The sequence below is a fragment of the Ailuropoda melanoleuca genome, chromosome 15 (assembly GCF_002007445.2).
Source record: "Ailuropoda melanoleuca isolate Jingjing chromosome 15, ASM200744v2, whole genome shotgun sequence".
NCBI classification, from domain to species: domain Eukaryota; kingdom Metazoa; phylum Chordata; class Mammalia; order Carnivora; family Ursidae; genus Ailuropoda; species Ailuropoda melanoleuca.
The window spans coordinates 40,040,359-40,112,447 of NC_048232.1; the positions used below are offsets into that span (position 1 = coordinate 40,040,359).

Below are 72,089 nucleotides of genomic sequence, written 5' to 3' on the forward strand. Positions count from 1 at the left end.
CCTACTCTTGATTTGGGCCAGATCATGATCTCAGGGTCATGGGATTGAGTCCCACATCAGGCTCTGCACTTGAGTGTGGAGCCTGCTGAAAATTCTCCCTCCCTCTCCCTTACCCCCCACCCTCGCTCGCTCACAAGTGCTCTCTAAATAAATAAATAAAAATAAAATAGGTATGTGAAAGCTTCAGTGTTTCATTGATAAGTTTCCCTGTACAGTGGGAAAGATCATTGCATCTAGTGCAATAGCACTAATTTTTCAAAGTATACTCACCAGTCAGCATACCGCTTAAGAGCTAAGACAGGTTGCAGATTTAAGTAGGTTCAAATAACAGTTCTGCTAGTCACTGATTTTAAGTTTAAGTTAAATAATTTCTCCATACCCATTTCCACATCTGTAAAATGGGGGAAATAATGGTAGCTACCTCACAACTAAGAATTTAAGCATGAATAGCTTATTATAGTACCTGGTCACTGCTTCATATTTGTAAAGATGACACCTCCTTTTTCCCCGTTTAAAGCCCTTCAAAAGCTTCATGTATGTTCAGAGCCAAGAGAAAACAAGACATGGAAATTAAGAGTCTGCAATAGAAGATAAACTTCCTGTTCTATAGTCATGCATAGTGCCCATCTTTCCCTGAAGTTACCAAGTGCACTTTATTTAGGGAGTACCATAGCAGTTAGGAAACTGCTTCATCACGAATTACTTATTGTATTTAGTTTCCAAAAACAAGCACCCAAATAATTGTCACAAGAGTGAATCTCACCTCTTGACAGGTGAGGTCACTGAGGCAAAAGACGGATCTGTGTGGCTTGACTATGGAACAACAAGGGTTTTATGATGCCTGGTCTAGTTCTGTGCCTAACTGTTTATTTAAAGTCTTAACATCAATTGGTTCACAAGTAGCTCTACCTTTAAGAAAATACCTGTGGTATTTCAGTGGTAAATATTTAGTAAATATGTGAATCTAAGCCTTTAGCTCAGCTAATTACATTTTCTCCCATAAAACTTTTGAGCTGTAGATCTTACTGTTGTAAGGAACCTGGACAGGTTCCTTTCTTGGCGTTAGATACAGAACTGAAATTGGTTGGAATTGTAAGCAGTAAATAGATTTGTTGTTAGAACGGTTCCATCTAACATTGGTTAATTAAATGGTTCCATTTAAACATTGTTTAAAAGTCTAATAAAGGCACTTCCTTTGTAACAACGCATTACTGTGGACTTTTGTTATCTCCATTGTACATAGAACATAACAGACTTTGGGAGGGGGGACGTGCTTAGAGTCAGTATTTGGTGGGGAGAGTTGGGACTGGAGCCCCAGATTTGTTCCATTCAAAAACCTCTGGTTTCCTATTTCATTCCTGGCTGATGCAGTTCTCAACTGGGAAGAACTCTTCCTCTTCCTGCTCTAAGTTTAGCCCTGAATCAGCCAGAGTCTTTGGGACCTCTCCATGTTTTCAGAAGGGCTGCAGTGCAGTCAGTGGGGCAGAAGATCACTCTAGGGAACAGCTGCTTGAGATCTTGGCACGAATATTTCAGGACCTGATTTCAGTCAAGTTCTCCAATATTGCCATTTTCCAAAATACCGTGTAAATAGGGAATTAAGACAACTTTCATTCCTGACTCCTCGCTCCACAACGCCAAAAAAAAAAAAAGTAAATAAAAAGGAATTAAATGAGCTTATTTACATTAAGAATTTCATGTCTGGATTATTCTGAGGCGATCACGGGACTCCACTGTAGCCAACATAGCCTTTAAAACAATTACAGATCCCTCCAGACTAGGATTTTCCCCAGTGACAGCCTCGCACGTGACCAGCATTCTGCACACCTGTGACTATTACAATGTTTGCAATCAGGAGTTCATTGTCTTCCCCACTATCATCGCACGCCGCACTCTCTCGTTGGCTCTCGAGGACTGGGCGGGATTTGCAGTTCTGGGAACTCGAAACTGCTCACTGCGCAGGGCTCCCTAGCTTCACCCTTACAGTGAGGGAGGGACAGACAGAGGGTGTGGACCACGTCGAATTCCAGACAGCCCTCAGCCTCGCCGCCTTCTCGCTAGAGACGACCGGGAAACCAGCCACCGCACGAACCCTAGCGGTAGGGTAAGCAGCGGAGGCCGAGGCTGGTCAGGCGAGCGTGCGCACGCGCGCTAGCGCGCGCCGGCCGTCGGTCACGTGGCCCCCGGCCAGGGCTCGCGAAGCCGGAAGTGTCCCGAGGCTCAAGGAGGCCGCGGGAGCCTGCTGGAGGTGGTGCGACGGAGACCGGGCGCGGTAAGTGGGACGGTGCGGGCGGAGGGGCCGAGCTGCGCGGGGCACGGGCAGCGAAGCCGGCAGGGGCCGGCGCGGAGCGCTACCGCCCTCTGTGGGAAATTGGGATGCTGAGTCAGAGCGGGGGCGGCGCGGGCGACCCGAGAAGCCCAGCACGACCCGAGGCTGAGCCCTGCCGGGACCTTGGCTGGATGGACGCCGCCCCCCAGGGGTCTGGGGCGTCCGAAACCCAGTGGAATGGTCGCACGGGCCCGGTGCCTTCGATCTCCACTCCTCGCCCCCTAGGCGGCCCTCTGACCCGGGCCCTCCCGGGTCAGCGTATAGCGATGTCAGGCACGAAGAAAGAGGATGTGCCCGTTGCCGGGTATGGGCCCTGGCTGCCCCGGAGAGACGGATTCCCCCTTTTCCTTAGAGTTTGACCGCTTTCTACCCCTCTTTATGAGCGTTGACACGATCGGCAGTGTTTAAATGGCTTGATTTTTCAGATAATTCAAGAGACGTTTCGTTAGGGTTTAGTGATGATAACGGCGGGGATTGACTAACCGGAAGCTGGAAGCAGAAGATGTCTATTAGTATACACACATACAATGTGAATTCCCAAACACTTCCTTTGGGAAATGGCTTACGGGTTTACCTTCCAGTCCGCTTCCCAGGTGTTTTCAGTAGGTGGCCTCAAAACAAGGTCTACCTAATTTCCAGTGCATAACCAAAGACCCACTTTTCTCACTCTAGAACGCTGAATTATTAGCATAGTGGTAGAGTTTAGAAACCCTTGAACTTCGTCCATATGCCTGTCATCAGCCTGCTTTCATCTATGGACAAATAGTAATTTTCGTTTTGGACAGTATGAGGAAGTAGGCTTAAGGCAGTCACTAGTAACATACTTGTTGAGTGCCTTCCTGTAGTGTATAGTGTATCAAAATTAGGGGAAGATTTATAAAGCAAACACTCTGTGGATGTGCTGAGTCATGTTTTAGCATGCTGTTATTGTGGGTTTATTGGAAGATAGTTTCAAAAGACATTTCCCCTCATCATTGTGAAACTAGTCTTCATATAGAGAGCATATATCTTAGCTGATAAATGTGTTTATGTGTTATTCACTAGGTTCGTGTAGGTATCTAATGACACTTTTTACATTTACAGTTATCTCAGCCTACTTACAGTAATTAGGGAAGGTTTTTCAGTATTGAAAAGTATTTGAAAATATTGAAAAGACAGTTGAGAATTTTATTATTATTAACCTTAGCTGACAGATGTGTATTCCTTACTTGTGGAAAAGTGGATCTTATTTTTATTGCTTATTTCCAATAAATTGCTTATATAACATTCTTTATCTAAATTAGATATGTGGTAAAATTATATATCTTAGTATATATGATTGTTGAAAATTGACCATTCTTTATGTACCGAATCCTTATTGGAGTATTATAGTCATTAATTCATCACTGAATACCTCGTCTGTTCTAATGTACTACAAAGGGATATCAGGATATGTTTTGATCTGGTATCACAGCAGGTTTAAGGTGGCATGGTGAGACTACCATTTAATGCCACTGATTTTTATTCCAATGTGGAGCTCAAGTATTTTTAATATCCTTATAGTGATACAACTTTTCAGTATTGAAGGAGAAGGCTATATAGGGGTGATGCTTTTTTCTTAAATCAACTTTATTTTTTAGAACAGTTTTAGGTTTGCAGCAAAATTGAGCAGAAGGTACAGATATTTTACTTATTACATCATAGCCTCCACTTGCTTGTTTTTTAAGACTTGGTAATATACAATTAATATGTGTATATTTATATACTTGGAGATTGGACAAATTATCCTTAAATTAATTTTGGAAGAGTTATTTACCTTTCAGGAATAAAAGATTGTGCACCTTTCCATTATGATTGTCACTGTGCAGATGAAATTTTACCTTATGGAAATGCTATGCCATGGCAACAGTTGTTTTCATTAGGGTAGCCCTGCCCTTAAAGAAACAAAGTAATTCTTTTCTATATTTCTGTTATATTTTCCATTACTACTTTAAAACACTTTATAATTCATCATTGACTAATCTTTCAAAACATTTGAAGAAGTGGCCAGTATCACTCTCACTGAGAAAGATAAAATTAGAAGGGAAATAAATATTTCTGCAGCCCTGTGATAAGTGAGTTAAGGTGAATATATAAGATGTCATTGGTTAATGTTTTTTCAGAGCCCACACGGCCTTTTAGTCTTTAATATTGTTGGAAACTTAGATTTTTACATTAGATTGTACACTTCAATTTAGCAATAACTAAATGGTGATCTTACTGGGGACTAAAAATAGCTAACATTTGTTCATTAAATGTATTGTTCCCTGAAAACAAACATGCAAATGTTTTCTTCTTTCTTAGTTGAACAGGAAGATCTGACCAAGCCGAGATGCAGAGCACGTCTAATCATCTGTGGCTTTTATCGGATATTTTAGGCCAAGGAGCTACTGCAAATGTCTTTCGTGGAAGGCACAAGGTTGGTTCAGAGAAAACTGTGAAGGCTTTTTATCACTGTATATGTTCTCTTTTGAGAAGCACACTTGGACTAAAACGTGTGACTTGATGTTTTTGCTTATACTGTCTAAAGAGAGTTCCTGTTTTTGTGGTTCAAGTATAACTTGTGTCAGAGTTAGTGGTATCTACCCAGTTGTGGCAGAGGTTATGTGTTGGGAGTGGAGAAAAAAAGGAGATTGGTTTAAAAAAGGGAATAGGAAGGTAAGTGTTGTGACTTTTGATTTTTTTCCCAAGCTGCTACTCCTATGGTAGCCAATGATGTCACTAGTAGAGAAGTTCCATATGGCAGTGCGTTGGGGTGGGCTGCAGACGAGGGAGGAGTGTGGGAAGGCAGATGTATAGTTTGAGGGCAATCCGCAGATGATTCTGATATGCTCTACTACAGCGTCATGTCCCAGTAAACTGCATCCTACAAGCTAGATTGGAATAAAATGAGATTATCAGCAAGGAGCCCGCACTTAAAAGGTTTGAGGTAAACAGACCTTGTTAGTGGAAGTGAGAATAGAATAAAAGGGCTAATCTTGGAGGCAAGTCAAGAACCAAAAAGATTTTCTGTCAGATTCTATATTGGAGGCTGAAATTAAAGATAATTAAAATAATTTAAAATGAAGAAATTTAAGATCATTTAAGTTTCTATTCTGGGAAGGAAGCTGGAAAAATAGAGAAAAAATTCTTTTATAATGCAAATAATCCACTAATTTTTCAGCCCTGTAAATTTTTTTTTGAGCTAAATGGTATTCAGAGCCTTTTAAATTCTAATTTTCAGAAACAAGAGCTCTAAATATTTTAGTAAGAAGGTGTTTCATGTTTTCCTTCATATTTTCCTGTAGCCTTGTGATTGCCAATCAGTTCTGTCAGAAACAATAAGATAAGCGTTCAGAGGGGAGGGGCTGTTTCCTCTGGGGAGAGAGGATGACTGTAAACAACCTCTGGTTCCTAGAAAATGAATCAGAAGTGTCATGGAGCTTTTAGCCTTTTTCCCTCTGATTCCAGAATTGTCCACAGGTTCTGAGCCCTTGATTCAATTTGTTTTAGTCTTTGGGTCCTTTATCAAGTCCCTTTGGTCAACTTTGGGTATTCCTGTCCTAGAAATTGTTTTTGTTTTGTGCCCTGTGCCAAGAAGAAGAGAAAATGGTGGTGACACAAGATTTAGCATTGAGACCACATCTGACTCTTCCTGTGACCCAAATTAACAAACGTTAATAATTACTTGGTATGTGACAGGCACAGTGACAGATCTAGTAAACATAATTGCAAATAATGTGCAGTTCCTTCCCACAAAGAGTGTTGGGTTTAGTTGACGTTGGAAGGGACGTAAATTGGAAACTGATGGAATGATAGGTAGCCAGTAGTGACAGAGGTTAGGTGAGGCATATTTCACATATTCCGGTCCTCTTTCCTTACTCAGATACTCGGTGTCCTTCATTTAAGTTCCTACATATAGTAGGCATTCTGCAAATGTTTGTGGAATAAAAGAATGAATGAGGACAGATTAGACCACGCTAAGATAACCTGAAGTTCTTCAAAGGAAACGGAAATGTATTTTATCCAATATAATCAGAAAGCCTAAAATAAGGATTTGAGAGTCATGGGAATTTACTTAAAGGATGATGAAGAGCCAGTTTAGTATTCAGTCCCTAATATTCTTCCCAGGGATATATTTTGAGAAACCATGTTTGTTCTCAGTGATCAATTTCAGAGGTTTAGGACTATATCCAAGAAATCCTGCTTGCCCTTAATAACTGTTTAACGATTTTTAACCATGATATTAGTTAAACCTTTTTCTGTTACTCCCTAGAATGACCAAGTTTCCAAATTTACAATTTGTTATTCAGAGTTTATTACTTCCTTAATCTGTCTCTTTCTCATTGAGTTGTTTTAGTTACTAGTGTACGTGATGAGTGGTATGTGTGTGATAATCATGGTGAAGTTAAAGGGAAGAGAGCTGTAGGAAGGATGTGTTGGTTTGCCTAATTGTATACATTTAACCCTTGAACAACATGGGCTTGAAGTGTGCGGGTCCACTTATATGTGAATTTTGTCTTCAATAAATACAGGATAGTACTGTAAATATATTTTGTCTTCCTTATGGTTTCTTAATAACATTTTCTTTTCTGGCTTACTTTATTGTAAGAATACACGTAACATACAAAATATATGTTAATCAATTGCTTATGTTCTCGGTAAGGCTGACAATCAACAGTAGGCTATTAGTAGTTAAATTTTTGGAGAGTCAAAGTTAAATGTGGATTTTTGACTTCGCAGAGGGTCGGCACCCCTAACCCTCACATTGTTCAAGGGTCAACTATATATATACATGTAAATATTACTCATCTATGCTTTGACTTAGGGATAGTGAATGACAGGTGACTGTGCAGTTGAATAAAAGGAAAATAGTGTATTCCCACAGATATGCCGGTAATCTCACAGGTATGATGTAGACTACAAAAATTTGGAAAACGCTAGCCTTGATCACAGTGGGCATTTTGCAACATTGTATCATTTCCCCAGTTATTCCTCTGTTAGAATTCTCCTAATTTTAGATTAAGTTGGAATTACAAGTATTCTCAAGAAAAATCTTGGTGGTATATGTTGGGTGGTATAGATTTAAACAGTGTTCTTACTCTGGTTGAACAAATGGAAAAATGGTGTAATTCAACTGTGGTTTGGTTGTTATTTTATTTTCATATTATCTGAAAATGGGTGGTAGGCAAGAGTGAAGGAGGTGTGATCACGTCACATAGATGGTGGTCTTCAAATGGTGATCTTGAAGAGAGGTTGTGAAGCAGTTAAATGGTTTTTAAAAAGATCATGAGATTCTGAAGTGAGAAAGAGATCATGAGATTCTGACTAAGAAAAAAGATCACTGAGGTGATCATGGCTATGAGCAGTGATCTGTATGGAAAGCTACAGAGAGGGCATCAAAGCAGGCACAGCACAGAGATCCTGACAGACAGGCAGCCATGAAATATCTTTAGGGAGGTGGTGCTTGAACCCCAAATGATCTTTCCACTTGCTCCAAGGAAGTTCAACCTTGGGTTTTGGGAAAAGTAAGATTAAACTCAAAGAATCTGGACTGACCACCGTGGAGAGGCTTGCCAACTAGAATGACTGGAAGGAGGAGGGAGGGTCTGGAAGCAAGCCTTAAAGTAAAGTTAATATGAGGAACATAAGAAGTAACGTTTACCTGAAATTAAACATATATTTGTAACTCTTAAGAGTCCCTCCCAGCTACAGCCGTGCACTGTAATTTTCTGTGCAGTCTACTTCAGTATGCCATGAGAGAGTGAGAGTGGGGTGCTGCAGGTACATCCCTAGAGAAAAGGAAGTGTCTTTGATCCTCTAAGAGAAGGCTCTGTAAAGAAACGGTCTGCCCTAGTCATCTAGGTGAAGTCGCTGACAGATCTCCAAGGCAGCAGTGATGCAGTCCAATGAGGACAGGCTACTTGAACCCAACCAACTCCAGCTCCCACTTCTTTATGCACATCTACACACACAGTATTGCAGCTAGGGAGTGTTTCTTTTTTCTTTCCTTCTTTTTTTTTTTTTTTAAATTTCATTTATTTATTTGACAGAGAGAGTGAGACAGAGTGCACGCAGAAGCAGTCAGAAAGGCCAAGGGAGAGGGAGAAGCAGGCTCCTCACTGAGCTCAGAGCCCAACGTGGGTCTTGATCCCAGGACCCTGGGATCATGACCTGAGTCAAAGGCAGACACTTAACTGAATGAGCCACCCAGGTGCCCCTTTTCTTTTTTCTTTTTTTTTTTTTTAAGATTTTTATTAATTTGAGAGAGAGAGTGTGCACGCGCATGTGCAACTGAAGGGAGAGGCAGAGGGAGAGAATCTCTAAGCAAACTCCCCGCAGAGCATGGAGCCTGATGTGGGGCTTGATTCCATGACCCATGAGATTGTGACCTGAGCTGCAACCAAGAGTTGGACACTTAACCGACCTCAGCCACCCAGGTGCTCTGGAATGTTTCTTAACAGTTAATTTCATTACTTGAGCAGCTTTTTTTTAAAGATTTTATTTATTTATTTTCAGAGAGAGAGAGCACACAAGTAGGGAGAGACTGTAGGCAGAGCAGGCAGGAGGAGAAGCAGGCTCCCTGCAGAGGGACTCCCCGCAAGGAAGCCAAGGCAGGACTCGGTCCCAGGTCCGCAGGATCATGACCGAGCTGAAGGCAGACGCTTCACCAACTAAGCCACCCAGGTGTCCCTATTTTGAGCTGCTTAATGAAATTTCATACATGGAGTATAGTTTCCAATCTCTCTTTTCCTGTTTTGTTTAGTTTTTAAATTATTAGGCCTTGGAGAAACCCTTCTGAGTTCCACTTTGTTATCTAAAATATGCTTTTCACATTTGGTATTATTAGAGCTCTTTTTTTTTTTTTTTAAGATTTTATTTATTTAATTGACAGAGAGAGAGACAGCCAGCAAGAGAGGGAACACAAGCAGGGGGAGTGGGAGAGGAAGAAGCAGGCTCCCAGCGGAGGAGCCCCATGCAGGGCTCGATCTCAGGACTCCAGGATCACGCCCTGAGCCGAAGGCAGACGCTTAACGACTGAGCCACCCAGGCGCCCCTAAAGATTTTTATTTATTTGACACAGAGAGAGTGAGACAGTGAGAGAGGGAACACAAGCAGGGGGAGTAGGAGAGGAAGAAGCAGGCTCCCAGCGGAGGAGCCTGATATGGGACTCTATCCCAGGACTCTGGGATTATGCCCTGAGCCCAAGGCAGACGCTTAACAACTGAGCCACCCAGGCGCCCCTAGAGCTCTTTTTATATGTAAATGACTGTCTTTGCCTCTTGTATCATAATGGAAGCTTTTTTTTTTTTTACCTTTATGTATTTATTTTTAAGTAGGCCATAGGCCCAGTGTGGGGCTTGAACTCACGACCCTGAGATCAAGAGTTGCATGCTTTACTGACTAAGCCAGCCAGGCATCCCTGGAAGCTTTTTAATATGAAAGAAAATAGCCTTTTCTTCATTCTGAAGCATATAACTTGAGAGAAATTTGGAGCAGCTGACTGATTTTAGCTTTAAAAAGAATTCAAGAGTTCTAGTACAGTTACCTATGCTTAAAAATATTTGGGTGTTCTGTAAGAAAGATAAATTTCTATATCTTGTTCTAACAGTACCTTTTAATCTTCTTTATAGTATTATAAATAAATAAAACCTTTCTCTCTCTTTTTTTTAGAAAACCGGTGACTTATTTGCTATCAAAGTATTTAATAATATAAGCTTCCTTCGTCCAGTGGATGTTCAAATGAGAGAATTTGAAGTGTTAAAGAAACTCAATCACAAAAATATTGTCAAATTATTTGCTATTGAAGAGGAGGTAAGTAGTCAAGCTTCAGTTAATCTTGTCATGTTTATTGTAATTATTGCAATCCAAGAGAAATGACCTAATAACAAAAAATTATTTTATAAATGATGAGGTTTTTTAAATGGTGACAATTAGAGCTCGTATAACCAAATATTCTGTCCTCAAAGATTCTTTTTTGTTTTGTTTTGTTTTTTGTCCTCAAAGATTCTTGAAGAGGTAAAACAGTGGAAATAAAGTATCATGGAATCAGGAAAAGTAGTTTAAGAAATAAAAGTAAAGAATATGATTACCAGTATTTTTACTAAAAATAAAAACTAAGTGAAGTTAAATTGACATAATTATTAAAGGAGCAAGTCAAATAATACAAAGAAGGCTTTGTAAAAGAATAAAAATTCTAGGAACCCAGAAATTAATACAGTATTTGAAGCATATACTGTATATGTTAATAAGGTATGTAGAAGGTATAGTTGGCTTTAGGGAGAAACAGTGAAAAGAAGAATGTCATTTGGAAAATTATCTAGAAATAACGGAAGTAGAAATTTAATCCCTTTGACATGAATAACCAAATCACCCCTTTTTTTTTTTTTTTTAAGATTTTATTTATTTATTTGACAGAGAGACAGCCAGAGAGAGGGAACACAAGCAGGGAGAGTGGGAGAGGGAGAAGCAGGCTCTCGGCGGAGGAAACTGCTGTGGGGCTCGGTCCTAGGACCCTGGGATCACACCCTGAGCTGAAGGCAGATGCTTAATGACTGAGCCACTCAGGCGCCTCCAAATCACACCTTTTGAGTCATAATTTGGCAGTTTGTATTCCTTATAATAGTGATTTCACTTTTAGTGAGTACTTCTTAGGAACTAATCAGAAATGTAAATTACAGTTCTATGCACAAAGATGTTTATTGCTGCCCTGTTTATAATAAAGAATGGTTAAATAAGTTAGAATATGTGATGGATGGATAGTTTGTTACGCTCGAGGTTAAGAGTAGCCCTCCAGACTGCCAACTTTGTTCGAGACTTCTGATGCCTGCTGCAGAAGAGTTTGGCATACTGCACAAAGAGAACAGTCCCCACAAGACTTATTCAGACACTACTGCAAGTTCAGAAGTCCCCTAGGGCTACCATCACATCAGACCAGCTGGCTACAAATTTGGGGCTCCCCATGACTGTCCCCAGATTTAATTTGCTAGAATGTTGAATGACTTGGGACGCCTGGGTGGCTCAGTTAAGTGTCCAGCTCTTGATTTCAGCTCAGATCATGATCTTAGGATCCTGGGACTGAGTCCCACCTTGGCCTTCACGCTCTGCTTGGGATTCTTTCCCTTTTCCTCTGCCCCTCCCCTCTGCTCAAGTGCTCACGCGCTCGCTCTCTAAATAAATAAGATAAAAAAAAAAAAAATAGAATGTTGAATGACTCACAGAACTCAGGAAAGCACTATACATAACAGTTTTATTATAGCAAAAGAATACAAATTAGAACTGGTCAGAGGAAGAAATTCATAGGACAGAATATAGGAGGATTCCAAACATGAATCTTCCTTGTCCTCATGGGTACGTTACCCTCCTGGCATTGATGTATGACAGTAGCACAGAATATTGCCAGCCTCAGAAACTCACCTGAGCCTTTGGTGTCTAGAGTTTGTGTTGGGACTCAATCACATATTGCCTGCATGGCTGACCTTTAGTCTTTAGCCCTTTCCAGAGTTTCAGGCTAATACCTTTAGTCTTCATTTGCTTTGGGAATTTAGGTGGACATGCACATCCTAAAACCTCCATCATAAATCACATTATTTGACTGTTACGTGGTCAAAGCTCCCATTCAAAGAAAGACACTTCTAGCAGACAAGATACTCCAGATGTGTAGTAATCTCCTCTTAGTAGCCAAGGGCAGACAAAGGCCTGACCTCTCTTGGGGTAAAATTTATTCTTCACTACACAGTAGTTAAGCAGTAATGAAAAGAGATATTTACCAAAATTTTAATCACCTGAGAACATGCTTATGTATAATGTTATTTGAGAAAAACAGGATTAAAACTATATATGCAGTGTGATCTTGAATATACGGTATTATGTGCAAATAATGTTGTGTATCTCTTATGTGATTTGATACATAGGAAAAAGACTGAAAGGAAATGCACCCAAAATATTAGCATAATTATCTCTGGGTGATGGAATTATGAGTATTACCCAAATTTTCAACAGTGAACATATAATTTCATTATTTAAAAACAACAGTCTTTTCTTTTAAAGTTATTTCTCTTTTTATAACTACACAATAGCAGAGAAATTTAAAATAGTTTATAAAAGGGGACACCTGGGTGACTCAGTTGGTTAAGTGGCCACCTTCAACTCGGGTCATAATCTCGGGGGCCTGGGATTGAGCCCCGTGTCGGGCTCCCTGCTCAGTGAGAAGTCTGCTTCTCCCTCTGACCCTCCCCCCAACTTGTGCTCTTTCCCTCCCTCCCCCCCCGTCAAATAAATAAATAAAATCTTTTAAAAAGTAAATAAATAAAATAGTTTATAAAAGTGTTTTGGGAGTCACCTGGGTGGCTCAGTTGGTTAAACGACTGCCTTCGGCTCAGGTCATGATCCCGGAGTCTCAGGCTCAAGTCCCACATTGGGCTCCCTGCTTAGTAGGGAGTCTGCTTCTCCCTCTGACCCTCCCCCCTCTCATGCTCTCTGTTTCTCTCTCAAATAAAATCTTTAAAATAAAAGTGTTTTGGGGATATGCAGAAAAATTTATAAAGGGAAGATGACTACAAAAAATTGCAGATGAATACTGGTTTTTAAGACTCATAATCACATTTTCAAGTTCCTGAAATGGGCTTATATCTTATAATCAGTGTGTATATGTAATTTGGTAGTATTTCTTTTTCCCTATAAAGCTGTTATTAAATTGATGGTGTAGCTTATAATCAATGGTATATTAAAAGGTTTAAAACAAATCAGCAGCTCAAATGCAAATCAGACTAGAACTTTGCTATGAGAGGGACCACTCAGCTGTTCTGCCATCTATTTGTGTTTAAGGCTAGCACTCCATTCCCTGAAGTAAAAGTACTTGTCATGAGAATTTCAAGTGTTTTAAGAGATCTGTTAAAAGATTAATGTCCTAAATGTACTATTATGTATTAGAAATTAAAGTAATTTTTAAAGAACCATTTTAACAATGTAGCAGTGATTTTCTATTTCAGATTTAGCCAGCTTTCATTGTGGTTTGATCATCTTCAGAAACAAATCCAGTAGGAATTTAGAAGATGTTAATCACTATATAAGTATAGTCAGTATATATTTAACCAATCCCAGGTAAAGCAGTTCACAGTGCGCTCATCATTGTAGTATATTCTACATTTTAAGTGAAGTCGGATAAGTACTAGCATATAATAAAAACTTATTTTTTATATTGAGTCCCAATCAGTGATTTTTTTTTTCCAGACAACAACAAGACATAAAGTACTTATTATGGAATTTTGTCCATGTGGAAGTTTATACACTGTTTTAGAAGAGCCATCTAATGCCTATGGACTACCAGAGTCTGAATTTTTAATTGTTTTGCGAGATGTGGGTACGTTTGTTTATATGATTTTATAGATTTTATAGATAGTGTATACAGATAGATGTGTGATTTTATAGATATATGTATATATAATTTAATGACATAAGTTTTTTTAAGATTTTATTTTTATTTTATTTATTTGAGAGACAGAGTGAGAGCAAGCATGAGTGGAGGAGCAGAGGGAGAGGGGGGAAGCAGACTCCCTGCTGAGCAAGGAGCCCAATGCGGGGCTCGATCCTGGGACCCCAGAATCAAAACCTGATCCAAAGGCAGATGCTTAACTGAGCCACCCAGGTGCCTCAGGAATTTTTCTTTTATAAAGTAGGCTCCACACCCAGTGTGGAGCCCAACATGGAGTTCGAACTCACAACCCCAAGATCAAGACCCAAGCCGTAATCAAGAGTCCAACCCTTAACCGACCGAGCTACCCAGGTGCCCTTAATGACATAAGAATTTTAAAAATAATATATTATTTTTATATTCAAAACCAAAGACCGTTATGCAGTACTCTCTTAGATATGACACTAAGAGTATACGTACAAAAAAAAAATAGATAAATTGGACTTCATCAACATTAAAAACCATTGTATTCCAGAGGATAGTATCAAGTAAGTGAAAAGACAGCCTATAGCATGAGAGAAGATATTTGATAAGGAATTTTTATCCTGACAACTTAATCAAAAGACAACCCAATTTAAAAGTGGGCAAAAGGAGATAAATAAATAAATAAAAATAGGCAAATGATTTGATAAACATTTCTTCAAAGAAGATGTACATATATGGCCAACAAGTAGCATAAAAAGATACTCGAGATTACTAGTCTTTAGGGAAATGGAAATCAAAACCAGAAAGTGATGCCACTTCCTACCCACTAGCATGGCCAAATCAAAAAGGTAAAACGGGTGCCTGGGCAGCTCAGTCGGTTGAGTGTCCAACTCTTGGTTTCAGCTCAGGTCACAATCTGAGGGTTATGAGATCCAGACGGCCTTGCGCTCCTTGCTCAGCAGGGAGTCTGCTTGAGATCTTCTTCCTCTGCCCCCCCCCCACTCGTACATGTGCGCGCGCTCTCTCTCTCTCTCTCTCTCTCTCTCTCTTTAATTAATTAATTAATTAAAAGACAAAATAGGGGCGCCAGGTGATTCAGTCATTAAGCGTCTGCTTTCGGCTCAGGGCGTGATCCCAGGGTCCTGGGATCAAGCCCCACATCGGGCTCCCTACTCCCCTGGGAGCCTGCTGCTTCCTCTCCCACTCCCTCTGCTTGTGTTCCCTCTCTCACTGGCTGTCTCTCTCTCTGTCAAATAAATAAAATCTTAAAAAAAATAAAAAAAGACAAAAACAGGTGTTGGCAAGGATGTGAAGAAGTTGGATCCTCATATACAGCTGGTGGGATCATAAAAAGGTACAGCCACTTTCAAAAACAGTCTAGCAGTTCCTCAAAAGATTAAACATAGAATTACCATGTGACTTAGCAATTCCATTGCTAGGTATTTACCTAAAAGAATTAAAAATATATCCACACAAAAACTTCTACACCAGTATTCATAATAGCCAAAAATGGAAGTAACCCAAGTGTCTGTCAGCTGATGTATAAATAAAATGTCCATTATCCGTGCAATGACATATTACTTGTTCATGAAAAAGAAAGTGGGGCACTTGTCTCACTCAGTGGCAGAGCATATGACTCTTGATCTTGGGGTCATGAGTTGGGTCTAGAACTTACTTTAAAAAAAAGAGAAAGTAGAGTTACATGCTGTAACATGGATGTACCTTGAAAAATTATGCTAAGTGAAGGAAACCAGACATAAAGTTCAAATATTTATGATTTCATTTACATGAAATGTCCAGAATAGGCAGATCCATAGAGACAGAAAGCAGATTAGTCATTGCCAAGGGTTTGAGGGTTGGCAGAGTTGAGGAGTAACTGCTAATGGGTATGGGGTTTCTTTTTGGCATAATGAAAATGTTCTGAAAATAGTGGTGATGGTTGTACACTTTGACTCTTCTAAAAACTACTCAATTGTATACTTTAAAAGGCTGAATCTTATGATACATGAATTTTATCTCAAAGCTATTTAAAAAAAAGAATATGGCAACCAAAGGGAATAATACCTTCTTGACAAGAAATGAATCAGTATTTGAGGAATGGGAAAAGTCCAGTGATAAAGAAGGCATAAGGTTAGTGGGAATTCTTGAACTTGACACTGGAAGCAGTGTGGAGACCCTTTAACCAAGGATAAGATGAGAGAGAAACAATATATGCTACAGCCTGTTTAACCAAGTAGAAGTTATAATCAGTGACTTCCTAAGTATACCAGTAGCCCTGAATTTTCATAGTTGAATGTGATACCCCTAAGCTTATTTTCATATATTATATTTGGACATTCATCTCTCAGCTGTCAAATGTTCCAAACTAGCATTTGGTGGCACTGCTTGTCAATTAGCCAAAACAGTTTAATTTCAGCAGTGTAGCCACCTTTACCCTTTAAAAAAAAAAAAAAGGAAAATGATCTTTGAAGAATAACTTTAAGTACGTAAGAAATATATTCTTATGGAAGCCAATCTGACACTTTGCCTTTATTACTTTTTTACTATTTTATGTATTGAGTCCAGTTTACTTTTTTATGGAATTTTTTCCCAAGCTAAAGAAATATGAAACTGTGGTGAAAGATTGGTAATTTCTCAGGAATCATAATTCTTAAGTTTATGCAGATTACCAACATGTATATAACCAAAAGTAATTCAGGAAGTCATATGCTTAAGACCATTTTGTTCCATTTCCTAATAGGATTTAATTAAGAGAGATTGGACTCTTCTCTAGACCATGTTGATCCTTATTCTTAAACTCCATTACTCAGACATGAGATATAAAGTGTAAATGCCGTCTATTACTTTTTTGGTAAAAATGATTTTAGACCAACTTATGGAAAAACATTGAGTGAATACGAATGATTTTGATGTGCCTACACATGCACATAGATGCCTACATTATGATTTCCTTTGTTTTATCAAGTTGGTGGAATGAATCATCTCCGAGAGAACGGCATTGTGCACCGTGATATCAAGCCAGGAAATATCATGCGTGTTATAGGGGAGGATGGACAGTCTGTGTACAAACTCACAGATTTTGGCGCAGCTAGAGAATTAGAAGATGATGAGCAGTTTGTTTCTCTGTATGGCACAGAAGAATATTTGGTAAGTCATGTATCACTAATTTATTTAAAGCTGAATATGTTGTAAATATGGGTAACGGGTCAGCTAGTTAACTATAAAATGTCTTAGTAACATTTATGACAAAAATTAAACTTTTATTCTCATGTATATGGTGTGTAACGAGGGAATTAGATGTTGGTATCTAAGGATGCTGTTATTTTTCTGTTAAAAATTCTTATAAATGTTATAACACTAAAGTTCTTTAATTTTACTAATGCTATGGATCTATTTTAAAAGGAAAAGCTGGGGCGCCTGGGTGGCACAGCAGTTAAGCATCTGCCTTCAGCTCAGGGTGTGATCCCGGCGTTCTGGGATCGAGCCCCACATCAGGCTCCTCTGCTATGAGCCTGCTTCTTCCTCTCCCACTCCCCCTGCTTGTGTTCCCTCTCTCGCTGGCTGTCTATCTCTGTCAAATAAATAAATAAAATCTTTAAAAAAAAAAAAAGGAAAAGCTATATGTATGTTTCAGAAGCATGTAGCTAGTAAATGCTCCCTTTTTTGGATCAGAGCTGTTAATATATTACAAGCTTGTTGTAGTGATAGCCCCTGTAGAGCAAAGTTCATTATAATTCTGAAACAGAAGATTCTATTCAAGGAGATTGGTTATTGAAAGACAGAAAGCAACATTATTAGAAACACAAAAAATGAAATGCTTTTGAAAAGATCTAATTTGAAATGCTAGAAAGCTAGAAAAGCTCTGTGTTTGAAACTGTGTTGGTGTGTTTGTGTGAAGTTAGTAAGCATTTGAAACACTTAAGAAAATAAAATAAGTGTATTTAATTTTTCAAGGAACCACCATACTATTTTCCACAATGGCTGCACCAATTTACATTCCTACCAACAGTGCCTGCCAGCCAGCCAAGCACCCCCTAGAATTACTGAATCACTATGTTGTACACTTGAAACTAATATAACATTGTATGTCAACTATATTTCATTAATAAAAATTTAAAATAAGAAGTAGGTACATTTAACATGTAATCAGGAAGTTTACTGATTGCTTGTGGTTCTGGACTTTAGTCTTTGATTCTGAGGGCACCTCATTGGCTCAGTCGGTAGAGCATCTGACTCTTGATCTTGGGGTCATGAGTTTGAGTCCCATGTTCGGTGCAGAGACTACTTAAAAAAAGTCTTAGATTCTGTGACTTTTTCCAATTGGATTTTCTGCCATTATAATCTTATAACATGAAGAATAAAGTCTAGCTGTCCCTGTAGCTTTATTCAGATTATTCTGAGTCTAGCATGAATGAAGGTGTCTTAAATTATTCTGTTGACAGTATATAACCCCAAGTTAGTCTGTACTTATATTTTGATGATCTTTTAATAAGAATACCCAAAAATGGATTACATTCATCCAACAAATATGTATGGGGTGCCTACTATGTGCCAGGCACTGTCGGAGGCCCTGGAACTTCTGTGGTGAACCAGATGCACGCGATTCCTGCTCTTATGGAACCCACATTCTAGTGGGGAAAATAGTTAATAAATATCATTGAAGTGTTGGGAAGACAATAAGGTAATAAGATAAAGAATGACTAGGGGCGCCTGGGTGGCACAGCGGTTAAGCGTCTGCCTTCGGCTCAGGGTGTGATCCCGGCGTTATGGGATCGAGCCCCACGTCAGGCTCCTCCGCTATGAGCCTGCTTCTTCCTCTCCCACTCCCCCTGCTTGTGTTCCCTCTCTTCCTGGCTGTCTCTATCTCTGTCAAATAATTAAAATATTTTAAAAAAAGAATGACTAGCAGGAGAAAGATAGCTAGGGAAAGCCTCCTTTCAATCCTCAGTGACACTTAAATGTTTAAAGAGAAGCAAGCCGTACAAAGATTTGGGGGAGGAGCATTACAAACAGAGGGAACCAAGAACTGCAAAGGCCTTAAAACGAGAATGACCTTGGAAGTTTGAGAAACAGAAAGGATGGCAGTTTGGCGGAATTTAGTGAGTGAAGGGTCAGGTGGTAGGGGTCGGAGATGGAGATATAAGCAGAGGCTAGCCGGAACATACAGCCTAGTGCTTTCAACTCTGTATGATCACTCCCTTTTTATAATAAATGTTTTGCAGTGTTCCCTTCAGTATCTTGAAATGAAATTCTTAGGTATAATCAACCTGTATGCCTAATTAAGAGAATGGCATAATATCTTAATAATATTATAAAAGAAAATATAATAAAATAATAGACATTTAATATGTAAAAGTTTAGGAACAGATTCACCGGCAAACAGATTAAAGAATCTGATGCTTGCACCTATAGGCATTAGCACTTCCAGTGCAAGTACAGCTGTGTTCTATTTATGAGTCACACATCACAAGTGGTGGTGCTGTCACTGGCATGATTTTCCAAAGCAGTGAGTAACTCATAGTAGTTTCTAACGGAATAAAGTAGATTCTCACAGAGCTGCATTCCTGTAGCTACCAAAATACTTTGTGTACAAAAATATTTTATGTTTATATATTAAATGGAGTGGTAGACTTCTCACCTGCACAAATACCTGGCAGGCTATGAGGAAGTCATGCTAGAGGGACACCTGGCTAGCTCAGTCAGTGGAACTCGTGACTCTTCTTGATCTCAGAGTTGTGAGTTTGAGCCCCACGTTGGGCATAGAGATTACAAAAGTCGTGCTGGGTATCACAAACTTATTTTTCAGAACTGTTCCCTATTCAACAGGATGTCTTTCATCTCTGACCTCTGCCCACTAAATACCAGTAGCACTTCCCAGTTACTGTGTTGAGCAGAACAAACGGCCATTCTGTACCAGCCTTTATGAGGTTGATCTCCCATTACCAACTTCTAATCTTTCACATATCCTTCTAGGACCAGAGTTTAACTTTTGCTTCTTAACAAATTTTTTAAATGGAAAGAACAAAACATTAAATCAACTGCAAGAGTTCATGTTGTACTCCAAGCTGAAATTTTACTCTGATCTATTTCCTATTTCACATTATGCCCAGCCCAGTTTTCAAATACAGTATACCAGAAGTTATAAAAAGAGTTAAATAATAGCCTGAAGCTCAGCAGTCTAGAAGTATTTATATTTAAATGAAAATTTTTCTCATTTTGGAATTCCCAGGCCAGATGTTTAATCCCCCCCCCGCTTTGTGAAAGTCCAAAGAAAACTTCAGCATTCTTTCTTCTGCCATTTTTAATATGATGGATATCTTAATAATATAAACTGACAGCTTTACAGTAGCTTTATCCTTATTTTTCCTTTTCCAAGTGTGGAAACCCAGGCCCAGTAATACCAAACCTACAGAAACACAAGTAGCACATTCAGGAGAGAGCCAGTGAACACAGATACGTCTAACCAGCATGTGTTAAGCCAGTATCAGTCACTCTGTGGGGAATTACACCAGTCAGGCAGTGTATTATTGTACCTTTTGAGGAGACTCCCCCTTTGTCTCCTTCTAGAATCGCTGTATCATCTTCTCGTGTGCTAGAGGATATCAGGCATATCCAGGTACTCTGTTCACAGCACTGTTCATTACACTAAGTACCATCTACTGAGTCAAAGATCTGGCTAGTGCTTCTAAGGACAGTAGTTTACGTGCTATGCCATAAAACCAGCAAAACCACTTAGACCCCATATGCCTGGTAGGCATATGTTTGGACACTCACTTCAAACCCCTCATGCTTACCATCTCTTTTGATTTTTCTTAAAAATGTATTTCCCGGGTGCCTGGGTGGCTCAGTGGGTTAAACGTCTGCCAGGTCATGGCTCAGGCTCAGTTGGTTAAGCATCTCGCTCAGGTCACGATCTCGGGATCCTTAGATTGAGCCTTGTGTTGGGCTCCCTGCTTGGCGGGGAGTCTGCTGCTCCCTCTGATCCTCCCCCCTCTCGTGCTTTCTCTCTCTCTCTCATTCTCTCTCTCAAATAAATAAAATCTTTAAAACATAAAATAAAATAAATTTCCCAAAAGAGCACCCCCCATCCCTACCTCTGACCCCCCCCCCACACACACACACACAAAATCCAGGGATTGTGACCCTTTGGGAGTCAGATTCATAGATTGCATCATTTAGAAATACCCGCCCAGTAGTGTTATCTGCATTGGCTCTCAGGCCCTTGGGCCACAGCCACGTATCACAATGTCGTAAGATACTTGTTTTGACTTAGATGATCAAATCTTTGGTTATCTTTACTCTGCTTTGGTCTGTAGTACACTCCTGTAGCTTTATCTTCCAAGAATCTTCAAGTTCTAATGCATAGCTTCTATAAAGGCAAATATCAGGAGTCTAAGTATATATGACTGACTCCTGGTTGTACTCTGCAGAGCTAAATGTCCAGCAGAATCTCTGTCTGGACCTGTAAGCTTCTAAGCCATGTCCTGTAAGATTTATCTCTGCTCCAAAACTCTAGTATAGTGTCTCGGGGGCTTAAAGTCATGTGTTTAACATCAGACCAGCTACTTGTCTAGGTTTCTACATCCCCAGTCAACCCAGTTGGTTTAGTCCTCTGAAATCATTTTAGAAAATTTGATTTTTGTCTCAGAGTCCATCTGACTTGCTCTGATGGACTGCATGTCAGGATTGAGGAAAAGGGATCAAGGCTGCCCGAAAGGTTTGGGGTATAAGCAACTGGACAGATGGTGGTACTGCTTTCTTAGGGGATAAAGATTAGAAGGAAACCAATTTGAGAGTGAAGACCAAGAGTCTATTTTAGGTGTGAAGTTTAAGCTACTTTTTAGATATTAAAGAAAATAGTAGGGGCGCCTGGGTGGCTTAGTCAGTTGGGCATCTGCTTTTGGCTCAGGTCATGATACTAGCACCCTGGGATCAAGCCCCACATCGGGCTCTCTGCTCGGTGGGGAGCCTGCTTCTCCCTCTGTCTACCACTCTTCCTACTTGTGCTCTCTCTCTGTCAAATAAACAAATAAAATCTTTTTTAAAAATAGTAGAATATATGAATCTGGAGCTCAGGGCAGGAGATAGTTTTGGGAGTTAAAGCATATAGATAAGGGGCACCTGGGTGGCTCAGTCGGTTAAGTGTCTGCCTTCGGCTCAGGTCATGATTCCGGGGTCCTGGGATCGAGTCCCCATATTGGGCTCCCTGCTCAGCACAGAGTCTGCTTCTCCCTCTGCCCCTCCCTGTGCCTGCCACTCTGCCTGCTTGTGTTCTCTCTGTCTGTCAAATAAATAGATAAAATCTTTAAAATAAAGTATATGTATAATATTTAATGCCATAGGCCTAAAAAGGAGATGAGGAAATAAGGCAGTTTTAAGTGTGAACAGTTATTTTGAGAAGTTTTTTGCTATGGTGGGAAGCAGAGAATTGGGTCATAGCTAGAAAAGGGTGGTGGGGTCAATTTAGGGTGTTTTTTTTTTTTTTAAATGGGAGATCTTAGAAGCACGTGGGTGGCTCATTCAGATAAGCGTCCGACTCTTGATTTCAACTCAGGTTGTGATCTCAGGATCGCAGGATGGAGCCTTGCATGGGGCTCTGCACTGGGTGTGGAGCCTGCTTAAGATTGTCTCCCACTCCCTCTCCCTGTCCCACCCCCTCCCAAAAAAGAGAAAGAAAATGGGAGATCTTAAAGTATGTATGTAAGCTGAAAGGAATTATCCAATAGGTGGAAACTGACACATAAGATAAATGGAGTAATTGCAGGAACTGATTTCTGGAATTGATGGGACAATAGGGTGGGTTCCACAGCACAGATGGAAAAGTTAGCCTTTGATAGGACCAGTTCCATCATAACTGGAAAGTAGGCCTGGATTCTGGACACAGATTCAGGTAGGTTAGCGTTTGCTAAAAGGCATAGGGAGAATTGATCTCTGATTGCTTCCATTTCCTCACTGAAGTATGAAGTGAGGTTTCAAAATTGAGGGTCAAGGGAAGTGTGGTGTTGGAGGTTTGAGGAGGGAAAAGAAAACATGAAATAGTCTTTTCAAATTGGGAAAATGAAATTATTAGGAAAATATGGCGGAATTTGTAGGTGTTATTAAATACCCATTTGTGTGTAATGTATTACTATAGAACACAAGTTCGTTTCTTCATCCTTTTTTTAAGCATCCTGATATGTATGAGAGAGCAGTACTAAGAAAAGATCATCAGAAGAAATATGGAGCAACAGTTGATCTTTGGAGCATTGGGGTAACATTTTACCATGCAGCCACTGGATCACTGCCATTTAGACCATTTGAAGGGCCACGTAGGAATAAGGAAGTGATGTAAGTGGTTTCTCTATCTAAAATTTGAAATAATTTTAAAAATGTATTTCTGTCTTTGTTTCATCACACATTTTTTTAAGGGTGTATACTAATGAGAATTGATTTTAGCCATCATTTCTGATATTTTAAGCTATTTTGTTTTGACGAAGAATATAGCCTTATAAAGTATATGGGCCTCATTTTTCATATTGTGTTTAAGTATCTTATATACAAAGTGTAAATGGCATCAGTCTTTGGTCCATTGTTAAAAATATTCTACTTTCTGGATTCTATTTCAACACAGTTTATTTCTCTTTATTCTCTTATTTTTCTTTATATAACTGAAAAATACAGTATTTCTGTGGCATGCTAGAACCATTACCAGATCTAAAAGAAATAAAATTTAAAAAAAAGAAATAAAATTGTTATCCTGAACTGATCTGATGTCTTTTACCATTTCAAAAGTAACAGTTAATATATATGTATATAACATTTAATAAATTTTTTTCTAGCGTTGTGGTTTCGGTCCAAAGACTGAATGTATTTTACTAGTGCATTATACCTTTATGTACTGCCATAATTATTGGGAAATACTACTGTGTATAAAATCACTGTTGTAAACCAAATAAAGGAGGAAAGAGGGGTGCCTGAGTAGCCCAGTGGGTGAAGCATATGCCTTCGGCTCAGGTCATGATCCTGAGGTCCTGGGATCGAGCCCTGTATCAGGCTCCCTGCCCAGTGGGGAGCTTGCTTCTACCTCTTCCTCTGCCCCTCCCCCCGACCTCTCCTGCATGCGCGCACTCTCTCTCTCTCTGTCTCTGTCTCGCTTTCTCAAATAAATAAATAAAATGTAAAAAAAAAACAAAAAGGAGGAAAGAGATGGAATTCTAGATGTGAAATTTTTTATAAAGATCTCTACACCAACCACATGTCTTTTTATTGTAAGAGAAATCAGTGAATGACCCTGCTTCATGATAAATAGCCAGTCCATGTTCACGTAAAACTATAAGGTTATAAATGTTGTTTAGAGCATGTTCTGGGACAGTAACTGACAGCCCAGTGTATCCAGTCATTCTTTAGATCTTAACATTTCTCTCAGACCTTTATATTTAACCCTGCCTTTTGTAAGCAAACATGACATAAATAATCACAACTATAAAAATACAGTCTTTCATCTAATCTCACATCAGGAAATTGAGGGAGAAGGATATTTTTCTGTTTGTTGATTTGAGGAGGTAAACCAGCTGATACAATGACTTTTGCTAAAACCTGAGTATCAGGCACCTGGGTGGCTCAGTAGGCTAAGCGTCTGCCTCTGGCTTAGGTCATGAGTTCTGGAATCCAGCCCTACATCAGGCTCCTTGCTCAGCAGGGAGTCTGCTTCTCCCTCCATCTCTCCCCCTGGCTTGTGCTCTCTCTCACTTGCTCACTGTCTCTCTTTCTCAAATAAATAAATAAAATATTTAAAAAAAATAAATAAAATCTGGATATCTGAAAGTTTTCAGCAAGAACAGTCTGTATGTATATTCATGGGAAAAAGACATCTACTACTGGACTGATGATTTTGGTATAACAGCATTTTGAGCCTGCTTTACAGCAGTGCCCATTTTATAAAATCTTGTCATTAATGAAGGCTGAGAGTCAATTTGTGTTTTTCTCATTAAACATAAATTGTGCCTAACAGTTAATCAGGTTTTTATTGTCACACATATACTTTAAAGCTTTTGCACATTTCTTGCTGCTCTAAAAATGGTTTAAATAAAAGCGTGGTGCTCCCTAATAAAGGAAACATGTGACTCATCAGCGGCTAGGAATACCTGATGGTAATTTTGTCATCATGTGCGCAGATATGTCATTAGAAGAATTTATTTCTTTATATGCACAGCTTTTCATGAACACTGATAATGTTCAGGAGGTGGTTGAAAGAGTAGTAAAGACTGTTTCACTATTGAAGGATGTGTTCATCTCACATTATGGCGGTGTTGTTTTCTCAGTATCTCGTATACATGTTATCACTGTATTTATATGCGGATCTTATCAAAATTAGTAAAGCTTTTCTAAAAATTTTAAGATTCTGCCATCATTCTATTCATTTCTTCTTTCTTGCATTAATCTCACATATCTCTACTTGCTCCTCCACAGTCAGATCTTTCTCTTGTGAATGCAACTCATTTTTCACATTAAATTCCTTCTGTGAAAAATATGTGAAGGCAGCACACCTGGCTGCCTCTCCTGAGAAAGCAGCAAATGGTCCAAATCAGTGGTAGTGGTGTCTTCTGCTTTTTTAGAGAATATATTGATTTGGTCAGAGCACATTTATGTAGACATTAAACAAATGAACAAAAAATTATGCCAGAAACAATATCTGTAAACTTACGATGTAAGACTGCTGTGTTATGTTTTGCAGTTTCATCTGGAGGAAAGTATTTTTGAGGGCATAGAACCCTTATTTCTCTCCCACTCTCCGGTTTTGTTTAGGAAAGTGCTGAAACCTGCCAGGCTGCTCTCATTGACTCACTACATTTTTATGGTATTCTTTTGCTTCCCCCTCCAGCTCTTCTCCAGGTCACCTTTATTTTTATCACCTACCTCAAGGATGCAGTTAAATTTGGCTTTTAATTCTGGTACACACACCTATTCTTGTATGTGTTATGTATTTTTTCAGTTTGCAAAGAGTCTTTCTGATACTGTGCTGTGTATAGTGTTGTCTTCTTTTAAAAAAAAAAAAAAGTGCTGTTGTTCATTCTGCGGTAATTTCATAGTCCAGTTGACTGCCTTTGGATAATATGGGTAAAAGGAATTTTATGGCCTAGAAACATTCTGTAATATAACTTTTTTTGTGTTTGCTCGATTTTTTCAGATGGAAAAATTAATATTTTTGTTGTGAACATCAAGATGCTGTTATATGGCACTCTGAGATCCCAATGAAAATTAATTATGGCATATATAAAATAATCGTACAACCACTATTCTACTTCAGTCAGTCAGATTCAAAGTATTTTGATTGTTTTATGGATCCTGTGAACATCAATCACAAAGTTTCGTCTAGTAGATAATTGTAGGTGCAACTGAGGAAATATTTTTGCAAAGCCCATTGATATGCTATGTAATAATGAACTACTTATTTTATTCCGCATTTATTCCCCCAAGGTATAAAATAATTACTGGAAAGCCTTCTGGTGCAATATCTGGAGTACAGAAAGCAGAAAATGGACCAATCGACTGGAGTGGAGACATGCCTATTTCTTGCAGTCTTTCTCGGTCAGTATGCTGTATCCAGTTCTCTTTTGCACTTTGGTGTTTGAAATCTTTGTTGACTAAAATCACAAATACTTAGTGTAATTTGGTTTGAGGTGTGTTGTTTTTTTTTTTTAAGATGTTACTATATTTCAGATGTGCTGTGACATGTGATTTTTATCTTTGTGGCAATGTAAAGATTGACTCTGATCTGTGTAAATAGTTTTGCCAGATCTCTATTAGGACAGAGGGCATACATTTTTGAGATTGCTAATCACTGGTCTTAGAATTCTGTCCAACGTAGAGATTCAGCTTAGGACCTTGGTATCTTTTGTACTGACCATCCATATGGACAGACCACAAATAGTGGTACAGATGGGAATAACTAGAGTTCTAAAAAACAAACACTCAAGAAGTTTAGTATTCCTTCATTTTAAAAAGCATTCATGTTAGTGAGAATTAATTGTTTTCTACTACTTTTTCACCATTTCAAATGTTCAGATGGGTCTTATTTAACTTAGTAACCAGAACTCAAAAAAATTATATTATCAGACATGAATTCTATTACCACAAAGAAATATTTAAGGAGAAAGAAATTAAAAGTAGAGAGTAAATTATTTTAGATTTTACTCTGGAAGTAAAGCCATTTAGAAACTCATCAGTATTTAGAATTTCTGATTATTGAATTAACTTCCATTTTTCCTGAGCCTGGCAGTTGTATAATCTACACATAAGATAGGTTATCATTTAGCTTAACATCTATTATAATTTGTGGGCGCTTTTTGTACAACTTTCTATAAATAAATAAATAAATTTAAAATATTTAATATTTTAAATACTAGCTATTACTCATTTAAACCATATATATCATAAGCTAATAAAATATCTATTTTATACTTTTGATGTTTGTGAAACTCATTTAAACTAAGAGTTCTTCTAAAATCTTTTTTGTTTTGGGGTGTTTTTTTTGTTTTTTTTTTTACTTAAAAAATTTTTTTATTTGAGTATAGTTTACACAGTGTTACATTAGTTTCATGTGTACAACATGGTATAAAATCATTTTTGAGAACCACTGTTCTGACAGTTTCATTTCTGTGTGCTGTTTAAAAAAAGTCTCCAAAATGAAATTGGGTCATGCAGCCAGAATTATCAAGAGAAATTCATTTTATTGGAGAGCAGAAATTGAATATTTTAATAGTGGCTTGTGTTAAATTTTGATTTAGAAAATACTCATGTTTGGAATTTCAGGCAAAACTGATAAAATGTAAAGGGGTTAGGAAGTGAGCACTGGCTAATAGTTACATTTCTGAAATTCAGAATCAGTACTTTGATCTGCACTACAGAGTGTATATTTCAGGAGGGTAGCAGGTCTTACCTATCAGTCTTTAGCACACCAAGTTATAAATTCTTTGATAAAAATTGCTTAGGTACCAGAAAGTACATTATGTAATCCTGTTGTGTTTTTTTTTTTAATAGTAAAGACTTTACTACAAATCAGCAATGAAAACAATTATCAAAAATATAACAACTGTAAAAAAAAAAAAAAAAAGATAACCGTCATTATATGTACTAGCCACAAGACTGGGTAGCAAGTGAGAAAGACCTAACTCAGCTGGTTTAAGTGAAAAAGGATATAGATTGACCTTGTAATTAAAAGTTCATATGCGTATGTGACTCAAAGCCCAGCTGACTCCTTGGACTCAGACTGTGACGTCAAGACTTGGTCTCTTCAAATCATTCAGATCTCCTTTTTTCCGATTTGTGTTTACTCTAGGTCAGGCTCTTTGCTGGCAGCCACAAGGTGGCTGCTGCCATTTGCAGACCCACATTCTCAAAGCTAAGCTCAGTGGGAAGACAGACTGATAGCAAAGATTTCTGGGTTGATTCTCATTTAAGTGACTTGCATGCTACCACCTGTCCACCTCTTATTGTAGTAACCACACCAAGGAATTATTACAGTGTCTGTTACATAGTCAAGAATATATTTTAGGGGCATCTGGGTGGCTCAGTCAGTTAAGTACCCGACTCCTGATTTCTGCTCAGGTCATGATCTCAGGGTTGTGATTTCATGCCCCACATTGAGCTCCACACTGGACGTGGAGTCTGCATTTTTAAAAAAGAATATGTTTTAAAAGCGACTTGAAATTCCATAATTGAGAGTCTATTTGAGTATAGTATAATTCATTGAAAGCATGAGAAAAAATAAAGGTCTTTATTCTTTTTTTTCCTTTCATTTTTTAAAAATTTAAGCTTATTAGTCAAAGATTATCCCTAGTTGAATTGGCACTAATTGATTGCTGGGTGATTGTATTAATTTTACTCCTCAAGAAGTATACTACCAAAAAAGTATACTACAAAAGGATATAAATTCAACATTAAAAATTATGTATTGGAGAACCATATTAAAAGGACATTAAAAACCATGAAATTAAACCGTTGTCTTATCGTCCTGACGGCCTGGTTCTAATCCACTGATCTCAACTCAGGTCATGATCCTGGAGTCCCAGGATCAAGCCCCGCATCAGGTTCCCTGCTCAGCAGAGAGCCTGCTTCTCCCTCTCCCTCTGCCCCTCACCCTGCTCATGCTTTCTCTCTCACTCTCTCTCAAATAAATAAGATCTTTAAAAAAAAAATTTTAGATCAATCTAAGTAATAGGAACTACTTTGATTTGTTCGTAAATATTATGATTTTGTACCTAGAAAAAAATACAACATTCACTCTTCAAGTAACTTTTTTATTACTATTTTAGGGGTCTTCAAGTTCTACTTACCCCTGTTCTTGCAAACATCCTGGAGGCAGATCAGGAAAAGTGTTGGGGTTTTGACCAGTTTTTTGCAGAAACTAGCGATATACTTCATCGAATGACAATTCATGTTTTTTCGCTGCAACAAATGACAGCTCATAAGATTTATATTCATAGCTATAATACGTAAGTACCTCTTTATGTTTTCATCCTTTATCATAATGTGTTTTATAATTATCTTCCTAAATTAGTAGAGGAAGTGGAAAAGATGTCTCAGCTTCCCCAAATGCACCCACTTCCCACTTAGGAAATTATGTTTGAGCACTTAGTAAATTATGTTTGAGCGCTTAGTAAATTCTTCTTCACTTATTTTTGGAGTGAAAGGATTAATTTTTTACTTTAATAAAATTTACAGACAACTTAGTTCTTAAACTGCAAGTTTTACAAGACTATTTTTGTTTCTATGCCTTCTCTCTTACATAATCACATAACCACAAGTAACATCTACCAGTAAATGGGCTGGGTTTTATTAAGAGTACTGCCCTGTCAGGGTTGCCTGGCTGGCTCAATTGGTAGAACATGTGACTCTTGATCTCTAAGTCCTGAGTTCAAGCCGCATGTTGAGTGTAGAACCTACTTAAAAAAAAAAAAAAAAAACTGTCCTGTCATTTAAAAAACATTAAAGCGTAAGTCTTAAATACAGTTAGTGTAGTTATTATTTGCATACGTGGCATAAGCCCCTTATTAGGTGCTGGAGAGTAAGCATTTGTTTTACCTAAACAAAAACATTACACCTATATTATTTTTAAAAATCTACCTATGGGGCGCCTGGGTGGCACAGCGGTTGAGCGTCTGCCTTCGGCTCAGGGCATGATCCCGGCGTTACGGGATCGAGCCCCACATCAGGCTCCTCTGCTATGGGCTTGCTTTTTCCTCTCCCACTGCCCCTGCTTGTGTTCCCTCTCTCGCTGGCTGTCTCTATCTCTGTCGAATAAATAAAATCTTTAAAAAAATAAATAAAAATAAAAAATAAAAATCTACCTATATGCTAGAACTGCGTTTAAATGCACACACACTTACATGTAAAACGAGGGAAATCTGAATATCGTAGGTGGATTGTATCAGTATCAATATCCTGGTTGTAATATTATATTATATGCAAGATGTTACCATTGGGGGAAACTGGGCAAAGGGGTATATAGCATCAGTGTGTATTTTTCTTACAACTGCATGAATCTACAGTGACTCAAAATGTTTTTTAAAATGAAGGGGGAAAAACATTACACCCATTCTATGTGCCTTAGTGTCTGCTTTGACAAGATTCAAATAGCAGTTTTGGTGTCTCATAAAACCCAAAAAGAGACCTTTCCTGGCAATTAATTTATCAAGGAGTAAAATCAATTAGATAAAATAATATTTTAGATTTTAATATGTAACATGTATAATACACTGATAATATTATAAACATTAAAGATACCATCAATAAATAAAATAATATTAATACAACATTAGGTTAAATATATATTATTCATCTTTTTTTGGTATGTAATAGCCTGAATAAATGTGTATCATAGGGGTGCCTGGGGTGGCTCAGTCAGTTAAGTAGCCGACTCTTGATTTTGGCTCAGGTCATGACCTCAGGGCCCTGGGATGGAGCCCTGAGTTCAGCTCTGAGCTCAGCAGGGAGTCTGCTTGTCCCTTTCCCTCTGCTCCTCCCCCTGCTCATGCTCTCTCTCCCTCTCTCTGTCTCTCACTCAAATAAATAAAATCTTTAAAAAAAGAAAAACCAAAATGTATCATAGGTGCTGGCCACTATTTCATTTTAAGAGTACATTTGAACATAAAAAGCCCACCCACGCCTGAGCCAAATCACAGCATTGCTACTGAAATGTTTCTTCGTTTGCATGGGTCTGTTCAGGGAGAATCTGCCTTTTTCCTCAAAACGTCATTTTGAAAAAATCTGGTTTTATTTATTCATTTAACAGATATTTTACAGTCATATCGCAGGGACTGTTCTCAGCTGTTTAAGGCATTTAATCCTCACCACGGTTCTGTGAGGTGGGTGATGCTGCTTGTGTTTTATAGATGAGGAAACTTGGCACAGAGGAGTTAAGTAACTTAAGGTAACTAAGCAAGTAAGTAGAGCTGGAATTTGAACTCAGGTAGTCTGATCCAGAGTCCATGCTCCGAAGTGCTCTGCTGTATTGGCTCCCCGTTATTAAACATTAAGAATCCTGTATCTTACACATATCCAACATGGGTATTCAGACAAAATATTTTGGAACTGATTGCTATCTAGACAGGTTATGTGGGATTTTCAGTTTAATAGACATCATAGTACCCACATCAACAAGCAGTGTTTTTATAGACTGGCCATGGTCTGAAGTATCACATAGAAATGAATGTTGTTGTACTCAACACACACACACACACACACACACACACACACAAAGATTTTTACCTCTTACTCCATCCCAGTTATGTTGTCCCTTTGTATTTTTCTCACACAGTGCTACTGTATTTCATGAACTGGTGTATAAACAAACCAAAATTATTTCTTCAAATCAAGAACTTATATATGAGGGACGACGTTTAGTCATAGAACCTGGAAGACTGGCACAGCATTTCCCTAAAACTACGGAGGAAAATCCCATCTTTGTAGTAAGCCGGGAACCTCTGAGTACCATAGGATTGATATATGAAAAAAGTAAGTTGGGATTTTCCTAGTGATCTTGCTAGCCATTAAAATAAAGGTGACCTGTAAAAATAATTGGCATCTTCATAAAGTTGATTGATGATGACAGTAATGTAGAATTTTCATAAACATTAAAATTTTGTAAATTAGTTGAACGAAACTAGTAATAAAATTGAAAAGCCTTTGTAGACTACATAATTTGACCTTAAATATTTTGTTTCAAAAAATGGTAAAATAGTTTGTCATGTATGTTTTACTGTAGCTCTCTGCTTTTAGTATTTTACTAACACTCAAAATAACCTTTTGTATCATAAATATGAGCAGATGTTTATTGTGTCCAGTGTGAATAGGACGCTTTGCCAGGCTTCGGAGTCTAAGGAAAATTAGATCTACATTTTGGGATCTTAAATTATTAATCCTACTGGTGAAAAAAAATAAATTACCCAGATTTTTACTTTTCTATTTGGATCTTTGTGATTTGGTTCAGATTTAAAGAGAAGTGTTGAGCTTATTGTGTGGGAATATAGTTAAGAAAAAACTGAACTCCTTAGAAATATTTCAGGTAATTTCTTCATTGTTAAGGAATGAACATTCATTGTTTCAAGTGATTTTTTTTTCAACTTGGAAAAGAACTTTAAAGAGTTTTGCTACTAATGTTTAATTTAGAGGTGATTTAGAGGTTAATGTTTATTTTTTAAAATTGCTATATAAAGGATCTAATAATTTATTCAAAATACTTTAATTCTGATTTTTATTATTTTACTTCATATTTCAGTTTCCCTCCCTAAAGTACATCCACGTTACGATTTAGATGGGGACGCGAGCATGGCTAAGGTTAGCATTTAATTAAATTACTATGAAAAAAGATTGCTATGTAAACATCTGAATTGAAATTATCAATAGTGGAAGCAATAAAATGTATTATCTTTACATATGCCTATATGATCTAGGAAATTATTCATTTATTACCATTGCAAATTATTTTGTGTTCTTTCTTCTTTATCTTTTCTTGAACTCCTAAGAAAGTTTTCTCTGTAGAGGCAGTGCATGTTTAACATTATCATGTTAAGAATGAAATATTTATTGTATCTGTCCTTAGCTTTTAGAACTTGGTAGTTTGTGTTTTTAATTAACCTGATAAAAATATATAAGCTTGAGAATTGTTTGTTGAAGTTTTTTCTTACCCTGTACCACAATTAGCACCAAATATTGTGTTTCTTCATTAGGCAATAACAGGAGTTGTGTGTTATGCCTGTAAAATTGCCAGTACCTTGCTGCTTTATCAGGAATTAATGCGAAAGGGGATACGATGGTTGATGTAAGTAATAGATTGAAATTTGAAAATTAAGTGGTAACCACCCCGTCATTTATACTTTACCTCTTCAGACTAGGAAGGGTCAAGTGCTTGGGGTTCTTTTGTTGTTTTGTTTAGTTTTTAAAGGTTTTGTTTTTAAGTAATTGCTGCACCCAGTGGTGGGGCTCCAACTCAAAATCAAGAGTCACATGCTCCACCAGCAAAGCAGCCCAGGTGTCCCTTGGGTTTCATTATAATACATTTGTTTCACATTTAGCTTACCACATTTAGCAGCTGTTTTTTCATTTGATTCCTACAGCCTTGTGAGACAGATAGGACAAATAGTATCTGAATTTTAAAAACTTACGCCACACTGTACAATGTGATGGTAAATGAAATCTTTCTTCAACGACCTTGACTGGGGCTGTCATTTCACTGTCTTGGTAGGCTTTGTCATTTTTTGGTTTTGGGGTTTTTTTAAGATTTTATTTATTTAGTTGAGACAGAAAGAGGGGAAGAGGCAGAGGGAGAGGTAGAAACAGACTCCCTGCTGAGTGGGGAGCCCAATATGGGTGTGATCCCCGGACCCCAGGACCATGACCTGAGCCGAAGGCAGACACTTTAACTGACTGAGCCACCCAGGCACCCTGGCTTTGGCGTTGTTATAATACAGTACAGTCTGTACTTGTTCTAGAGTTTATGTCCTCAGAATCCTCCTTTCTTTCTTGCCTTTTTCCCAAATGAAGTATACAGTCAACTTTATTCTTCTAACAGCATTATTGAGCTATAATTCACATACTGTTTAATTCACCCATTTTTAAGTGTATAATTCAGTGATTTTTCGTACATTCACAGAATTGTGTAGCCATCACCACTCATTGTAGAATATTTTTGCCACCCCAAAAAGAAATCCTGTACCCACTAGCAGTCACTCCCTATTTCCCCCGTAACGTCCTAGCCCCAGGCAACCACAAATATGCTTTCTATCTATAGAGATTTGCCTATTCTAGACTTTCCATATAAGTGAAATTATATAGGGAAGTACACACTCACCTTGACAAACAATAAATTTTTTTTTAACTAAATCACTTAATATAGTTATTCTAGGTCAGAATATTGATCATCTAGTCAAGTATTCTCTTCCATGAAAGTAATCCTAAGAAATGTTTTGTGGATGAATATGATTTGCTCTTTTTTCATGATTTGTAGATGCTGTCTTTCATCTGCTAGAAGCAGAGAATAAATGGTCTCTCTTGAACATCATGTCTCCAGTTTCTATATATCATATGAGGCTTTTGAATTTTATATATACATAGTAATGGCCTCGTGTTCCCTGGGCTCATAATGCTCTTTGGCTTTAATGTTTGTGACAGTGCCTCACACCAGTTCTTTCCTTCCTGCAAAAACATGTATGAAGCCTTTTATCATTCTCGTTCTGCGGGTGCTTTAAGAAGAAAGAAGAATGACACTTTTTTTTGCCTGTCAGCTTTATGTTGAATCCATAAATTGATAGGGTTTTTTAGGTGTTCACATATCCAGCTTGTAACCCTATGCTTTTCTCTTTCCATTAAGAAGTCTCTTCGTTTTTACTAAATAATTTCTAGAAAACTCTAAGTGTTGACTCTGTTTGGTTTTGTGGTATTGTTACTAACAGCTCTCGAGTTCTCTTGCTCTTGTTATCCACCACAGTCACTGCTCCGTAAAGCTTTTATTCCTCTTACCTATTAACTTTTAGTTTAATAAGTCATGGGAAAAGTTTTTTGCTTTCTTTTTTAGTTTTGGGGTTTGTTTTTTTAATAGTTTTTAATGTAGATCACTGTTGGTAAACTTTTTCACTTAGACTCTGTGGGCCACATAAGTTCTCTTCTTTGTTTTTACAACCTTTGAAAATATAAATGTCATTTGTAGCAAAAACAAGTTCAGTTTGTTAACCCTTAATGTAGACCAAAAGCTCTCCAGCTTTCTTATTTACATCTTATTTACTCTTTCTGCTTCTTCAGAGATCATAATCTATGAGTAATAAAAATTTAATTCTGGTGGTATAAAGCATAATGCTATTTAGTTTATTCATGTGATTATAGATTAGTTTTTATTCCTTAATATAATTTTAATGCCTTAGATTTCCAAACTCTTAACCTAATAAGTAGTAATTAATGGTTTGTGCCCTAGATAAGTATAGGGGTCACAGTGATGCTTTCAGTAATAAAAAGTAAATTCGCAAGACTCAGCCCAAGGGGGAAAAAAATGAACTGGCTTTCATAATATAACAAGATTGTTAGTAAATTTGTCTGAACAGTAGTAACAGCAGTGTAATTAGTGATAAACAAGAGAAAACAAATCATTCTTTTTAAAAAAAAAAAGAAAAATCATTCCTTAGATAAACTAATGAGAACATTATTATTTTTTAGAGAATTAGTAAAAGATGATTATAATGAAACTGTTCACAAAAAGACAGAAGTTGTGATCACATTGGATTTCTGCATCAGAAACATTGAAAAAACTGTGAAAGTGTGAGTAGATTACTTCCTTACTAATAGTGGTTAAAATGTTAAATACTGTCCCATTTTTCTTTCATTTATTTAGTTATCTTTAGCATAATACAGTGTGTTATGCAAGTGTTTATTTTAAGATACAAACTTAGATTAAATTAATTCCTCACAAAGACAAAAAATTTAATCCTCTCAGTAAGAAATGAACATTTGGTGGCATTTTCTCCTACCCTTTGCAAAGGAAAAGGTAATCTGACATAGAAACATCTCATTTTTTAACCTTGCAAAGCAGACACTCTGAATAGGAAAATATAAAAACTGCAATCAACAAAGGAAGTAGGAAGGGGTATTCTAGAATTGTATTTTGGTAGTATTTATAGAATTTGGGGATTACTTTTAGTTTACTATTACTTATTAATTAATCTTATCCCCGAGACTGTTTTGTGAAACAGAATGATATATTAGACTTCCCTATTCCTGGGCTGTATTATTTATACTGCAGAGGAAATACAATAAATGAAATCAGTATGTACTATTGACCACCATTCTGCTCTAGTGTTTTGACTATTCTCCTGGCATAAGACTGTTGGAAGTTGTGTTTTTTATTTTATCTTTATACAAATTTATTAGTACAAGTATATAAAATTCTTTCTTTACAGAGATAGCAAGTTTTCTTGGAATCTGCTGCTTGTAGGCTTTGCATTCAGTGTGTTATTCCTCAATAGTTAATGATAATAAAAACTCAGATACAGTTTATTAAACACCTTTTAAAATCTACATATTCATTATGCACATTTAATTTTTCCATACTTGTTTTTCATACAGATATGAAAAGTTGATGAAGATCAACCTAGAAGCAGCAGAGTTAGGTGAAATTTCAGACATACACACCAAATTGTTGAGAGTAAGTATTTACAGAATTATGACAGTAATTGGGACTACACTAATGGTTCTTCTATTTGACTTTCACAACAACTCTGTGAGATAGAGTATTAACCATATTTTACAGGTAAAGAAACAAGCTTAATAATTGAATGATTGAAAGTATTTTGTATATTTTTAAGAAAGGAAATTTAACGTAAGAAATGTTTTATAAAATGTATTAATACTAATTAATCTCTTATTCTATTATCATATGATACTCTTTGTGGAAAATCAAACCAAGAAACTGTCCTTGCATTTAAAAATAAAAATAGTTTTTCTGACTTTGAATTGACGTAATCTACAAAAGAAGTATGATTCAAACTTTAGACTCCCATTGGCAGTGTGTCATTTCTGTATTTTGCTAATCTGAATCTGAACCCACTGGTTTTATTTAGCTTTCCAGTTCTCAGGGAACAATAGAAACCAGTCTTCAGGATATCGAAAGCAAATTATCTCCAGGTGGATTGCTGGCAGATACATGGGCCCATCAAGAAGGCACTCATCCAAAAGATAGACAGTAGGTTATATAATTTTATTGGTAGTTTCTGCTCTTACTATTAAATGTTCTTTTTCACATTGACTCAATTAATTTATTTGGATTTTTTTTCCTTACATAGTGTAGAAAAGCTACAAGTCCTGCTAAATTGCATCACAGAGATTTACTATCAGTTCAAAAAAGACAAAGCAGAACGTAGTAAGTAAAATTTGCCATTTGTTAATCTAATGAGTTAGCTCTACTCGTTGTAATTCAGTTGAATTAATTTGGTCACTACTGATTCTCCAAATTCGTTGCCCAAAAATCTTCCTATTCTCAAGAGAAGAAGCTGGAAATACAGACTTTATTAGAAATACTCCACGGCACCTGGCTGGTGCAGTCGGCGGAGCACACGACTCTTGATCCTCAGAGTCATGGGTTTGAGCCCCACATTGGGTGTAGAGATTACTTAAATAGATAAATAAATCTTTAAAGGAGGGGCGCCTGGGTGGCACAGCGGTTAAGCGCCTGCCTTCGGCTCAGGGCGTGATCCCGGCGTTATGGGATCGAGCCCCACATCAGGCTCCTCTGCTATGAGCCTGCTTCTTCCTCTCTCACTCCCCCTGCTTGTGTTCCCTCTCTCGCTGGCTGTCGCTATCTCTGTCAAATAAATAAATAAAATCTTTTAAAAAAAAAATAAATAAATCTTTAAAGGAAAGAAAGAAATATCCTGATTTTTAAATGTTGGCAGTTAATTTTTTTTTATGTTAACACTATACAGATCGATTAAAAGCACTTATGAGCTATATATCTGACCCATGGGTCAAGCTTTGTGTCATCTACTCTAAACTCTTAGCCTTTTCGGAGTCATAATCTCAAAAGAAAAAGAAGTATGCATGATTTTGTGATTTTATATTTATAGAAGTAATATTTCTTATTTTTAGGATTAGCTTATAATGAAGAACAGATCCACAAATTTGATAAGTAAGTATCCCTATTGTGTGTAATAATCATTTTTGGTTATGCCATTAATACAGTTCCTCTTAAAGTTGAAATTAATTATAATAAAAAATACATTTTAATCTTGGCTTTACAGAATTGTTACTGTGTGTGCACATATGTGAGGCCCGCTTGCCCCGGTTGAGAGGTTAAGAAGGGAGAACGAGGGGGCTGCTTCTACATCGTGGGCTTTGACTGCAGACGGACAGATAATAGAGAACATAAGCAAGGACAGACTTAACCACTTTCTTAACCTTAACTTCACTAAATATTTTCTGACCATTTTCCATTATGAACCTTCTCTTACTTCTTGCTGCTATGTCTATCTTAGAAACCTTTGGCTTTCTACTATAAGTATTCTAAAGCCAGAACAGTCATTATTAAGAAACATAAATTTTTTATGTATTTGAAAAGTTTTTAATATTGGAAATAGAAACCGTCACATTGGTTTAAGCCTGTGATTATTTCTAAATTATAGGCAAAAACTGTATTACCATGCAACAAAAGCTATGACCCACTTTACAGATGAATGTGTTAAGAAATATGAGGCATTTTTGGATAAGTCAGAAGAATGGATGAGGTAAGTAACCTTAGTGGTTGACTGCACAATGTACAATTCAGTGTACCTTGCATATTGTAAGTAAGATTAATATTTCATTAGACTGCTTATTAATTGGTTCTTTTTGGTTTTCAGAAAGATGCTTCATCTTAGGAAACAGTTACTATCCCTAACTAATCAGTGTTTTGATATTGAAGAAGAAGTATCAAAGTATCAAGACTATACAAATGAGGTATAACTATCAAAAGTATTTAGAAAAAGATCTTTTTCCTATTAGGAAAAACTACATTTCTTCTCAGTTTATATTTGAAATGATTGAAAACAGAGAAATAGGACATAATACACCTTATATTCAGTTCTCTTTGCCCATTTGTAATATGTGTTTTGAGCCAGCTTTTCAGAACTTAGATGTTTTATAATTAAAAACATCTGAAAAAATAAAATTTTTACACTTTTTAAAAAAGCATCTGACCGTTCTTTAATCATCTATAAAAAGAGCCTTTTTAAAGTGTTGATTTAAGTACTGTATCATTCACAGTTTTGAAATTAAAATTTAAAGCTATAAAGGGCTTATTAAAATGTGTAACATTTGGGGCACCTAGGTGGCTCACTTGCTTAAGTGTCTGCCTTCAGCTCAGGTCATGATTTCAGGGTCTTGGGATTGAGCCCCACATTGGGCTCCCTGCTCAACGGGGAGTCTGCTTTTCCCTCTCCCTTTGCCTCTGCCTGCCACTCCCCCTGCTTGTGCGTTCTCTCTCTCTCTCTGTCAAATAAATAAATCTCTAAAAAAAGAAACAAAAAACAAGTGTAACATTTAATGTAAGATCTCTGGTTTGTACTTTGTTCAGTGATTGATGGAGGTTCTTCTGATGTTTCAGTTACAAGAAACTTTGCCCCAGAAAATGTTTGCAGCCTCCAGTGGAATCAAGCATACCATGACCCCAATTTATCCATGTTCTAATACATTAGTGGAAATGACTCTTGGGTAAGATATTTATTATTTGGTAACTATGATGTTTCCATTCAATTTTATTTCAGTTTGTGATCTTGGTCTTTATTTTGAAATTTTTGGTATTTGTTGTGAATATATTTGCTAATGTTATTTAATGACAGTCCAATCTAGAAACTAAAACATAATATTAATAGAATTCTAAAACATTTGCATACTTTTTGGATCAGAGACATTGATAACTTGTTTTGTTTGTATAGTATGAAGAAATTAAAGGAAGAAATGGAAGGGGTGGTTAAAGAACTTGCTGAAAATAATCATATCTTAGAAAGGTAAGTAGTGCAAATATTATTCTGCTCTGTGATTTTAGAGCAGTGGAGCACATATAGATCTGTAGTTGTACCTGTCTGTCTTCCTGTATCCGTAGGTTGAAGTAGTGGGAAAAGGATATAAAGTCAGAACCCTTTGGTTTTGTGATTTCCATGGTGCCTTTTCATGTGTTTGGGGTTGCTTGGATAAAGACAAGTCAACTGTGATTGATTGCATTTTATAGTAGCACTGGTTAATACAGTTATTTGCTTATTTGAATCAGTTTGTGAAAATGAAAATCTTTTGCACATGATTTTTCATACATCTTCTCATTAGAATCATAATTTATTGGGGCGCCTGGGTGGCTCAGTCAGTTAAGTGTACGACTCGATTTTGGCTCAGGTCATGATCTCAGGTTCAGGAGATTGTGCCCTGCCTCAGGTTCCGCGCTGGGCGAAGAATCTGCTTGAGGATTTCTCTCCCTCTCCTTCTGCCCTTCCCATGCTTGTTCACTCTCTCTGAATTTATTTCTATCTAGAATCATTTATTTGAGAGCGGGTGCACATGCGCAAGTGGAGGGGGGCAAAAGGAGAGAGAGAAAGAGAATCTCAAGCAGATGCCTCGCTGACCTCGGAGCCTGAGGCTGGGCTCGGTCTCCCAAATTTGAGATCATGACCTGAGCTGAAATCAAGAGTCAGGCTTAACGGATTAAGCCACCCAGGCGCCCTGAATGTTACCATTTTTAATGTTTGCTGATTTGTTTAGTAAAAACTGGTGTCTTGTTGTAATTTGCATTTCTTTGTTTAATAGTGATACGAAGCATCTTATTATATTTATTCATATATGTATGTGTGTATGCATTACCTTTTGGTTTTAAGATCTTTTTTTCTATTGGTTTATAGCAATTACATAGTAATTATCGAACTTTTTTATAGTACCCAATTTAGTTTCTTCACAACTTGAGCTAAATATCAGCAAGAAGAGACTATTAAGATATGCTTTAACAAGCTTATATTGAACCTCTTCTGCCTTGTGACATAAAATCCCCACTTCTTAAAACATGTCCCATAAGTCATTTTCCCATTTTATTTGCAAATTTATTTGACAGTATATGGGTGATATAACATGGCATAATCACAGCTTAAATGTTAAATGACTGCTTAAGGATTTGTGCCAGAACTAATAATGAACTCCAGATCTTGGGCACTGTCTTCACGTGGCTGTCTCGTTATCACTTCATTTCTTTTGTATCCAAAATCACATCATATCACCCTTCCCAACTCAGTTTCCCCTCCGATTTCCTCATTCTCTTCAGTGGAACCACCTTTTTCCCCACTCCCTTGAACATAGGTTATTTTAGATACTTACTCTCTTTTTACTGCCTTTCATGGATTTTGTTAATCTTCCTTAACAATGTTTCCATATTCCCCCTGTTGGCCTCATCAGATCTTCCTCCTCAAATGGGAGCTGTGGTGATAACCTACCACGGATCTTCCTAATAAGCCCAGGCTTTTCCCATCTGTCATGGCTGTTACAGCCAAAACAATCTTCCCAAACACTGATCTCAACTGGCATACTCCTTTGGCTCAAAAATTTCTAAACTCCTGTTACCTAAAAGGTCAAGTCTAAATTCACACTTGAATTCAAAGAACAGAATACTCTGGCCCAGCCCATTCAGTCAACTTTACTGCCTCTAGTCCCCAAAATAACATTCTGTTCTAGCAAGTTTGCCTTCCTTACTGTCCGTTGAGTATGTCACACTTACTCCCAACTCCTTATCTTTGCTTTTCTAAATCCCACCCCACCAAAAAGAAGTTACCCAGTTTTTCCTAATACTTTCTAGATCACATCCCTCACCCTTTCCTCTTAAGTCCTCCCAAGGGGTGCCGGGGTGGCTCAGTCGGTTAAGCGTCTGCCTTTGGCTGAGGTCGTGATCCCAGGGTCCTGGGATCAAGCCCCGCATCAGGCTCTCTGCTGAGTGGGGAGCCTGTTTTTCTTCTCCCTCTGCCGTTCCCCCACTTGGGCTCTCTATCATGTGCACTCTCTCTCTTCTCTCTCTCTGTGTCAAATAAATAAAAATCTTAAAAAAAAAAAAAAAAAAAGGAAGTTCTCCCAAGCCACTGATTGGTATTTTTTCACTTATTTACAATAATACCCCTGTGTTTCAGTTAAGAAAGAGAGCGCAAATCATAGTTGCTTAAACTCTCTAATAGCTTATTCATCTGAAAAGTCTCCTGTATTCTTCTTTAAAATGTTGCGGGCCAAAAAAATGAATCATCTGAGATTTCCTTTTTTCTTTTGTATTTTAGGTTTGGCTCTTTAACCATGGATGGCGGCCTTCACAATGTTGACTGTCTTTAGCTTTCCGGGAAGTTTGAGAACAATTTTAGTTTGCACAAGAAAATAATGCTGGGGCATTAAACGAATGCCTCTATAAGTGGTCTCTTATTTCTACAATTCAGTATTTGATGTGGTCATGTAAATATGTACAATATTGTAAATACGTAAAAAAATATATAAATTTTTGGCTGCTGTTAAGATGTAATTTTACCTTTTAACATTTATAATTAAGTGAGGACATTTGACCTCAATGAGCACTAGAAGAAAGCCATGACCGTTATGTTGAAATACTGATCCTCTGCTCTTCTGAGTGAGGCTGAGTTCTACGTCTCTGACTGCCTACTGGAAACATTTTTTAAATGGAACCAAAATTGTCATCCTTACAAATCAAAAAAGACTGATAGTTGACATGTTTATAAGGGATAGAATGGAGAAGTGGCTTCTTTGGGTAAGGAGCCAAACCGAACCACTGTTTTACTAGGATCACAATTTTGGGGGAAGGATAAAGTGACATTTCATTTTACAAGATGTCCAGAACCCAGTTATTCTCATATGTGTTTAATTTCAGATAAATTATTGAGCAGAATTTTTTTAAGTGATTTAATTATTAAAAACTGTTGGTTTTATTTTGGCCATAAGTGTATAATTGTCATCAAAATTTTAGGATTATTTTCACTGTTTCAAGCTGTATATTTTTTGTTTTAGTTCCGCTTTCTCCATCATGAAAAAAATAAGAATAAATTTCGCAATTTTAATGTAAAAGTTTGTGTTTTTGTGTGTATAGCAGTTTGAGAAACAAAAGTAATCTTTTGAAAAATAATATCAGTAGTGATGGCAAATCGTTCTCAGACTACTGGATATAAGGATAGTTTTACTTCTCTTCTAAATCTGATTCTAATTTTTTTTTAAAGATTTTATTTATTTATTTGACAGAGAGAGAGAGACAGCCAGTGAGAGGGAACACAAGCAGGGGGAGTGGGAGAGGAAGAAGCAGGCTCCCCGCGGAGCAGGGAGCCCAATGCAGGCTCGAGCCCAGCACCCTGGTATCAGCCCTGAGCCGAAGGCAGACGCTTAATGACTGAGCCACCCAGGCACCCCCTTAACTACTGAGCCACCCAGGCGCCCCTGATTCTAATTTAGTATAAGTTCTCCAATAAATGTACGCTGTCCAAAGCCAAAGGGAACATTCTCTTTGAAACATCTACCCAGAGTCTTGTACTAAAGGATATACTCAGCAAGAAATTATTTCATCCAACAAGGATGTGGTTCTGATTTTGGTTTTGGTTTCTGACTTATCAGCTTTTCAAAGTGTGATTATACACAACCTGCATATCATAAAGATAACATGTCCCAAAGACTAAATAAATTGGACTACCATGAACATTGGGAAACTGAAAATAGATTAGGTTTTAATTTGAAATCTCAAATCAATGCATCATTGGAATAGAGAATTTTAAGTATCACCTGTACACATTATAGAAATACATGCATGGGGCACCTGGGTGGCTCAGTCGGTTAAGCATCTGCCTTCAGCTCAGGTCACGATCCTGGAATCCCAGGATCGAGTCCTGCATCGGGCTCCCCGTTCAGCGGGGAGTCTGCAGCTCCCTCTGATCCTCCCCCCTCTTGTGCTTTCTCTCACTCTCCTCCTCTCACATAAATAAATAAAATCTTAAAAAAAAAAAGAAAAGAAATGCATGGGTGGATGGTCCCTGTCAAATAACCTGTTTAGTCTGAGAGTTTCTGGGGCGAGGGGGTGTTTGTTTAATCCCTCTTGATTTTAATTTTCCATTTGACTATCTAACATGTATGTATTTAATTGTATAGTTTAAATGTTTATGTCACTGAACATTAGGTAAAATTTTACTTACATTATGTGATCTGTTAATATATTTGCAGAATTAGCTTTTAGCACCTTTAGAAAAGATGACCAATAAATAAACCCATGCTGTGGGGATTGAATTTTTATGAATTGTACTGACAAGAACAAATCCATTCCACGTTAAATATTGGTTAAGACTTAAATGTTTTTTTTCCCGATTACAGCAACATGGAAACCAGGCATCCTTGCTTTTTTAAAAGATTTTTATTTATTTATTTATTTATTTGACAGAACACAAGCAGGGGGAACAGGAGGGAGAGGGAAAAGCAGGCTTCCTGCTGAGCAACGAGCCTGATGCAGGACTCGATCCCAGGACCCTGGGATCATGACCTGAGACGAAGGCAGACACTTAACAGACTGAGCCACCCAGGCACCTCTGGGTATTCTTGCTTTTAGTATTTTACCTTCAAAAATACAATTGTCATTCAGAACATTTAAGTTAATGAATACATGATGATATACTAGTCTCCTAACCTAATTGTAACCTAACAAGTTACATCACCAGTTTAGTAGCCTTTTTTTCAACATTGGGATATATTTTCAAAAGGTAGGGATTAATGATATAAGAATAGTATATAGTTAGTGGAATTAACTCTTTACATAAGCTATAGTTCTAACAGCAGAAGAAATAAATAAGTGAACATAAAGCATATGGGAAAGAAGGGATATTTTTGAGTAAATAAAAAAGGAATTGGAGGTTAGGGAAGAAATGTGAAAAATAATCCCATAACATCTTTTGAAGTTCCAGGTTCTGTTATTTTGGAAATTACCAAATACTATATAATTGGCTTATAGACCTCATTACACTACGGCAAGCAGGGTGCTTCTTCTTAGATATAAAAGATCTTCTCAAAATATTTATTTCAAAATATCCATTTATCAGTAAATTATCCAGAAAGGAATTATAATAATCCTGGATTTATCTTGCTTTCCTGTTACTTTTTTAAGCAGTAATTTCACTTTTGTGGTGTTCTGTGCTAAAAATAAGAGGTAAACTGTTTGGAATTAAGAAAGGCAGTATCAGTAGGAATAAGTAGTTTCAACTGATATATCAAAAATTTATTCTCCCTTCAGAATCATAGTCACAACCAGTTTTAGTTTACTATTTCTTTTTTTTTTTTTTTTTTTTTTTTAAAGATTTTATTTATTTATTTGACAGAGATAGAGACAGCCAGCGAGAGAGGGAACACAAGCAGGGAGAGTGGGAGAGGAAGAGGCAGGCTCATAGCAGAGGAGCCTGATGTGGGACTCGATCCCATAACGCCGGGATCACGCCCTGAGCCGAAGGCAGACGCTTAACCGCTGTGCCACCCAGGCGCCCCTAGTTTACTATTTCTGATTTTGCCCCACTCAGAAATGCCTATTACGCATTGTCCTTTGTCTTTCAGAAGTGCTGTAGATAATTTACTCTAATGTTTAAAACTCAGAAGTGCCGAAAATACAGTGTTGAAAATATAAAGGAGTTGTAACACTATTGTTTTAGCTCAATCCATCATCCACATCCCATTTTTTTAAAAGATTTTATTTATTTGAGAGTGAGAGAGCACAAGCCAGGGGGAAGGAGCAGAAGGAGAGGGAGATGCAGACTCCCTGACTCGATCCCAGGGTCCTGGGATCATGACCTAAACCAAAGGCAGACACTTAACTGACTGAGCCACCCAGGCACCCCCACATCCCATTTTTTAGACTAAAGTTGGGGCTCCCAGCTGGCTCAAAAGAGCATGCAACTCTGATCTCGGGGTCGTGAGCTCAAGCCCTACATTGTGGGTAGAGATTACCAAAAAAATTAAAAAGTGTCTTCAAAAGCCTTACACTGTTGTTTTATTTGGACTTCCTCCCCAATTGTCACTTACAGGAAGACTCAAAGTCCAAATCCTAAGGGATACCAAAAATGGAATAGAAAACAAAGACACTGACGTGGAAATAAAAACTGGTAATTGGGGCGCCTGGGTGGCATAGCAGTTAAGCGTCTGCCTTCGGCTCAGGGCGTGATCTCGGCGTTATGGGATCGAGCCCCACATCAGGCTCCTCCACTATGAGCCTGCTTCTTCCTCTCCCACTCCCCCTGCTTGTGTTCCCTCTCTCGCTGGCTGTCTCTATCTCTGTCAAATAAATAAATCTTTAAAAAAAAAAAAAACTGGTAATAATATCATTTGTGTTTTTTAGCATATAAATCACCAAAAATTTAGTGTGGTGTATAAAAGCACAACCCAAATATTAAATCAGGATGTTTAGGGACTAAGCAAGCTATCATAAGTTTCTTTGGACGTAAACAGAATGTGCAAGGACTAGTGGTTAAACATAGCTTCAGGTGGGATGACCAAAACCTCAGTCCCAGTTGCTTAGTACAGACCTAGACATTGGTGTCTGCTGAAATAATACACAATAATGTTAAAGGTCTAGAAAAATATTCAACAAAGGGTCAAATTCTAAAACAGGAACCTAGAAAAAATCTTATTCTTTTACACATTTCTTGGCTTGTAAGAATCATTTTTTTTTTTTCTGGGATAAATTCCTGCCAGAGTTTAAAATACATATAATATTTTCACTGGAAAAATTTTCGGTTTGTACAAAATAAAACATTTTTAATTTGTACAAAACAAATGCGATCAGGGCTATGGCTTTGGGCGGTAGCTTGTTAATCACCAAGTCCTGTAATTGCATTGAAATTCTGCTGGATGTTGAACTTAATATACTGGTTACTTTGCTCCTCTATGAAAGTAATTCTGTTTTTATGAGGGGAGGAGGGAGTCTATGCTTAAAAATTATCAAGTGTTATAATAGGTTAGAGTTTCTGAAGCTTAAAACTCTTTCTTTAGAAAGAACATCTATTAATACCAGTTTCTAGTTACGAGGGCTAAGGTCTAAAGGACAAACCAAAGGAATGACAGGGGAAGGGGATTTAGGGCTAACAGGTGGTCCCCAGACATATTGGCTGGAAGAGAGTTCACAGCTAAAGTGTCATGTGGGTGTTACTCTGTCTTCCTCATCCATATTCCCTGTAGGGAGTCATTCTGGAACGTTCATAGTTCTAGCTATGGCCATAAGGAGTGACTTCAACAAGACCTTCAGAAGAATAGCCCGGCTCTTTTACTGGTTCCCCAAATCACTGACGTGCTCAAAGAATCGGAAATCCAAATTGGTCTGGAGTCAAGGTAGCGGTAAGTTATCTCAAGCTAATGCTTCATTTCAAATACTTTTTTTTTTTTCCTGTTACTAAAATGGAAACTCCCTCAAGTATGGAGAAAAAAGTAAAGCTCTTAAGGTATTATTTAACATGACTGAGTAAAAATTGAGAGAAAATGAAAGCAATTTGAAGGTGAGGTACTAAAAGCTATGAACATTTCTGTAATTCCAACTTTATGCTTCATAGGCATTTAGGTTCAGAGAAGTTTTCTAGAGGAAGACGGAGAATCTTTAGCTTTAAAAAAAATAACAAAATAGCTTTTATTTTCAATGAACCTTAATTTGCTTATACAAAGTAAAATACCTCAGAACACACAGAAAAGAATAAATTAATGACAGTAAGTTTCTTCTCCTTTTCCCAGAAAACTAAAAAGGTCAAGGGACCTCATATATCTGTGGTTGGGGTCAGTTTATGCAGCAGATTTTAGGTTTTTGTTTTGTTTATGGGGGGTTTAAGTCAGGTATTGATGTGCAATTTTGAAGTACCTTAAATACACTCCCACATAAAGCTCTGCCTGATGGGAGTGTAGAAGGGTCAGAGGACAGGGGAGTGAAGGGGGTAAATGAGCTCTCCGGGTCTCGGTCTGAAGCACGTCCTGCAGAGCCAGCTTTCACCTTCATGCTCCTCGGCAGGAGCAGGGCTGGGCACGGCACCTAGAGCAAGGTGAACAAATTCTCTTCGCAATGTTTCAGCCTGCAGCAGGATTCAAATTACAGTCCTGTGTTCTTTGACACCCACATAGGTCTGCATCTTATGTAAATGCCTAACGTTTTCCCCTCGCCTGGTAGATTCTCAAACATCATCTGATTATATGACAGATGACCCAAAACCAGATCCTGTTGTTGTTATTTTTCCGCAAGGAAGCTCTATGCCCAGCGTGGGGCCTGAACTCACAACCCCTAAATCAAGAGTCACGTGCTCTACCTACTGAACCAGCCAGGTGCCCCCAGGTCCTCTTTTAATTAAAACAGAAATGACCGTGATCTATAATCACTAAGGAAGATATCTGATTAAGGAATCTACAAAGTGTGAGGTCTAGTATATTTTAAGCATCTATTTTTCCTTTTTTTTTTTAAGATAGATTTATTTTTATTTATTTATTTATTTATTTATTTATTTATTTATTTTAGAGAAAGAGAGAGAGCATGAGTGGGAGGGGCAGAGGGAGAGGGAGAGAGAAACTCAAGCAGATACTGTGCTGAGTGTGGAGCCGTACATGGGGCTCGATCCCAGGACCCTGAGAACATGACCTGAACAGAGGTCAAGAATCGGTTGCTTAGCTGACTGTGCCAACCAGGTGCCCCCTATTTTTCCTTTAATTAGTATTTTATTCTTTTTCACTGTCAAAATATAGGGAATCTAAATAGTTTCAAAGTCCCTCTGTTTATGTATATCATCCTTCAGATATGGAATAGCATAATTTGGATGTCAGAGCCTCAAAAGAACTTAGAAAAATCATCTTCTCTAATCATTTTATTTTATTTTTTAAATTTTCTTTATTTTAAGTAATCTCTACACCCAGCGTGAGGCTCAAACTCATAACCCTGAGATTAAGAGTCACATGCTCTTCTGACTGAGCCAGCCAGGCTCTCGTCCAATCCTTTGATTTTAAAGATGAGTAAATTGCCTCCAAAAGGTTAAATAACTTAACCTTCCAAAACTATTACATGGGAAGAAACAAGTTTATCCTACATTATTATTACCAATCCAACGCCCTTGTTAGGGCACCACAGTGGTCCGTATGTGCATGCCTATCAGAGTGTGAACATATAAACCCTCACAGAATATTTCACACACAGCCTTCATCAGTGGGTAATCCATCCCTAGAAAGTTTGCTGATTTATTCTTCCAAAGCAGAGCTTGCCAGTATTCCCTTTAGTTTGGAAATTAATTGATGGTTTCCAGAAATCTTTTTATTTACAGTCTGATGAAATAATGTCTTTTAATGAGATATTACCCTATTCTAGGGAGATTATTTAAATATAAGCCTTCCAGGGGCTCCTGGCTGGCTCAGTCAGTTGAGGGCTGCTCTTGATTTTGGCTCAGGTCATGATCTCAGGGTCCTCGGATGGAGCCCCACGTCGGGCTCCCGCACTCTATGGGGAGTCTGCTTGAGGATTCTCTCCCTCTCTCTCTGCCCTTCCCCCTCTCATGCGTGTGCACTCACTCTCTCTCAAATGAATAACTAAATCTTTTTTTAAAATAAATAAGTATATGACTTATAGAATCTTATCCCCTCAGAAGCAAGAACTGTCTGTCATCCTTTCTCCAAGGTTTAACACAGTATTTTGTATAGTGGGCAGTTGATAACTATTTTTCTTACCAAGTGACTTATCAAGACAGCCATATCGGATCTGAATTGGATAAATTAAGAATGAATTGACTCTTAGAAATCAGCTAATGCCTTCCTCCAGCCTTTTGTGTAGAGTGATGGATTGTGGCCACCTGCAAAAGATAGGTCAACATCAGGTCACCTCTTCAGGATTAAACTCTTTCTGTCACTCATCAATATCTTATGATCTAAAGGTACCACAGAAATTTGTCAAGGGTTTCTTACATACCTCTGTCCCAACCAACGCCACATGAAAACTTAAATGGTCTCAAGGTAGGACCAGTGATTAATATTTTAATACTAATTAAGTGTATGCAACTTCAGCTCACTTTCCTGTATTTCTTCTTCTCTATCTCACCACCTTAGAAAGCAGTAAGTTATATACCAAAGCATAAACTAGGAAGAAATATAGAAAGACAGTCACAAATCTGAATTCAGTACGTATTTTAAGCACCTCATTAATCTGTGGTCTTGAAGGGAAAGAATGGGGAGAGGTGTATGAGAAAATCCACATTCAGTGGCCTGGAGCCCTTTCTAAAACCTCAGCTATGTGTGAAAACCACAGAGCTCAGAAGCCTGGGTGTCCGATGGGGAGAGCACAGGACTGTGGCATCAGACCTTGCTTCTGCTGTTGAGAGCTCCGTGGCTCCGAGCAGGCCATTGGGATTTCTCATCTGTAAAATGTAAGGATTGGACTTGATCTTAAAGATTCCTTCCAGATTCCTAAATGCCATGACCCTAAGATACAGTAATATAGATAAAGCAGCTGCTCAGGAAAGGGGGAAGGTTTCTGGAAGTCAGACAGCATGTCACCATGATACTCATCTACAGAAACAGGACTGCATCATGAGTCATCCATATATCTGAAAGCTTATGTGAAATACTGTTTAAGGAAATCCTGATTACATATTGAATGCATACATGCTCTTTTTTTAAACAAATGTGAGATCCAGACTCTCCATACATAAGGATGAGCCCTAACCTATAGGCTCCTACATGTTGAACTTGGCCTTGTTTTGAGATGAGGCTCAGGGAAGGAAGGGTACCAGGGGGCCCTTTTATACCAAAGATCTCCTCTGGTCCTCCCTCTCACCTTTTTGCCCCAGTTTTTAGCAGTTAGCTCAGTGAAATTTGGTGGCTGAATGAAAGTCTATTGCTTCGTATAAGGAGGCAGATGTGAGCACTTCTGGAGTACACAGAAAACCACCTCCCTCCCATGGGGAAGAAGATGAAGGGGAGAGCTGCTCACCAGATGGCATGTCCTTTGTTCCCAGCGCTGCATGGCTTCCTCATGGGCAGTTCTGTAGAGCAGGAATCCTGATGAGGGCACTCCCGCCTTGCAAACGAAGAATAGAGAGTAGCATTCATTCTCTTTCATCAGCGAGGCAACCGGTGGGCTAAGGGACAAGACGACATCACAGAATCTATAAGGCCTGTCCTGTACTTAGTGGTCTATGAGAAGCAAACTCTCGGACTCTTAAGTGAGAGGAAGCAAGCTTGACACAAACAGGACACTATAACCGTCAAAGGCTGATTATCTTCCCTCTGCAAGGACAAATGAGAAAGTTTAGATGCAGAAAAAAGTGTATTTTCACTCACACACACACGCGCGCACACACACACACAAAAGGAGAGTTCTGGGGCGCCTGGGTGGCACAGCGGTTAAGCCTCTGCCTTCAGCTCAGGGCGTGATCCCGGCGTTATGGGATCGAGCCCCACATCAGGCTCTTCCTCTATGAGCCTGCTTCTTCCTCTCCCACTCCCCCTGCTTGTGTTCCCTCTCTCGCTGGCTGTCTCTCTCTCTGTCGAATAAATAAAAATAAAATCTTTTTAAAAAAAAAAAAAAAGGAGAGTTCTTACAGATGATTTAAACAATAACTCAGGCCCTTAACAATATGACCAAGCCAGGGGCGCTTGGGTGGCTCAGTTGGTTAAGCATCTGACTCTTGATCTCAGCTCAGGTCTTGATCTCAGAGGGGACTGTGAGTTCAAGCCCCATGCTGGGCTTCACGCTGAGTGTGGAGCCTACATACAAAATACATCTATATTACCAAACCATACTAGTAAAACACCAATGCTAATTAATCTCTGACATGTGGAGGCTAAGGATAGGAGCCTCCAACATTCAATGAAGTTCTCTCTCCTTTAGACAGATGAGACTGTCTCCTCCATTGTTCTGAGGCACCTCTCAAAGGAACAATCTTATGCATGTCCAGGTTCCCCAGAGCGGCCACCACCATTCCAGGTGGTCCTTAGTGAAGTTACTCAGGAAGTAGTGTAAGTTTATTGGAAGATAAACCCATGAGAAATTGGCTGATGGTCGATCAAAAGCAAAGATGCTGGTTCTGAGTATCTCAGGCCTTGACCCTAAAGAAGCTGTCCCAGCTGCTGACCCAAGAACCGGGAGCCTTCTGCCAGCTGGAATATGTGAAGAGAAGCTCTCTGCCAAAACAAATCTCTCATCCACAGACAAGGCTGAGGAATGTTCTTAGAATTACACAATATATAAGGTATTGGATAAGGGGCGCCAGAGTGGCTCAGTTGGTTAAGCATCTGCCTTCGGCTCAGGTCATGATCCCAGGGTCCTGGGATTGAGTCCCACATTGGGCTCCCCGCTCAGTGAGGAGCCTGCTTCTCCTCTGCCTCTGCCACTTCCCCTACTTGTGCTCTCTCTCTCTCTCTGATGAATAAATAAAATCTTTAAAAATAATAATAATAATATTTGGGGTGCCTGGGTGGCACAGTCAGTTAAGCATCCAGCCCTTGGTTTGGGCCGGGGTTGTGATCTCAGGGTCGTGAGATTACGCCCAAGTTTGGCCTTGAGCTCAGTGCAGTGTCTGCTTGGGACTCTCTCTCCCACTCCCTCTCTTCCCCATGCACGCAAACACTCTCTCTCTCTCCCTGCCTCCCTCCCTCACTCTCTCTCTCTCAAATAAATAAGTCTTTAGGTTTATTTATTTAACTAGACACTCACAGGGCCCTTTCAAACTGGAACATATGTCTCTCAGTTCTGGGAACTTTTCTTGCATTATTTCTTTGAGAATTCCCTACCCTCCGAGTTTTTATTCTCTTTAAGGTTATCAGATCTCTTAGATTGATCCTCTAGCAAATTCTCTCCCAGACCACCTCTTTGACTATTCATCCTGCATTATCATAGCAGCTGGTTGTGGGCTCCATGAGGATGGAAACCTGTTTTACTCCTTATCCCCAGTCCCTTTCCCAGGACCAGACAAGTTCTGGGCAATTACCTATAAACCTAAGAAACTCTAGAGGGACCAGGATTGCTTATTTTCGGATTTGGAAGCTCTTACTTAAATAGTTACTTAAGAAAAACCAAAATATCAGGAAATAAGGGGACTGAAAAGTAATGAACTTTTAAAACAATTTATTGTAGCCTCTTCTGACTTACAGCACCTGGGCTGGGCTCCTGTTTGCTTTTGTGCATGCTATGAAGAAAGACTTGGCTAAATAGATTATTTGAGAAGTAGTGGGAATGTTAAGCTCGTTAAGAGAGCAAACTTTTTGTAAGTATTTCATTAAATTATTTTTAACAAAGACCACTGCTGACTATAAAATTAATGCTTATCAATTTTATTAAAAGGAACTGAGGGGCACCTGGCTGGCTCAGTCGTAGAGTATGTGATTCTTGATCTCGGAGTTGTAAATTCAAGCCCCACATTGGGTGTAGAGATTACTTAAAAATAAAATCTTAAAAAAAGAAAGAAAGAAAGAAACTCTCAGGATCGTGAGATCAAGCCCAGTGTCAGACTCTGCGCTCAGCACAAAGTCGGCTTGAGTTTCTCTCTCCCTCTCCCTAAGCCACTCTGCCCCCTCCCTGAACTCTCTCTCTCTAAAATAAAGAAATAAATCTTAAATTAAAAAAAAAATAGGGGCGCCTGGGTGGCACAGCGGTTAAGCGTCTGCCTTCGGCTCAGGGCGTGATCCCGGCGTTATGGGATCGAGCCCCACATCAGGCTCCTTTGCTATGAGCCTGCTTCTTCCTCTCCCACTCCCCCTGCCTGTGTTCCCTCTCTCGCTGGCTGTCTCTATCTCTGTCAAATAAATAAATAAATAAAATCTTTAAAAAAAAAAAAATAGAACTGAAGTCTTACCTATTTCATAACGCTGGCTGTGAGAAAATTAGTTCNTTCCCTCTCTCGCTGGCTGTCTCTATCTCTGTCAAATAAATAAATAAATAAAATCTTTAAAAAAAAAAAATAGAACTGAAGTCTTACCTATTTCATAACGCTGGCTGTGAGAAAATTAGTTCTTTTTTCTTTTTTCCAGAAAATTAGTTCTAATTTTTAAGTAAAATGTACACAAATCTGTGTAAAAGTAAGAAACCAAACTTATTAAACAATCTGAAATTCAGACTTATTTATTCAAACTGACATTGTGTGATGCACACCAAAAAGTGTGAATACACACACACACCCATATCCACACACATATATAAGATAGGTATAAAGCTTCTATCAGACTTCTAAATATTGGTTATTCTGGGAAGTGAAGTTGGAAGTTGGAACAGGAGAAAATGAGGAACTTTCCTTTTTACTCTCTCGTTTTGTTTTTTTAAATAAGGTGTTTTGTTTTGTTTTGTTTCTTAAGATTATTTGAGAGAGTGAGCGAAGGGGGGTGGTGGAGAGGGAGACAAACAGACTCCCCACTAAGTGGGGAGCCCTGCTCCTGGCTCCATCCCACAACCTTGAGATCATGACCTGAGCCAAAATCAAGAGTTGGATGCTTAACCACTGAGTCACTCAGGCGCCCCTACTCTCTATTGTTTTTATGGCTTAACTTAAAAGATTAATTATCCATAACTAATGAGAACAAAAAACTAATTAGGAAGTCAAAATCTTTTGCAGGATGGATCTCAATTCAGCACATTCTATGGTTGGGAGCATACTCACTGGCCTTTGATGTACTCCATCATAAAAGATGCTGTGGTCAGTGAGTTTGAGAAACACTACATACCATATCTCCTTGGGGACACCCAACATAAATTAGCACATTCAAGTTCTGCAATAAAGAAAACTATTTAACTTTATTGAGCCATTGTTTCAAAACTCATTTTCATTTAATTTTGGCTTCACTGTATTTACTTTTATTGTCTTTTTCTCTCTTTCTCTTCCTTTCTTTTCTTTTCTTTCTTTCTTTTCTTTCTTTCTTTCTTTCTTTCTTTCTTTCTTTCTTTCTTTCTTTCTCTCTTCCTTTCTTTCTTTCTCTCTTTCTTTCAAGTTTTATTTTTATTTAAGTAATCTCTGCACGCAACATGGGGCTCAAACTCATGACTCTGAGATCAAGAGTTGCATGCTCTTCTGACTGAACCATCCAGGTCCCCCTATTGTCTTTTTCTTAATAGTATACCCAGTAGACACCAAGAACATATTCAAGAGGAATATGGTTCAGGGTAGGGGTGGTGAAAGATAACAGATATGCCATAGCATGACCCAGACACTTTTATCACCAAACATCATCTAGAGGGAACACATGTTGGAAAATACTTGCAGGTTCATGACTTTTCTTCCATAACTAGAAGCTTGAAACTCCTACAAGATTGATTGTACACGGGTACATGATTGGAAGACCTCTCTCTTGCCTTCCTCACATTATCTTCAAAAATATATTAGCTCTTAGGGCAATAGCAATCAGACCAGCATTCACCTGGCAAGAAGTGAGGAAGATTGACTGGAAAGGAGCATGAGAGTTGATGGAAATGTGTTAGATCTTCACCGGGCTGGTGGTTGCATAGCTGTGTACCTCAAAACTTGGCCAACTGAAAACCTGTGCATTTCCTTGTATGTAAACTCTGCCACAAGGAAGTTAACCAAGATATATATGTAATCGGAGGGGATTTAAGATCAGAGCAGCGTTGTGATGAAGAGCAGCAATGTCAGAACCAAACCGCCTAGGTTCATAGTCCCGTCCCACCACCTTCCACATGTGACCTTGGTCAGGTTCCTCAGTCTTTCTCTAAAATGGGCGTAATAATAGTACCTCCCTTGTAGGATTATTGGTGAGGACTGAGTGAGTTGATAGAAATAATGTATTTACATCAGAAACTGGCACAGAAGTACTCAATAGATGTTAGCTTCCACTTCTTTTTTTTAATTAATTTTTTTAATTATGTTATGTTAGTCACCATACAGTACATCATTAGTTTTTGATGTAGTGTTCCATGATTCATTGTTTGCGTATAACACCCAGTGCTCCATGCAATACGTGCCCTCCTTAATACCCATCACCGGGCTAGCCCATCCCCCTACCCTCTCCCCTCTAAAACCCTCAGTTTGTTTCCCAGAGTCCATAGTTTCTCGGGGTTCATTTCGCCTTCCATTTACCCCCCCATGGGGTAAATTCTCTTCCTTCTAACAATCTCCCTGCTATTCCTTATGTTCCACAATTGAGTGAAACCATATGATAATTGTCTTTCTCTGCTTGACTTATTTCACCTAGCATAATCTCCTCCAGTCCCGTCCATGTTGATGCAAATGTTGGGTAATCATTCTTTCTGATGGCTGAGTAATATTCCATTGTATATANTTCTTTCTGATAGCTGAGTAATATTCCATTGTATATATGGACCACATCTTCTTTATCCATTTGTCTGTTGAAGGGCATCTCGGCTCCTTCCACAGTTTGGCTATTGTGGACAAAGCTGCTATGAACATTGGGGTGCCTATGGCCCTTCTCTTCACTACGTCTGTATCTTTGGGGTAAATACCCAATAGTGCAATTCCTGGGTCATAGGGTAGCTCTGTTTTTAACTTTTTGAGGAACCTCCACACTGTTTTCCAAAGTGGCTGTACCAACTTGCATTCCCACCAACAGTGTAAGAGTGTTCCCCTTTCTCCACATCCTCTCCAACATTTGTTGTTTCTTGCCTTGTCAGTTTTTGCCATTCTAACTGGCGTAAGGTGGTATCTCAATGTGGTTTTTTTTTTTTTAAAGATTTTTATTTATTTATTTGACAGAGATAGAGACAGCCAGCGAGAGAGGGAACACAAGCAGGGGGAGTGGGAGAGGAAGCAGCAGGCTCATAGCAGAGGAGCCTGATGTGGGGCTCGATCCCATAACGCTGGGATCACGCCCTGAGCCGAAGGCAGACGCTTAACCGCTATGCCACCCAGGCGCCCCCTCAATGTGGTTTTGATTTGAATTTCCCTGATGGCTAATGATGTTGAACATTTTTTCATGTGTCTGGTAGCCCATTTGTATGTCTTCACTGGAAAAGTGTCTGTTCATATCTTCTGCCCATTTTTTTATTTGATTATTTGTTTCTTGGGTATTGAGTTTAAGAAGTTCTTTATGGATCTTGGAAACCAGTCTTTTATCTGTAGTGTCATTTGCAAATATCTTCTTCCATTCCGTGGGTTGCCTTTTTGTTTTGTTGACTGTTTCCTTTGCTGTGCAGAAGCTTTTTATCTTAATGAAGTCCCAAAAGTTCATTTTTTTCTTTTGTTCCCCTCGCCTTTGGAGACGTGTCATGAAAGAAGTTGCTGTGGCTGATGTCAAAGAGGTTGCTGCCTATGTTCTCCTCTAGGATTTTGATGGATTCCTGTCTCACATCGAGGTTCTTCAACCATTTGGAGTTTATCTTTGTGTATGGTGTGAGAGAGTGGTCAAGTTTCATTCTTTTGCATATAGCTGTCCCAATTTTCCCAGCACCATTTATTGAAGAAATCGTCTTTTTTTCCACTGGATGTTTTTTCCTCCTTTGTCAAAGATTAGTTGACCATAGAGTCGAGGGTCCATTTCTGGAGTCCGTAGTCTGTTCTATTGGTCTGTGTGTCTGTTTTTGTGCCAGTACCATGCTGTCTTGATGATCATAGCTTCCACTTCTGGTTATAATGCTGCATTCAGAAAAGCTGCTAATTTTTGATCCCTAAAGAAAAAAACAAGTTTATTGTAGGTTTCTGGAATGGAAGCCTAGATGTATGTGTTAAATATGAATGTGGCATTTCAGTTCTCTAGTTTTCTGTTACTGTTCCTGCCAACTACAAGAATATTGAGGTCATTACTGAAAAGAGGACACTGGAAAAAGAGAAACCAAATGACTGGTTGAAATAGGGGGTGTTATATAGTCTCTGGAGAGTCTATATTAAAATCTTAAAATAGGTGGATTTGAAATGTCTATGAGCCCAGCAACAAATGCAAAAATAGACAAGTGGACTACATCAAAGTAAAAAGTTCCTGCACAGCAAACAATCAATAGACTAAAAAGGCAATCTGTGGAATGGGAGAAAACATTAGCAAAGCATATACCCCATAAGGAGATAATTTCCAAAATATGTAAAGAACTCCTATGACTTAATAGCAAAAAAACCTAATAACCCAATTTTTGAATGGGCAAAGGACTTGCATAGACATTTCTCCAAAGAAAACATAGAGATGGCCAACAGGTACATGTAAGGGAACTTGATATCACTCATCATCAGGGAAAGGCAAATCAAAACCACAATGAGATACCACCTCCCATATGTTAGGATGGGCATTACCAAAGAGACAAAAAACAAGTGTTGGTGAGAGTATGGAGAAACTCGAACCCTTATACTCCGTTGGGAATGCAACACGTGCAACCCTATAGAAAATAGTATGGAAGGGCGCCTGGGTCGCTCAGTCAGTTGAGCATCCATCTGACTCTTGGTTTTGGTTCAGGTCGTGATCTCAGGGTCCTGGGATTGAGCCCCACATCAGGCTCCACAGTCAGCGGGGAATCTGCTTGAGATACTCTCCCTCTGCCCTTCCTCCCCACCCTCCACACTCTCTCTCTCTCAAATAAATAAATAAATCCTCACCAAAAAGAAAGAAAATAGTAAAATAGAAAATAGTATGGAGGTTTCTCAAAAATTGAAATAGAACTACCATATGTTGCAGCATCCCAAGTCTCAGTATTTATCCTCTCCAAAAGTGAAATCAGGATCTCAAAGAGATGTTAGCACTCCCACAGTCATTGCAGCACTATTCACAATAGCCAAGATGTGGAAACAACCCAAGTGTCCATTGACAGTTGAATGGATAAAAAACATGCGGTATATACATATGATGGAATATTATTTAGCCTTTAAAAAGAAGGAAATCCTGCGCTATGTGACGATATGGATGAACCTTGAGTATATTGTCCTAAGTGAAATAAACCAGTCACAGAAGGATAACTAATTCATGATTCCACTTCTGTGAGGTATCTAAAATAGTGAAATTCGTAGAAGCAATAAGCAGAATGATGGTTGCCAGGGGCTTCAGAGAGAGAGAGGGAGGAATTGCTAGTCGATGGGCATAAAATTTCAGTTATGCAAGATGAATAAATTCTAGAGATCTGCTCTACATTGTCCCCATAGATAACAATACTGTATTGTACACTTAAAAACCTATTAAGAGGATAAATCTCATGTTAAATGTTTTTACTGCAATAAAAAAAATTTTTTTAGGTTTACTTATTTAAGTAATTGACCCCAACATGGGGCTTAAACTCACAACCCCAAGATCAAGAGTCACATGCTGTACTGACTGAGCCAGCCAGGCACCCCTCAAATTAAAAAAAAAATTTTTTTTAAGTTTATTTATTTGAGAGAGAGCATGAGTGATAGGAGGAGCAGAGGGGAGAGAGAGGGACAAGCAGCTCTATGCTGAGCACGGGGCCTGACACGGGGCTTGATCTCAGGACCGTGAGATCATGACCTGAGCTGAAGCCAAGAATCAGATGCTCAACTGATAGAGCCACCCAGGCACCCCCCCCAAATTTTTTTTAAGATTTATTTATTGGGACGCCTGGATGGCTCAGTTGGTTAAGCATCTGGCTTCAGCTCAGGTCATGATCCCAGGGTCCTGGGGTCCAGCTCCACATAAGGTTCCTTGCTCAGAGGGGAGCCTGGTTCTGCCTCCTCCCTCTGCTGCTCTCTCTGCTGGTGCTGTCTCTCTCTCTTGCTCATTTGCTCTCCCTCTCTCAAATAAATAAAATCTTTTTTAAAAAAGATATTTATTTATTTATTTATTTATTTATTTGTTTAATTATGAGGGTGAGCTGGGGATGAGGTGGGGATGGAAGGACAGAGGGAGAGAGAAAATCTTCAAGCAGACTCTGTGCTGAGCACAGAGCCTGACTAGGGGCTCAATCCCATGACCCCAAGTTTATAAACTGAGCCGAAACCAAGGGTCTGGTGCCCAACTGACTGTATCACCCAGGTGCCTCATAAAAATTTTTTTTAAATGTTTTAAGAGCCCAAATGAGCTAGAGTCAGTCATTCTTTAGAATAAGTGGAGGTGGTGTCAACTGACTAAATTTAGGGTTCCCAGTTATAACCTGCCAATGAAAAAAGTCTACGAACGGGGAGCAGGTGAGTGGACCTAGCCACATTCATGGCACTTGGCTAGAAATAGTTTGCAGGATCATCTGCAGAAGTGTGTGCAGAGGGGCGCCTGGGTGGCTCAGTCAGTTAAGCGTCTGCCTTTGGCTCAGGTCATGATCCTGGGGGTCCCAGGATCGAGTCCCACATCAGGCTCCCCACTCAGCAGGGAGTCTGCTTCTCCTTCTGACCCTCCCCCTCTCATGCTGTCTCTCTCTTTCACTCCCTCTCTCAAATAAATAAATAAAATCAAGAAAAAAAGAAGTGTGTGGAGAATGGGTACCTCACCAGTGCAGGAGTTCCCCAGTCACGGCCCGAAATGCCTCCTGCCTCACCCAAGAACTGGACCCAGTAGCACTTCCTCGTTGCCTCCAATGTTAGGGACCAGCCTCCACCATCCATTCCCTGCAGTCATGCTTGACCGTGCCCCGTGCCAGCTGGGCCACTCACATAGGCAGGAGATGGGGGTTAGAGCAACGGGGAGCTGAGGAATGCTCTTTGATGGAGAAATCCGTCCTCCACTCCTTGGACTGGCAAAACGAACATCCCTCCCCTGAAGCTGAGACTGGGATCCTGATCAGAGGATGACATTTCTGGCTTTCTCTCACCTCCCCACTGGCCTGCATCTGCCCTTGATCCGTCCTCAGTGTCAGAGGGTTGTACTAGTAAGACAGACTCTGAAGATGGGTAAATCTGCTTAGGCTGAAAATCAAGTCAGAGAAGTCTTAATTTTGAAAGTCCTCAGCTGGTGATGTGATGCCGACAGATTATGTCTGGGTCCTATAACCTGCATAAAGGAAGAAAGAATCGTGTCCACGGGTATCGGGATGGCGGGTAATATTTCTCTCCCTTCCACGTGCCTTATGGTTTTGTTTGCCAAAGTTTCTTCACCGTCATTACCATTTTTTGGATGACGACTCTGTGTCTGTGGCCTGTACTGCAACGCTGCAGGTCTCCTATTCTCCACCCCATTTTATTTTGACCAGAGAAGGAATCAGAGACGCTGAAAGGCTCAGAGAGGCTTATTAGCTGGCGCAGATCCCACAGCGGGGAAAGGAAAGGTTAGTGTCAGGAGTGCTCCTCCCACCTTCTCGGGTCCCCCGCCCCAAGCAGTGGGGACACAGCCATTCTACTTGCTGGCTTGACTGCTCTCCAGAAGAGAGGAGTCGGTGAAATCATACAAAGTTCAACTTGTGAAGCTGCAAAATTTTAATTTCACACTTGGAAGTTCTGTGGAAACAGCAAGCTCTTTTGGAGCACCAGCAGGCTTGAAAGCAAATGCCTTTAGCAATGCACGTGTTTCCGGTGACGCGGGTTTCCAGACGGATCCGGGAGGTGCAGTCTAAGTCCAGCACCTTTGAAAATACCAAAAAGCCTATGTGACAGGATGGATCTTCACCAGGCTCGAAACTATTCTTTCCCTTTCTTTTTCTTTCTTTCTTTCTTTCTTTTTCTTTCTTTCTTCTTTCTTTCTTCTTTCTTTCTTTTTCTTTCTTTCTTTCTTTTCTTTCTTTCGAAAGCATATAAAATGAAAACAGAAATTGCAACAGAACTTCTGTTCTCCAGATGTCAAGTCTATTATTTTCATCTCAGCCTCTGCGGGGGGCGGCGGGGGTGGGGGGAAGCAGGAAGAAATTGGCAGCAACCCGTCTTCAGCTTCTTTTAGCCACCGTGGTAGGCCCGTGGCAGGATGTGCTCAGTGCTGCTGGTGAAATATGCGGCTAACATCCTTTTTTAAGATTTTACGTATTTATCTGAGAGAGTGCGAAAGGAGCACAAGCCGGGGGAGGGGCAGAGGGAAAGGGAGAAGCAGACTCCCCACTGAGCAGGGAGCCTGACAGCAGGGCTGGATCCCAGGACCCTGAGATCATGACGCTTAACTGACTGAGCCACCCAGGTGCCCCTGCAGGGAACATTTTTTAATCCCTCGCCCTACCTCCTCCTCCTCCCACTGAGCCCAGCATGCACACATACAGCATTTAATTCAGTCTCTTGTCAAGAGCGCTTTTAGGATTGGCCACCATCAGATGGTTGGATGATCCGCCTTCCTAGACTTTGTGCCAAGAGAACTGAGATTACGCTGCTGAGAAGGCTGTGCAAGGTGGGTTCCAGGAGTGCCAGCCCAATTAAGAGACTGGAAGTTTCCCCCATCCCACCCCCAAAGTTATCCTCTTGGCTGTGATCTCCAGAGCCATCCACCTACTCAGTTTCAGCTAAAGAGGCCGAGGATACAAAAAGTTATTCTGTCCTGGCAGGGATTTAAGATGTAGCAAAGCATACCACCTGATAATCTGATTCCCTGGTAAAGTGGGGAAAGGATATCGTCCCCTCCGTTCCCTCCCTCCCACTACTCTGAGCCGCTGAGCCCCTCTGGGAATCTAGGGATAGAGTGTTGCTTCTAGACCCACTACATTCCCCAAATCCAGGGTGCTAGGGTTGGGGGTGGGGTATGATGCTGATTGATTTCTGTGCAAAGGAAGATGCCCATATTTTTAAGACTTCTGAAATTCCATTCTCTTTTCATTTGCTCCAAAGAATGGGCTTCCTTATACAGGTATTGCCTCATGGATAAAGATGTTCCCTAAGGTTCCAAAGAGCTCCCTCCTTGCCCCACAAATCCACCAGCCTGTGGCAGGAGCTTTCTGTGAGGACCAGCTCCCAAATTTACAAATGATCAGAGTTACTTGTAGACTAAGACCAAAGCCCCTGAACTCTGGATGGCTTCAGGAAGGAGAAGACAAACCAGCTGCAACAAGGACAAGTGTATGTAACAAAGCGGCCTTCACCGCCTCGGGCTGAACACCTGCGCCATACCCCGGTTCCTGCAGATGACCAGTCCAGGGAGGACTGGAGGGCTGGCGGTGGGGAAGAAGGTCCCAAGCCCCACCAGATGTTGAAAGAGACACAACGCTGTCATTTGCTAACTGGTCTTCTTGCTCTCAATCATCCTTCCATCCTTCCTTCCTTCCTTCTTTCCTTCCTTCAGGCCCCAAGCTTCCCCCAGAGTGATGTGCCTAAAATACAGGTGGGCTCACCTCATCCTCAAGCTACACTCCCTTCCTTACAGCTTTGGTTCCCAACTGTTGTTCTACTTCCAGACCATTCTTTTAGCAGGTCTGACTAGCAAAGCTATGCCTGGGGCACAAGCATCTCTTCCCCTTATTGCCTGTTTGGAAAAACCACACACATTCTTCCACTTTTTTTCAGCCTTTGTAAGCCCCATAGACTCAGCTGACTTGTGGTCCTAATGAGCCAGGCTGCGGGAGGGGGAAGGGGCTGGCAAGTGGCAGTGGTGAGCGTGGGTGAGATTCTGCAGCTCCAGCATATGTTGGCTCCACATGGAATTTGTTCAAAGTCTACTTTCCTCCTGTTATCCGCTTTGGATCTCCTTCTTTTACCAGTAGGTGACCAGGAACAGAGAAATTTGCTGTCAGAACAGCCTTGAGAATAAAGATCACTTGGTCCCTTGTGGCTGCTGTGATGTGTGCGAAAGGAACAGTTGAAAGAGACAGGACGTCCGGTCATTACTTCTGTCCCTCAGGCTGAGAAAAGCCTCAAGTGTGAGTGGAGAGCCAAGTGAGCTCACGTCCCAACAGTGACTCATTCTTCTAATTGTTCCTCGGCCTGCCGCCGTTTCTCAACATGAGACCGTAGGTGCACCTCCCCCAGAACTACCTGGGCTGAGTGTTAAAGCCTGGCATTCCCACACCCCTGCAATCTGATGCCCAGGACTTCTGAAGGGGGTGCTGAGAATCTGCGGTTTTAACAAGCTCCCCAGATGACGCTCTTGCTGGCCTTGGTGGAGACAGGCCGAGCCACTGAATCCCATCTGTGTCTCGGGGAATCCTTTGCACTCCACCAAGATTGCCCGCAGAGCACAGGGAGTAGGAACATGGCTTGAGGTCAGACCCTGGCTCTGCCACACACTGACAAGTGACAGTAAGAAAGCAATTTACCCTCTCTGTGCCCCAGTGTCCTCTTGTATAAAATAAAGGTGATAATGATAGCACTTATCACATAGGATTGTTGGGTTGGGGGGCGGAGCTGGCTGGCTCCGGTAAAGCATGTGACTCTTGATCTTAGGGTTGTGAGTTCAAGCCCCATGCTGGGTATAGAGATTCCTTAAACAATTTTTTTTAATGTTTAAAAAAAATAAAAGAATTTAAATTAATGCAAGGGTGCCTGGCTGGCTTGGTCTATGGACCATGCAACTCTCTCTCTCTCTCTCTCTTTTTTGAGCATGCAACTCTTAATCTCAGCATCGAGAGTTCAAGCTCTATGTTGGGCTTGGAGCCTACTCAAAAGAAAAAAAAAAAGAATGAATGAATGAATGTATATAAAGTGCAAGACTCCTGGCACGTAGTAAATGTTCAATAAACAGCAGGTCTTGTTTTCCAGTCCAGCACTTCCCAAACATCAGGCATTCACAGGCTACTGTCACAATTTTTGTCATGCCTGCGTAACCCTCTACTAGACTTTATATAATATTTGTTACTAAATAACTTGCCCTTTTTATTTAGCAGCATCCTAAAAAAGCAATACCTGGGAAATAATTGATTTGATGTACTATTATATTTTTTACACATTAAAATTAGTACAGAACTACCGAGAATCTAACCCATTTGTTTTAGGTACCGCCATGGTATGTTTACTTCCAGTGGGAAACACTGGTCTAATCCAACTTCAGTTCAGGAAACTGAGACTCAGAGAGGCTATGTGGATTTTCCAAGGTCACACAGGGAATTGTTGGAAAAGCCAGAAATAGAGGAATTCAGGTCTCCTAACTAGGGCAGTACTCTTTACTCCACATCAAACTGCTGGTTTTATAGGGTTCTTAAAAGACACATTGAGGGGGTGCCTGGCTGGCTCCGTTGGTAGAGCATATAACTCTTGATCTCAGGGTTGTGAGATCAAGCCCCATGTTGGGCGTCTAGCTTATTGAAATTAAAAAAAAAATTGAAATGTACTGAAAACGGAACATTCTTTTGTTAGTCTGATGTTAGCAAATCGGAAATAACTTTTATATATTAAGTTGGCTGCAAGGATCACCTCCATTCGGCGGGAGGCAGAAGAGGAAGTTGAAAGCACAGGCTCACCTCATTTCATCCCCGTCTGCTCCCGAGCTGGCGCTCAGCGCACAGGACAGGGGAGGCTGAGGAGCTGAGCCCTGGAGGTGCCGTGTGACACCCTGTGCAACTGTGACTCCTGGCCACTCCTAATGCTGCAGACGGGAGTCTGCCTGTGGCAAGAGGAGCTAAGGGCACAAACTTTAGTGTCAGATGGGGCTGGGTTCTAATGCCCCTCACCACTCACAAGTTTGACCTCCAACAAATCACTTTACCTTTGTGAACCTCAGTCCCCTCATGTGTAATGCTCTGATAGGGTTGCTGGGAAAATTAAGTACTCTCTAGAGAAAGTGCCTAGTGCAGCAGGGGTGATTTTTTTTTTTTAATCGAGGGAGGGAGAGAGGGGTTGGTGGAGGGGCAGAGGGAAAGGGAGTGAGAGAATCTTAAGCAGGCTCCACCCCCAGCACGGGCTTGATCTCACAACCCTAAGATCATGACCTGAGCTGAAATTAAGAGTCAGACACTTACCCAACTAAGCCACTGAGGCGCCCCAGGGGTGACTTTTATTTGTACTTTGTTGTGCATTTTTCTAGACTGAATAATCATATGCAATGAAATACAAGTCGTTTTTAAGCCACAGGTTAAAAAGAGTAGGATGTAGAAAACCTGCTACACTGAGTGATTAGACCTTAAATACCCCTTCTCATCATGTGAGTATGTTCTGTGTATATTTAACATAAAATACAATTAACTTCCCAAAAGCCAAATTTTTAGGAAATAAAATTAAACACTGCCTTAAGCTAATTGTTAGTTCTTTGCAGGGGTTAATGTTTTGAGTTGTTGGGTTTTTTAAGATTTTAGTTTTAAGTAATCTCTATGCTCAACATGGTGCTTGAACTCATGATTCCAAGATGGGGAGTCACATGCTCCTCTGACTGAGCCAGCCAGGCACCCCACAGGGGTTAATGTTAAAGTGGATATATGATTTTCTTTGAGAAGCCACTCCCTGTGTGCAGTTGATCTATGGGTAGACTCATGACTCAAACCTGGCCAATCAGCATTTTCTAACATCTAGACATAGACGTATGATATGAGTCCACCCAACCAGAGTGAATCCTGAATCTTTTGATGGAACTCTTAGAAAAAGGAGGCGGTGTGTCTGCTAGATGTAGGCCAGGACTTGCTGACAGTCCTCTTGCCACCATGAGAGAAGACCTTCCTAAAGAGGGAGCCATCACACAGGGAAGGAGAGAAGAAAGATGGAGATAGATCAAGAGCCAATGATCTTGTTTGAGCTCCTGGATTGAACCATACCTGAATCTAGTATATCCCTGCATTTATCAGTGTGTGAGCCAATAAATTCCTTTATTGGCTTAAGTCATTTTGAGATAGGTTTTTAAAAAAGAGACAGGTTTCTTACTACTTGTCATCAAAATATTCTCACCAATAAAATAGGCAATATCATTTGCTTGCAAAAATGCAGGGAAACCTAATCAACAGATTGTTCACTCAAATTATTCCTGTGAGAAGCAAAGAGAAGAGATAGATCTCAAGAGATGCAATCTCAGATTTAGTGGTGATCCAGCTTGATTAGATGTTCACCCTCAAGTACTATGTATTTACCGTTACCTTAGACCCATACACTTTGCTACCAAACTACTCCCATCTCAGAAAACCTCCACCCCAAAACCTTAGGAGTCATGATAGTCAAGTTATTGAACATATCCGTCACTCCCCAAAACTTCCTCATGCCCCTTTATGATCCTTCCTTTTCACCCTTCTTGCCCCTCTCACCCCCATGTAACCAACCCCTGATCTGCTTTCTGTTGCTATAGATGAGTTTGCATTTCTGGACAATTATATAAATGGAATCACAGAATGTGTACTCTTTTTTGTCTGGCTTCTTTCACTCACTATAGTTATTTTGAAATTCATCCACATTGTTGTGTATTATATCAAATTAGTTCATTTTTTAAAAGATTTTATTTATTTATTTGAGAGACAGAGCACAAGAGAGGAGGGGGCAGAGGGAGAGGGAGAAGCAGATTCCCTGCTCAGTGAGGAGCCCAACATGGGGCTCGATCCTAGGACCCTGAGATCATGACCTGAGACAAAGGCAAACGCCCAACCGACTGAGCCACCCAGGCACCCCCAAATTAGTTCATTTTTTAAAATGGCTAAATAGTGTTTCATTGTTCTACAATTTGAATTATCCATTCACTTGTTTATAAACATTTGAATTGTTTCCAGTTTGGATTATTAAAAATAGAGCTACGTGGGGTGCCTGCTGGGCTCAGTGGGTAGAACATGTGACTCTTGATCTCAGGGTTATGAGTTCAAGCCCCATGCTGGGCAAAGAGCCTACTTTAAAAAAATAAGGGTGCCTGGGTGGTTCAGGCAGTTAAGCATCCAACTCTTGATTTCAGCTCAGGTCATGATCTTAGAGTAGTGAGATCAAGCCCTGCATTGGGCTCTGTGCTCAGCATGGGGTCTGCTTGAGAGTCTCTCTCTCTCCCTCTCCCTCTGTCCCTTCCACCCGCGCTCATGCACTCTCTCTCTCTAAAAAAAAAAATAATAAAATAAATGAAAAAATAAAATAGAGCTGCTGTGAATATTTGTGTACAAGTCTTTGTATAAGCATATGCTTTCCCTTCTCTTGGGTAAATACATAGGAGTGGAATGGCTGGGCCATACAGTAGATGTACACCGACCTATGAAGAAACTGCAGGTTACCCAGCAGCAGCGCACCAAAGGAGTTCTGTTTGCTCTTCTCCAGCACTTGCCATGGTCCCTTCCATCTTAGCCATTCTAATAGGTGTGTAGCAGTATTGCATTGGGGCTTTAATTTGCATTTCTCTAATGACTAATAATGTTGAACATCTTTTCGTCTACGTATTTGCCATCCGTATATCTTTTTTTGATAAAGTCTATTCAAATCTCTTGCCTATTTTTTAATTGATGGTTTACTTTCTAGTTATATGTTTTGAGATTCATTATATTCTTCTGTCAGATATGTGATTTGCAAATCTTTCAGCCTGTGATTTGTCTTTTCATTCTCTTAACAGTCTTTTGAAGAGAAGTTCTTCATTTTGATGAAATCTGACTCATCAGTTTTTTCTTTTATTAATTACACTTTTGGCATCTTCTCTAAGAAATTTTTGCCTAACTCGGTTTCACAAAGATTTCCTCCTGTTTTCTCCAAGAATATTTATAGCTTTAGGTGTTGGATTTATTTTTTTTTTTTAAGATTTAGTTATTTGGGGGGCGCCTGGGTGGCACAGCGGTTAAGCGTCTGCCTTTGGCTCAGGGCGTGATCCCGGCGTTATGGGATCGCCCCACATCAGGCTCCTCTGCTATGAGCCTGCTTCTTCCTCTCCCACTCTCCCTGCTTGTGTTCCCTCTCTCGCTGGCTGTCTCTATCTCTGTTGAATAAATAAATAAAATCTTTAAAAGAAAAAAAGATTTAGTTATTTGTTTGAGAGAGAGACTGCAGGGGGGAGGAGCAGAGGGAGAAGGAGAGAGAAACTCAAGCAGACTCCACGCTGAGCATGGAGCTTGATATGGGACTCAGTCTCATGACCATGAGATCACAACCTGAGCCAAAACCAAGAGTCAGATGCTTAACCAACTGTGCCATCCAGGCACCCTGCTTTAGCTTTTGCATTTAGATCTATGATCCATTTTGAATTAATTCTTGTATATGGCAAGGGGTATGAATTGCAATTTATTTTAAAATATGCAAAAGCATATGAATATCCAATTGTCCCATCACCATTTGTTAAAAAGAGCATCCTTTCTCCACTGAATTGCCTTTGTACCTTTGTTGAAAATTCATTGACCAAGTATGTATGGGTTATTTTTTGGACTCTCTAATCTACCTGAATATGTTTTTTTTTAATTTGTTTTATTGTGGTAAAAATATATATAAGTGAAAATTTGCTATTTTAGCCACATTTAATTATACAATTCAGTGGCATTAATGATATTCACACTGCTGTTCAATCCTCATCATGATTTTTTTCCAAAATGAACATTCTTTTAATGTCACTTTTTTCATAAAAAAAAAACCAACCTGAGAATTTGGTATAGCATTCCATCACACCCCTAGTTTTGTTTTAATATGAAAAAATAATGTCAATGCTCCTGAAAGATGAACCCTATTTAGCCTCTAGCCTTATGTGGATTCCAAGACATCCCTCTGTCCCTAGGTTGTTCACACTCCCATTTCAGAACCTCAGAGGAAAGTAGAACTTACAGAAGTCTTAGAGGTGACCTTGAAGCCCCTGAGTTTTACAGACATGAAAGCTGAGAATGCGGATTCCGTACTGGTGAGTGACAGAGCCAGCTGGAAAAAATAAGAAACTCTATTTTTGTGCCACGGGGGTTTGCACCAAATCCTGGAGCCCCCCTCCATGAGACCCGGCTGTGGTGAGATCCCTGCTCTCCGCCTCAGGACAGCAGAGAAGTGAAGCTGCACAGCCTCCTTGGAGGGTTGTCTTGAGAGTTCACCCAAGGGGTAAAATCGCCCCAAAGTCAACCAAAGGCGAGCGGCTGTCAGGAACAGAAAAGCACTGCGACCTGTGGGATTTCTGACCACGAGGAAGTGGCCACTGAGGACAGAGTGCTTAGAAAGCGTTCTCGCAAGAGGCAAGGATGACAGCAGGCAGCAGTTCCTGCTCTCAGGCTGGACTGTGGATTGCTAGGGCAAATAGAAAAGAGTCCCGTTTATGTACGTGATTGAAAATGCTAATGAGCAGCCTGCTTCTTCTCCTCTTTGGCTATTATAACCGTGGTTCCTTCCCCCAAACACCGAGAACTGTGATCTGATTTATCATAGGAAGCAGGGTTTCTTTTTTTTTTTTTTTTTTAAGATCTTATTTATGTGATAGAGAGACAGCCAGCGAGAGAGAGAACACAAGCAGGGGGAGTGGGAGAGGAAGAAGCAGGCTGCCAGCGGAGGAGCCCCATGTGGGGCTCGATCCCAGAAAGCTGGGATCACGCTCTGAGCCGAAGGCAGACGCTTAACAACCGCGCTACCCAGGCGCACCGGAAGTGGGGTATCTTGAAAGTAGCTAGAAACCGTTACTGCATTTAGTCACTAATCCTGCTCACAAATTCAAAGGTTCTTTTTTTTTTTTTTAAAGATTTTTTAATTTCTTTATTCAACAGAGATAGAGACAGCCAGGGAGAGAGGGAACACAAGCAGGGGGAGTGGGAGAGGAAGAAGCAGGCTCATACAGGAAGAGCCTGATGTGGGGCTTGATCCCATAATGCCGGGATCACGCCCTGAGCCGAAGGCACACGCTTAACCGCTGTGCCACCCAGGCGCCCCTAAAGGTTCTTTTTTTAAGTTTATTTCTTTGGTAATCTCTCTACCCAACATGGGACTGGAACTCACGACCCCGAGATCAAGCGTCACATGCTCTGACAGAGCCAGCCAGGCGCCGCCCAATGCAAATTGTCTTAATAAGAGAAGCACAGGGTTTCATGCAACAGCACAGTATCCGTGGCTAAGCCCGTGGAGCGTTTACCATGACGGCGCCATCACCGTAAGCACTTTTCACACTTCTCAGAGCTCAGTGAGGGGGACAATTAGAGTCCTCATTTTATAGACGAAATGAAGGCACAGAGAGCTTCAATAGCGGGCCAAAGGTCACCCAGCTCGCCTCCACTGTGCCCAGAGGCGTTAACAACCACAGTGCAGGCATCTCCAGTCACCCCTGAGGTCTGGAGGTGCGCCCTTGACCTCTGTCACGTGATTTACGGCTATGGCGGTGAGCCTTGCATCGCGCGGGTGAGCGAACTGCCGAGCAGGCCGGTGGCCGGTTGGAAAACACATGAAGCCGGGGAGAGGAGGGAGGCCCAGCCTCTGGTGGGCTCTGAGTCACACAGGTCAGCCCTCAGCTGTCTCTCTCTTTCTCGTGCTGCACGGCCGAGCCGGGGCCCACAGATGGGAACTGCCATTTATAAGCTCTCTGGCAAAATCAGCTTTCAGGTGAAGAAAACCCACAGACCCGGTAGGTTACCTTTGCTTCTGAGCCCACGGCACCTGGACTGCTGGGAGGGCGAGGAGCCCCCACGTTGGTTGGTTCGGTTGTCTCTGCCTTTGATGTGCTAGAAAGACCCAGGTGGCCTTCAGGGCTGGCGATGAATGCTTCCGTGGGGTCGGCTGTTTCGGCTTCTCATCATGAGTCCGTTTATAAGCCGCTTCACAAGTGAGCTCTGGGTCTTGGGGGCAAGCGTGCTTTCAGGTTGCGCGTGGGTCGCAAGAAGGATGGAGACTCCGGAGGCACGCGGCGGCTATTACAGGACCGCTCGGCGGGTTCACTTTTCCACAACAGATGGAACATGAACTCCGGCATTATTGTGACCAGTTATAAATACCAAAGACATGTGTTTTGCGGTTCAGATTCTTCCTAAAAGGACTCAAGGCCTTCTGCGCCTTAGTCGGCAGCTCCCAAATCTTTCTTGAGGACCGCTGGGAAACCGCGATCGGGCTGCGGCGCCGGAAGGAGAACGGTGGGGGCTGGGCAGGTAGCGAGGCACGCCTGCAAGTGCGCTGGAAAGCCTGGGGCTCTGCTGGGCTCAAAAAGCGGGGGAAGACCGCTTCTGTGTCCCCACCATAATGTGCCACACTGTATCGGGAGGGTTGCTTTTCGTACCCATTCCTCCCACTGAGGGCAGAGAGGGAGTCTTCCGGTAACTGTCTAACAAGCCCTGGGTTGAAGTAGGCACTAGCGTTTTTTGCAGGGGGAATAAGTCTCTGCAACTAGCTGAGTTTGACCCTAGAGGCTCTGGCTTCCAGGTCACCTTTGGATGCTATTTTGTAAGCCAGGTCCCATTTACCCTCTTATAGGTTTGATGAGGGCATCAACACACAAACATTTTGATGACGATGATGATGCACAGTGCTTTATCCTTGGCTACAATAAAAACTATGAATAGATCCCCACTCTAAGTTTTCCAGCGGGATCTTTCTTACCTGGATAATATTACTTTAATCGGTGAACTTATTTCCTAAGTTCCCTTAAATACTTCATAATGTAACAGATTCCATTACTAGACTAGTATTGTGAGAATTCTGTTTGCTGGTGAACAGAGTTGTTTCTTAGCTCTGTGTTGTAATGTGGATGAAAGGGCTCTTTTAAAGACATTTACAATGGAAAACAGTTTGGCAATTCCACAAAAAATTAAACAGAGTTACCCAGCAATTCTATTCCTAGGAATGGAAACAA

General features: G+C 39.7%; 1 protein-coding gene across 3 annotated transcripts; it reads left to right on the forward strand.

Annotated features, from left to right (window-relative positions):
• The first annotated feature begins 1,978 nt into the window (after nt 1–1,978).
• On the forward strand, nt 1,979–42,812 carry TBK1 (TANK binding kinase 1). Of its 3 annotated transcripts, XM_011225970.3 has the most exons (21): nt 1,979–2,272; nt 4,652–4,766; nt 10,001–10,141; nt 13,559–13,688; nt 16,690–16,871; nt 22,891–23,051; nt 26,181–26,291; nt 29,018–29,197; nt 31,522–31,718; nt 32,482–32,540; nt 32,933–33,024; nt 35,409–35,510; nt 36,315–36,393; nt 36,809–36,930; nt 37,031–37,107; nt 37,833–37,872; nt 38,366–38,467; nt 38,582–38,678; nt 39,325–39,431; nt 39,656–39,727; nt 42,014–42,811. In XM_011225970.3, the coding sequence occupies exons 2-21, from the start codon at nt 4,680–4,682 to the stop codon at nt 42,063–42,065; spliced, it is 2,190 nt and encodes a 729-aa protein (XP_011224272.1). In that variant the 5' UTR covers nt 1,979–2,272; nt 4,652–4,679; the 3' UTR covers nt 42,066–42,811. The 3 variants fall into 3 exon arrangements, with proteins under 3 accessions (XP_011224272.1, XP_011224274.1, XP_011224273.1); XM_011225971.3 differs by lacking the exons at nt 1,979–2,272; nt 4,652–4,766; nt 10,001–10,141 and adding an exon at nt 15,748–15,854 and having other exon boundaries at nt 13,561–13,688; nt 42,014–42,812; XM_011225972.3 differs by lacking the exons at nt 1,979–2,272; nt 4,652–4,766; nt 13,559–13,688 and having other exon boundaries at nt 10,003–10,141; nt 42,014–42,812.
• The last annotated feature ends 29,277 nt before the right edge of the window (nt 42,813–72,089 follow it).

Bases quoted from the DNA above. Each gene is read 5' to 3' on its own strand.
- TBK1 (XM_011225970.3), top strand. From the start codon at position 4,680: ATGCAGAGCACGTCTAATCATCTGTGGCTTTTATCGGATATTTTAGGC. The intron at 16,872-22,890 runs GTAAGTCATGTA...CCTTTTTTTAAG, and splicing joins ATGGCACAGAAGAATATTTG to CATCCTGATATGTATGAGAG. The intron at 32,541-32,932 runs GTTAGCATTTAA...TTTCTTCATTAG, and splicing joins GGGACGCGAGCATGGCTAAG to GCAATAACAGGAGTTGTGTG.